We start from the raw sequence: 72,089 nt of genomic DNA, 5'->3' as shown, positions 1-72,089 counted from the left end.
GTGATGGGTTTTAGTCATAAGACATCCCATGTGCTCATACAAACCCTAATGCTTGGATCTAGGTTTCTCTATTGTACATGCTTTGAATCCAAGACTATAAACCCTAATTCTAGCATATGGAAATCGACATTAACATATAATTAGGTTTAAGAACATACCTTGATTGTTATATAGCAATAACAATCACAACTCCACCTTGGATTGACTTTGGAATGCTTAGAGTCACAAGTGTCACTCCTCTAATGGTTCACAAACACCATAAGCAAATGGAGAAGGTATAAAGAGAGAGGTGAGAGGTTAGAATTCGTATCTAGGACCTCTTGGGAAGGGATTTACGAATTCATGACCCTAGGGGTGTTTATATAGGTGTAGAGATAGGGTTTCAGTCATTATCCTTATCTAGTTGATTATCCATTAAGCAACCAATAAGATAATCCTTGAATCCTTATCATACTTGAATTCTAAGGCTTTCTAACCTTTAATTCGTCCACCATATAAATAAGATAATCCTTACCTTATTTTGTAACTATCACATAATTACAAATCATCCCTTCTAGTTTAATTAATTACATTTGATCACAAAACTAATTCTTAATTAATTATTGACCAATATTAATTAAACAAATATGATTTCTCCTTTAATATATTAGTCTTATAACATATTAATAAATCATATTATCCTCTCTCTCTCTTTATTCATTTCTCCAATCAAGTTGCTTTGGTGAAGGCAACCCAAAAGGACCATGCACCATCGGGTCAAGTACATACCAAAATAGTTATGGACTTAGACACTAATCCAACAGTCTCCCACTTGGATAAGTCTAACAACTATTCTACGTATGACTTCAGATCCTGATCTGCAATCGTAGCTTTCCAAAGCCGCTGTCAACTCTAATCATATCAGATACGCGTGTCCTTAGATAAGGGATCATATATTCCTCCATTCTAGATATCGTATGAGATATGATTTCAAATCATTCTCTTTGTACTATATCTCGATTTCTGATTTATGACGACAGACTAATTGAACAAATCAAGTTAGCCCTAGCCCGGCCGAGCATTTACGTATGTCATCACTAAACCATCGAGGGGCCCAAAGATATCGCTTCTATCCTACCTTGGATAAAAGGAACGGATAAACTTTGATACAATGCTTGCTTGCACTCACTAACCAAATCGCACACAACAATATGTTTTATAACACCAAGTTACTAGTGCGTTTACATATTATCAATGTGTAAGCGATTAGCAAGATACAACTCACACATCTCGGTTTCAAGAATATAAGATGTTATCGTCTCACTAATCACTCGAGATAGTGATCCAAGTGAGCGTGGGTTTAATCCAATGCTCAAATCATATTCATAAGCACTCATGAACGTTGCAGCAAACATTTGCTTATGTCTAATACTTTTCTAGACAATCCACACACCAATTCATGACAGTCTTCATTCATATCTACTTCCCACATATGAACGACTGTGGCCCGTTCGAATAATTCAATTATTCTTAATAAACTCAATTATTCTGGAAGTCAAAACATGCAAGGTGAAAACAAGAATAATACTAATCCCATATGGCCTCAAACCTTTGAGTATAAACAAAACACGTTTTATTTATCACCATATCGATTACTCATTATTTGTCGTTTCGGGTAATCAACTTCTTACTTGAATTCCAACACTTGTCCCATGCTCCTAGCATGCACACAATGTTTACCTATGGTTCTTACTTTTGTGAAATAGACAAATTGAACACGTTTCCAATCCTTCTCATTTTACAACTCCAAATCCATTTTCTTAAGTGTAAGAATATCAAATTCTTGTTACTTATAGAATATACTAGATTCTAACACTTTATGCAACGATCCTTTTTTTAATGTCACTGCACCAAAGTCTCAAAGACTATTACCAATGATATTACAAAGTCCTCTAACGTAGATTGTTACATGACAATTCCTTAGATATGATGTCTCTCACTCAAAGTACATTCCTTTGAACATCCTTTTGCATAAAAGTTTCTAATCTAGACATAGATTTTCAATATTCAATTCCCAATATAGATACATTTCCATATTTTCCATATGACAACTTATTTTTAATAGAATCTTATCTATTCCTAATAATGTCGATATGGTCCATCCAATATGGAAACATTTCCATAATTTCCAATACTATACTTCCAACTACTCACAAGCGACCAATCCTCGTCGAACTTTGGATTGTCCTTTGATAGTTGTTTAATTATTTTAGTCAAAACCGATTCTAGTCCCTTTTCCCTCTCAATGCGCTAGACATTTGGAAAATTTTAGAATGGTCAAACATTAAAGCATTTGCAATCGATCCTATACCCGAAGCGTATGGGACACGACGCATAATGTTTTATTTGCTATCGAAATTTTAAGAACACACTATGTACCCTTGACTAAGTTTATTAACATTCCTCAACCTAATCCTTTAGATTTGAAATGAAGCATAATATTCTCTCCCTTAATTATAGCAAAACAACCTTTCAACTCTTACAACTTTGCAAAGTATGACTCTTGTTTTCTATAATTAATATTGCCAACTATGCAATACGTGCCTTAATAATCATACAATCATAACATTTATGCTCCCACTATCATGATGATTATTATAAAACATAACACTTATGCTCCCACTAGCTTCGACATGTATTCATAAACATCTTAACTTTCAGAAAAACAATACTAATTAAATTTCTTAAGTTCATGTTTCTAATACTTAGTGCTTTGATAATCTTTTATCAAGGCTTCTTGAACTTATACACTTTTGCCTTAGATAGTTCATATGTGTGTCTTAACAATTAAGACTAATTGCCAAACCTCACAATTCAAATTATGGAAAGGGATGCCGTAACCATGATCGAATTCGAGAATGCAATTTTACGATCACTATCTTTTAAAATCTTTCTTAGTGAAAGCATTTTCTCACAATCATTTTCATGAAGGAGGAAATCTTATGACACTTAGATTTAAACAGTGTATGTGTTCCTATCCATGTGAATTTGTTAAAAACCAAAGTTTACAACAAATTCAAACTTATATGGATCGAACTTTATTAATCTTGATTTCTTGACTTATGGTAGCACAGCTGCCCACCACGTTTTCCAAGTAGTTAAGCATCTCACCTTTTTCCTATCAATGTACCTTTCATTGATCAAGGTGCCTTGCGTTTTATGCGTTCAAAATGAGAACTCATAGGACTCACATGCATAATTAACTCGATTGGATTGGCACATAAACAAGATAACGTCAACACGATAGGTTGTAAACCTCAACTCGTGTGCTAGTGATGATTGATAAGGTTTATTTGATTTGTTCTTGAAACTTTTCCAGACCAATAAGACTCCCACTGACTCCTTGACATATAATATTCTTTTGTCAATAAACATTTCTTGACAAATATTCAAGAGTTAGTGTAGTTTTTATCAAAACACTTCATAAATTGGTCTTAGTTGGTCTTTGTCTTATTCAAGACATCACAACTTTCCACAATTGATGAATGTTATAAACCTTCTTAATACTATTCACTCAATGTCACAATCTAGACTTTAAGACTTGTTTTGGAACGAAGTATGATTGTCTTCTTGATTTGACCATTTCATCAATCTTTGATTCCTCTTCTTGGACATACAATTGTACCAAGACTCACTTAGAGGATCAATTGAGATATGGTTCTTAATCATTAAGACCTATCATAAAGCATAAAAGCTACTCTCCTTTCTTCTTAGAATGGAGAAACTCTTATCTTTTTGCCTACTTGATTCTTCTTATTCGTTTTGCTATTGATTTAAACATTTTCAATCAATTCAGAATTACACTTAATCTTGTAAGTATAATCATATTTACTAAACCTTTAGTAAATCATGACGAATATCTTTGTTACTCTTATGGTGAACTCGATCAACACACAACTTTGTGTACTCGATCTCCTAGTCCTTCACTTGACACTTTGTCAATGAATTAGTCTAATTTCCAAATATGAAATTTCTCAGTCATCATGCAACCAAGTTGCGTGATTCCAAGTTTCTGTCCAATTGAAACTTGGGCGATGAGAAACTCTCCCTATTTGGTAAATTCTTGACATTTCCATAAATAACATAACTAAGAATCACATCCATTCGTTGTAGAAATATTCAAACATCAATTTTCATAACGATTTCATTGCAAGGAAATAAACAAATAAATAAGTCAAACAAAAAATTTATTTTATTTATTAAAAGCAGCGGAAAAACATTTGTCCTTACAATGCAAAATCTAATGAAAACTATGTAAAAGAAAATTTTTTAACAAATCTATCATAACTATCTAAGCTCAAAATCCAATCTTCAAGTCCATGAGATCGAGATCCATCTCTTGTGATTAGATTCATCTTGCTCTCTTATCAAGCTTCCTTTCTTTTCACCGATCCTTCAAAACATTCAAATGCAATCTTATCACATCATGTATTAAGAATCAATGAATAGGAACTTAACGTAGTTAGATAGTGGATTTTACCTGAAGTGTAGTCATACTTTTGACTCTCCCATCTCTTAGATCTCTTAGGTAAATAGGGCAACTTCGTCTCCAATGCCCCTTCTTTTGGCAATAAAAGCAAATTGACTTTTTTGGAACAACACATGGAACTACTTCAGACATCGCCTTTCTCTTATGATCAAACTTTTTGATCATTACATGTCTTTCATTGCCATTGTCTATATCCATAGAGGTCTTGAAGGCAGATTCACCAATCAACTTTGCTTTTCTATTGCGCCAAATCATTGCTGATTTAGTAGCAATAAGCATATAGGTGAGATCAATAAGGGTCACGTCGTGGTTCATCATATAGTACTCTCTTACGAACTCACTATATGAGTTGGGAAGTGACTGACGAACCCAATCAACAGCCATTTCCTCACAGACAATGGATCCCAACATTCTTAACCTATCAATGTGTGACTTCATCCCTAGGACGTGTGCACACACGGACTTTCCCTTTTCACGTTTACTTTCCAAAAGGGCTTGAGTGATATCGAACCTTTCAATTTTACAATCTTGTGGGTTAGGGAGAATAATTGGAAGAGGAGGAGGAAGTGAAGCATGATTTCTTGTTCCTCGATCGAATCATGGAATATCATCTTCATGTGGAATGCTCGTTCCACGGGATTTGAGAAGACCATAGTTGTCGAACTTTGACATCGGGAGAAAAACGAATTCAAGTTAGTTGATTGATTGATTCCTTGGTAAATCACCCAAATGAAATTCCAAGGCTAGGACCCAACACAATATCCTACAACTCGGGAGAGGGATGCCGTAACCCAAATTGCAGAACATTTGAAGGTAAGTGAATGACGATTCACTAATTTCCACCATGAAAAACGAAAAAAAATTAAGTTTTAAATCTATGAAAACTCCTAGATCCTTTGAGATTCATTGAACATTTCAATGGCATGTTTAAATCTCGATATGCCCCTCTTGTTTGTGACTGGGATGCCGAGGATCACAAAGCGGGTGTGAATAACCATGCAAACTACATGGTGCCCTCACATGTTACAATCACCTATTCGATGTGCCGGTAAACCACACACGCTCCACCGAACTATGACAAACATTGAGTCACCCTTTGCTACCTTTGCTTAGAACCATTTAGTGTGCCGGTAAACCACACACGCTCCACTAACATCTTCGCAAGGGCACAAAGTGTAATTTTATGGAATTGCATTAATTCACTTTTTCCTAAGTAACTAAGATTGGGAATTTGAAAAACATTTAGTTACTTTGTATTTCATTATACTTATAATGGAAGGTTTCGTCCTATCCTACCCGTTCGGCTAACGACCCTCCACTAGTCAAGAGTGAGGTGGGTAAGAGTGGATACCCATTCAATCGCCATTTTATAGGCAATTTCCTTAAACACCCCTTATAGACCAGCTTCGTGAATGAGGCCTACTTACGGTAAGACTGACTTTTACTAATACATATATATAATGTTAGACTTTTAATGTTATATATAGTATAGGGTGTATTTTATACTTTTAAAATACTATATGGTTAACTTTAACAATTACACTTTTAACTCAATTAAAAAGGTTAACCTAAACTTTTATGGATTTATTAAACCTCTTTTAATTATACTCCTTAATTAATTAATAAAACCATAAGGGTGTGATTTGAACTTTTCAAAACATTACTAGAGTTTTAGAATTTAACATTTCTAATTAAACCTTTTAATCAACTTTTAAATTCCAAAACTTGAGGGCAAGTTTTGAAACCTTTTTCAAAACATTAGGGTTTTAACTATTTAAATTTCAAAACTCCAAAACTTTTGGGTTCAAATTTAAACTATAAAACCTAAAGAGGAAAATATGAAACTTTTCATAACAACAAGGATCAAATAACAAATAATCTAAACTAACATTTAGTTACATAATTATCCATATTTGATTTGTTTAATGATTTCTTGCAAAACAATTTATCAATTTACTCAAAATAATTAATCAATTATCTTATAAGGAAACAATTATCTTGTTAATTGATAATTATCTTTAATTAGATCAAGAATATAGTCATATATATCATAAAATTGGATTTATATTGATCTAACATGATAAGGTAACTATCCAAATGCAAAAACAGCAGGAAATCCCGAGATAAGCATTATCTGACGCTCGAACTCGCCGAGTACCACACTGTACTCGCCGAGTTGAGGTCTACTCGCCGAGTACACTGTGGTACTCGCCGAGTTCCTCAGCCATAAAGCCCAAAAAATGATTTTCCAGTTATACAATGCATCAATACAATTGAAACCAACCTGGCTCTGATACCACTGATGGGTTTTGGTCATAAGACATCCTATGTGCTCATACAAACCCTAATGCTTGGATCTAGGTTTCTCTATTGTACATGCTTTGAATCCAAGACTATAAACCCTAATTCTAGCATATGGAAATCGACATTAACATATAATTAGGTTTAAGAACATACCTTGATTGTTATATAGCACTAACAATCACAACTCCACCTTGGATTGACTTTGGAATGCTTAGAGTCACAAGTGTCACTCCTCTAATGGTTCACAAACACCATAAGCAAATGGAGAAGGTATAAAGAGAGAGGTAAGAGGTTAGAATTCGTATCTAGGACCTCTTGGGAAGGTATTTACGAATTCATGACCCTAGGGGTGTTTATATAGGTGTAGAGATAGGGTTTCAGTCATTATCCTTATCTAGTTGATTATCCATTAAGCAACCAATAAGATAATCCTTGAATCCTTATCATACTCGAATTCTAAGGGTTTCCAACCTTTAATTCGTCCACCATATAAATAAGATAATCCTTACCTAATTTTGTAACTATCACATAATTACAAATCAGCCCCTCTAGTTTAATTAATTACATTTGATCACAAAACTAATTCTTAATTAATCATTGACCAATATTAATTAAACAAATATGATTTCTCCTTTAATATATTATTCTTATAACATATTAATAAATCATATTATCCTCTCTCTCTTTATTCATTTCTCCAATCAAGTTGCTTTGGTGAAGGCAACCTAAAAAGACCATGCACCATCGGGTCAAGTACATACCAAAATAGTTATGGACTTAGACACTAATCCAACAAAAGGTACTCTCCCTTCTTCTTAGAATGGAGAACCTTTTATCTTTCTGCCTACTTGATTCTTCTTATTCGTTTTACTATTGATTTAAACCTTTTTAATCAATTCCGAATTACACTTAATCTTATAAGTATAATCATATTTACTAAACCTTTAGTAAATCATGACGAATATATTTGTTACTCTTATGGTGAACTTGATCAACACACAACTTTGTGTGCTCGATCTCCTAGTCCTTCACTTGACACTTTGTCAATGAATTAGTCTAATTTCCAAATAATTTCTCATTCATCATGCAACCAAGTTGCGTGATTCCAAATTTCTATCCAATTGAAATTTGGCCGATGAGAAACTCTCCCTATTTGGTAAATTCTCGACATTTCCATAAATAAGAATCATATCCATTCGTTGTAGAAATATGCAAACATTAATTTTCATAACGATTTCATTGCAAAGGAATAAACAAATAAATAAATAAGTCAAACGAAAATTTATTTTATTTATAAAAGCAGCTGAAAACATTTGTCCTTACAATGCAAAATCCATTGAAAACTATGTATTTAAAAAAAAAATTCTAACAACTTTATCATAACTATCTAAGCTCAAAATCTAATCTTCAAGTCCATGCGATCAAGATCCATTTCTTGTAATTAGATTCATTTTGCTCTTTCACCAAGCTTCCTTTCTTTTCACCGATCCTGAAAAACATTCAAATGCAATCTTATCACATCATGTATTAAGAATCACTGAATAGGAACTTAACGGAGTTAGATAGTGGATTTTACTTGAAGCACAGCCATACTCTTTGACTCTCCCATCTTCTACAATCTTCAAGCTCTTAGGGAAGACTTGTATCCAATGCCCTTTCTTTTGGCAGCAAATGCAGGTCGGTTCTCCTAGAACGTCCTCGGAAGTATGGTTGGTTGACTTTCCCAACAAATACGCTACATTGCTTCGCCAAATCATTTCTGATTCAGCACCAATGAGCATGTAAGTTAGGTCAATGAGGTTGTCGTCATGATCCATCATATAATACTTTCTTTTGAACTCATTATATCATTCAGGAAGTGACTGCAAAACCCAATTCACAGCCAACTCATCCGGGAATGACACACCCAACATTATCAACCTATCAATGTGTGATTTCATTCCTAGAACGTGGGCACACACGGGTTTACCATCTTCATGTTTCATTTCCAATAGGGCTTTAGTGATATTGAACATTTCAATTCTTCGATCTTGTTGGTTAGGGAGAATAATTGGAGGAGGTGGATGAAGTGAAGCATGATTTCTTGTTCCTCGATCGAATCGTGGACTACCATCTTCATGTGGAATGCTTGTTCCACGGGATTTGGGAAGACCATAGTTGTCGAACTTTGACATCTACAAAACGGGAGAAAAAGAATTCAAGTTAGTTGATTGATTAAGTCCTTAGTAAATCACCCAAATTAGATACTAAGGCTAGGACCCAACACAATATGCTACAACCTAGAAAAGGGATGCCGTAATCTAGTTGCAGAATATTTGAAGCTAAGTGAATGACGATTCACTAATTTCCAACATGACAAACGAAAAAGAAATTTAAGTTTTAAATCTATGAAAACTCCTAGATCCTTTGAGATTCATTGAACATTTCAATGGCATGTTTAAATCTCGATATGCCCCTCTTGTTTGTGACTGGGATGCCGACGATCACAAAGCGGGTGTGAATAACCATGCAAACTTACATGGTGCCCTCACATGTTACAGTCACCTATTCGATGTGCCGGTAAAACACACACGCTCCACCGAACTATGACAAACATTGAGTCACCCTTTGCTACCTTTGCTTAGAACCATTTAGTGTGCCGGTAAACCACACACGCTCCACTAACGTCTTCGCAAGGGCACAAAGTGTAATTTCATGGAATTGCATCAATTCACTTTGCCTAAGTAACTAAGATTGGGAATTTGAAAAACATTTAGTTACTTTTATATTTCATTATACTTACAATGGAAGGTTTCGTCCTATCCTACCCGTTCGACTAACGACCCTCCACTAGTCAAGAGTGTGGTGGGTAAGAGTGGATACCCATTCAATCACCATTTTATAGGCAATTTCCTTAAACACCCCTTATAGACCAGCTTCGTGAATGAGGCCTACTAACGGTAAGACTGACTTTTAGTCATACACATATATAATGTTAGACATTTAATGTTATATATAGTATAGGTTGTATTTTACACTTTGGAAATACTAGGTGGTCTAATTTAACAATTATACTTTTAATTCAATTAAATTGTAAACCAAAACTATTATGGATTTATTAAATCTCTTTTAATTATACTCCTTAATTAATTAATAAAACCATAAGGGTGTGATTTGAACTTTTCAAAACAATACTAGGGTTTTAGAATTTAACATTCCTAATTACACTTTTAATCAACTTTTAAATTCCAAAACTTGAGGGCAAGTTTTGAAACATTTCAAAACATTAGTGTTAGAATTTAAATATACATCAAAATTAAACTTTTAATCAAAATTTAAATTCCAAAACTTGAGGGCAAGTTTTGAAACCTTTTCAAAACATTAGGGTTTCAACTATTTAAATTTCAAAACAACAAAGTTTTTTAGTTCAAATTTAAACTATAAAACCTAAAGGGGAAAATATGAAACTTTTCATAACAACAAGGATTAAATAACAAATAATCTAAATTATCATTTAATCACATAATTATCCATATTTGATTTATTTAATGATTTCTTGCAAAACAATTTACCAATGTAATCAAAATAATTAATCAATTATCACATAAGGAAACAAATATTTTATTAATTGATAAATATCTTCAATTAGATCAAGAATATACTCATATATATCATAAAATCGGATTTATTTATATCTAATATGATAAAGGCAAGTATCTCAAAGATAAACAACAAGAAATCCCGAAAATAGCTCCATCTGACGCTCGAACTCGCCGAGTACCCCCATGGACTTGCCGAGTAGGGGGCAACTCGTCGATTCCACAGTGGGACTCGCCGAGTCCATCATGCAGAACCACAAAAATCGAATTTTTTCAACATACAAGGCATCAATACAATAGAAACCAATCTAGGCTCTGATACCACTGATGGGTTTTGGTCATAAGAACATCCTATGTGCTCATACAAACCCTAATGCTTGGATCTAGGTTTCTCTATTGTACATGCAAGTTATCCAAGACTATAAACCCTAATTCTAGCATACAAGTAATCATATTAACATAAGAATGGGTTTAAGACATACCTTGATTGTTATGTAGCAATAACAATCTCAATTCCTCCTTGTATTGACTTTAGAAAGCTTAGAGTCACAAATGTCACTCCTCTAATGGTTCACAAACACCAAAAGCAAGAGGATGAAGAGGAGAGAGGATGGAGGCTTCCCTAAAATGTGTGAAACCCTAGAAGGATGCTTAGCCACGTTTTTAGGTCATAAGGGATGTATATATAGTTAGGCTATTAGGGTTATCTAACAAGGAAATTCTAAATTGGATGCTTAAGCCCTAAGCAACCCATAGATTCCTTTCCTTAAGGCCTTGGACGATTTCCTCACGGGCTTTCCTATAGAATTCGTCCACTCCTTAATATAAGGCAATCCATAGCCCAAATTACAATTATCTTATAATTACAATTCCAGTCCCTTTAATTTAATTAATCTCTTTTAGTCACAAAACTAATTACCAATTAATTATTAACTAATATTAATTAAACAATATGATTTCTCCTTTAATATATTATGCTCATAATATATTAATAAATCATATTCAATCCTTTCTCTCCATAATTCATCCTATAAAGTTGCTTTGGTGGAGGCAACCCAAAAGGTCCATGCACCATCGGGTCAAGTACATACCAAAATAGTTATGGAATTAGATACTAATCCAACAGTCTCCCAGTTGGATAAGTCTAGTAACTACAAATGTAAGTACACCTCGATTTGCAATCGTAGCTCTCAAAGACGCTGTCAAACTCTGATCTTATCAGTAACCCGTCCTTCAGATAAGGGATCGTATATTCCTCCATTCTAGATATCGTATAGACATGAGGCATGGATTGAAATTATTCTCTCAGTCTATATGTTGTTTCTCGATTTCCGATTTACGACGACTGACTAATTGAACAAATCAAATTAGCCCTAGCCCGGCCGAGCATTTACGTTTGACATCACTAAATCATCTAGGGGCCCAAAGATATCGCTTTTATCCTACTTGGGATAAAAGGAACGGATAAACTTTGATTCAATGCTCGCTTGCACTTACTCACCAAATCACACACAACAATATGTTTTATGACACCAAGTTACTAGTGCGTTTACATATTATCAACGTGCAACCGATTTGCAAGATACAACTCACACATCTCGGTTTCAAGAATATAAGATGTTATCGTCTCACCAATCACTCGTGATACAATCCATGGAGTGATCCAAGTGAGTGTGGGTTTGATCCAATGCTCAAATTCATATTCATAAGCACTCATGAACGTTGCAGCAAACATTTGCTTATGTCTAATACTCTTTTAGACAATCCACACACCAATTCACGACAGTCTTCATTCATACCTACTTCCAACATATGAACGACTGTGGCCCGTTCGAATAACTTGACTGTTCTTAATCAATTAAGTTATTCAGGAAGTCAAAACATGCAAAGTGAAACACAAGAATAATACTAATCCCATATGGCCTCAAACCTTTGAGCATAAATAAAAACACCTTTTATTTATCACCATATCGATTACTCATTATTTGTCGTTTCGAATAATCAACTTCTTACTTGAATTATTACACTTGTCCCATGTTCTTAGTATGCACACAATGTTTACCTATGGTTCTTACTTTGTGAAATAGATCAAATTGAACACATTTCCAATCATTCTCATTTCACAACTCCTAATCCATTTTATAAATGTAAGAATATCAACTCTTGCCACTTATAGAATATGCTAGATTCTAACATTTTATGCAACGATCCATTTGTAATATTACTGCACCAAAGTCACAAAGACTATTGCCAATGAAATTACAAAGTCCTATATCGGAGATTGTTACAAGACAATTCCATAGATGTGATGTCTCTCACTCAAAGTACATTCCTTTGAACATCCTTTTGCATAAAAAAAGTTTCTAATCTACACATAGATTTTCAATATTCAATTCCCAATATGGACACGTTTCCATATTTTTCATATGACAACTCATTCTTAATAGAATATTTTTCTATTTATAATAATGTCGATATGGTCCATCTAATATGGAAACATTTCCATATTTTCCAATACTATACTTCCAACTACTCACAAGCAATCAATCCTCGGCGAACTTTGGATTGTCCTTTGATAGTTGTTTAATTATTTTGGTCAAAAACCGATTGTAGTCCTTTTTCCCTCTAAATGCGCTAAACATTTGGAAAATTTTAGAATGGTCAAATATTATAGCATTTGCAATCGATCCTGTACCCGAAGCGTATGGGACACGATGCAAAATGTCTTACTTAAAGATTTGATACTTTATCAATCTTTTGCTATAATGTTTTATTTGCTATGCTCTCAAAATGCGAATTGTGAAGAGGAATGTCGTAATCATAATCGAAATTTTAAGAACACACTATATACTTTTGACTAAATTTATTAATATTCCACAACCTAAGCCTTTAGATTTAAAATGAAACATAGTATTCTCTCCCTTAATTATAGCAAAACAACTATTCCATCCTTACAACTTTGCAAAGAATGACTCTTGTTTTCTATAATTAATATTGCCAACTTGCAATACTTTCCTTAATAATCATACAATCATAACATTTATGCTCCCACTATCATGATGATTATTATAAAACATAACACTTATGCTCCCACTAGCTTCGACATGTATTCATAAACATCTTAACTTTCAGAAAAACAATACCTATTGAATTTCTTAAGTCCATGTTTCTAATACTTAGTACTTTGATAATCTTTTATCAAAGCTTCTTGAACTTATACACCTTTGCCTTAGATAGTTCATATGTGTGTCTAAACAATTAAGACTAATTGCCAAACCTCACAACTCAAATCATGGAAAGGGATACCGTAACCATAATCGAATTTGAGAATGAAATTTTACAATCACTATCTTTTTAAAATATTTCTTAGTGAAAGCATTTCCTCACAATCATTTTCATGAGGAAGGAAATCTTATGACACTTAGATTTAAACAGTGTATGTGTTCCTATCCATGTGAATTTGTTAAAACCAAAGTTTACGACAAATTCAAACTCATATGGACCGAACTTTCTGTTGGATTGATGTCTAAGTCCATAACTATATTTGGTATGTACTTGACCCGACCCGGCATGGTCCATTTGGGTTGCACTTCACCGACATAATTTATATGGATAATCTTTTGAGAATAGTATGTTTATAATTAATATTAATATATTATAAGTTCTAATATATTACTATGGAATCATATTATTTAATTAGTATTGATCAAGAATTAATTTATAATTAATTAAGTGATCAAAAGGAACTAATTAAATATGGACTCTTATATATATGGAATGGGCCAAGTTCATTTAGGTTGGGCTAAGCTTTCATGGATAGTCCATGGAGTGTTTAACCCATGGATCCTAGGAAATGAAAGGTCATGGGTATTAGGGTTTAACCCTAATCCTCCACACTATATAAAGATGTCCTTGGTTGGTGAAATTGGCACTAGTGTGGGTACACTATGAAGGGCTAGCCAATTTCACTAGAGAGAACCAAGTATCCATATTCTCTAAAGTCTTCCAAGGTGTTTTGGTGATTTGTGATTCCACTTGAGGCTTCCACACTATTGGGGCTAAGCTCTTAAAGATTGAAGACATTCTACATCAAAGAGGTATGTATTCTATCTTGTTATATTGATAGTTTTGTATGCTAGATTAGGATAATACCTTGGATGTTCATATTTGCATGTATAATAGAGAAAACATAGATCCAATGTATTTAGGGTTGCATGTACACTTAGGAGTGTTAGAATGCTCATAACCCAACAGTGGTATGAGAGCCATAGGTTGTTTTCTATTATATTTGACGCAAATGTATTTTTTTTTTCAAGTTGAAGGAAAAAAAAAGAAAAAAAAAACATGAAGTTTGTCAAATTTTAAGATAATTTCTTGTTTTTGTGAAAAACTAATTATTTGTAAAATTTGAATCATTTGCTATATGAGCTGAATTTGGTCAAATTTAGTAAAAGTTAAAACGATATGATTATTTTATTAGTTTTAAAAGGTTGATCTAAAGAGTTTTTTGAAGCCTCCATAAGTTATGGATATGAAAAGGTTTTAAAAAATTGATTCAAAGTTTTTTATGGAGTTACAAAACTTGGTCTTAATGTTTTAAAGAATTCCATAACTTGTTCTTAAGTTATGGAACATGATTTTTTTTTTCTGTGTTAACTTGTTTTATGAGTTAATTTAGATTGATGAAAAATATTATTTGTTAGTTGGATTTAATCCAAATGAATCTAAAAGAAGTTCATAAAATGTGTTTATGTAACTTAAAAGTCACATTTATGAATCTTAAAACTCATAAACTTGGCAATGGTTACAAAAAATGAAGAGTCTTGTCCTTAAGTTATGGAGGTTCAAGAGTCACTTCATTAAGTAAAAAATATGTAACCTTAATTAATTCCATAAGTTACAAAATAAAGAAAAAGTTACATTCTTTAAACAATTTAAAGTCTTCCATAACTTGTCCTCAAGTTATGGAACTTGAAGACTTTTTTAATTAAAACTACTTTAAACACATAAGTTATGGAATTAATTAGTTTTGAATAGTTTCAAAACTTGCCCTCAAGTTTTGGAATTTGAAAAGTTTTCTCTTATGAATACTTTAATTCCAAGTTAGCCCTTAGAATTTTAAAAGTTAAAATTCAACCCTTATACTTTATAATATTATAAGTTAATAATATATATATGTATAAGAGTAAAGTCAGTCTTACCGCAAGTACGCCTCATTCACGAAGCCGGTCTATAAGGTGGGTATAAGGTTGTTGCCTATAAAATGGCAACTTAATGGGTGTCCACTCTCACCCACCGCTTGCTTGACTGGTGGAGGATCGTTAGCCGAACGGGTTTGACAAGACTATAATTCTCCCTTCATTAAAAGTATTAATGATAAATACTAAGTAACTAAACTCTTAATAATACCCAATCTTAGTTACTTAGGAAAATGTGAATAAGGTGCTAATCCATGAAATTACACTTTGCACTTTGTTTAAGTCGGTTAGTGGAGCGTGTGTGGTTAACCGACACACTAACTCGTATTTAACAAGGTAGGCAAAGGGTAACTTAATATTTATCATAGTATCGATGGAGCGTGTGTGGTTAACCGGGACATCGATTGAGGGGTAAACACTTAAGGGTACCAAGTAATTTGCATGGTTACTTCACACCTTGTTTTGTGATCCTCAGCATCCCAGTCACAAAACCTGAAGGGCAAACTCGAGATTGAAACATGCCATTGAACAGTTCAATGAATCTCAAAAGATCTAGGAGTTTCAAAAACAATTAAAACCTAATAATACATTTCGTTTATCTTGGTGGAAATTGGTGAATCGTCATTCACCTACCTTCAAATTGTTTTATAGCTTGGATTACGGCATACCTCTTCTAAGTTATAAAATAGTTTGTTGGGTCCTAGCCTTAATACTTCATATTGGGTGTCATATTAAGGACTTTAAGATCAACTATCTTGAATATCTCCCAAAACATGTCTGGTTTAGACATTTATGATCTTCCCAAATCTCTTGAAACAAGCTTTCCTAAATGAAGATGATGTTCCATGTAAATCATACTTCTTTCACCTCCTCCAATTATTCTCCCTACCCCACAAGTTCTTAAAAAGTTTAATGTCACTCGAACCCAATTGGCAAGTGAAGGTCTAGGTGTGGTCACATATTGGAGATGTAGTCACATATTGACAAGCCGGGAGAGTTGGGTGTCAAAGTCTTGAGAAAGTTGGTGGTTCAATCACTTTCTAAGTCACATAGTGAGTTCTTTTGGAACACCTATGAAACAGACTATGACAAGACCCTTAATGATCTTATCTATTTGTTAAGATCAACTTCCTCAAAACTTGATGGACATTGACAATAGTGACACAGGAAATCCAGAAAAGCATTCTCTTCCCAATGGAAAGGGATCGGCCATAGTCAACTCGGTTGAACAAATGGTAAAGAGAAAAGCTAAGTTTGTGATAGTCCCGTGTACCATTATCAAAGGGTTCATATGTTTATATTGCCAAAGAAAGGGTCATTAGTTGTGAAGCTGCCAAATTTACCTAAGGATGTTAAAGTTAATAAGTTTGACTCTACTTCAGGTAAAGTCCACTAGCTAACTCTGCTAGATTCTATCGCGTAGTTTGAAGATCAGATTCTTGAGCTACTTCTTAGGAGTTATGATATATTGCTTAGGAATAGATAACAACAAGTATTCATATGGATTGTAAGGATAAGTTTTCCGCATAGTTTTAAAATAAAAGAAAATTTTTTGATTTTAGTTATTTTAAAATATCCTTACAATGGCATTTGAGGAAAAATTGTTGCTTATATGATTCCATTAATAGCAAGAGTGGAAATATGAAATTGTGTCACACCCCCAAACCAAGGATGGCGGAAACGTCCGGGGGTGGAGGACTTCATGTATAGTATCACAACCACAATTTCAATAGTAATTTAAGCAAACACAACCAACATATATATAATTGAAAAAGTTACATCGCTTTTATGAATTTCATGTTTCAAAATCAATTACAATATGTTGACAAAATACCAAAAGTTTGACGCCTTAACGTCCCATCCTCAAAAGCACTTGTTTACCTGTTTAGTGTTATCCTGAGAATACAAGTTGTTTGGAAAGTGTCAACACAAAGGTTGGTGAGTTCATAAGCTTTTATTAATAAACTTAGTAGAAGTCTTTCACATGTAAATGTCGCGTTTGTTTCAGAAAAATCCGATATTTTCCTTGAAATCCGAAAAAAATGTAGCCTTATAACCAAAGACTAATATGTATAAGAAATCATCATTTCTTAGCAGAAATGTCGTGAGTTTAAAATGATATGGAAAGTAAATTTCTTTATCAACCTAAAACCTACTTAGGTTTTATGAAACCCCGTAAACTTTATGAATTGTCATCTCCCTAGGTGAGTCGCTATAATCATACTATGACTATGTGAACCTGCCACAACGTTTCTCAGGCGTCGCGAAAATGAAATGACATTTGTCACCCGTAGACCTGCAGGTCCCACTGTAGCTAGCAGCAAGGTGTGGGGTGTCAAACCCAATATAGAATCTATATACAAGTATCACGTTCTCCCTCAAGGAGATTCTGATTACAACTACCAGGAATTATATCCCGCACTCGGACGTACGGGGAGAGAGAGAGAGTCTCACAACATAGGTTAACAAGTTTACGTGAAATGTGTGTGGATATAAATCTTTCTTGTATGAATGTACCCTTTTTGTACGAGTGTGTTGAGTGATGTATCATAAACTATACCTATTATAGTTTATCTAAAATGTATATAATATGTATGAATTCTTTTATGGAAATGTATTAGTGTTGTGAATTTATCCAACTATACTTTTTATAGTTACATAATACGTGTTATAAATGAATGAATAATATTTAATATGAATGACTTAGTTTCAGTTCATAATGATAAACTAACAAGGAAACACATTCAGATATTAGAACTTATGATTATACACTTTGCTCAACATATTACAAAGTGTTATGATATTTACATGCTGTTGGCTAACTTTAGCAATTCTGCCCTGTTTTGGAAAAATTATAGAAAAATCATACGAAGTCGAAAACTAGATCCGTAAATTCTGAGAGTTCACAAAATGTGTCTAGTTTACTCATAATTTTTATCACGATTTTTAATGACCTCCAACTTGGGTGAAAATGTCCATAATCACAGACTGGTCCGGATTGTTGTTTGAAATGATAGGCAGTTTTGTAAAAATCACCATAAATTGTAGAAAAATCGTATGGAGATGTGCAAGTAGTCATTTTAAAGCTACAAACTTGAAATATTTGCACCTTGTACAGTTTTGAAAACAAAAATGTTTAAGATGCCCAAAACAGTCCGTGAATGGAGTTGAACTTTTCTGATGAAGGCTGTTAGAAAATTTTAATTATGTTCTTAGTGTTTTAACTTGTATTCCCCCCCCCCCCCCCTGAAAACTTGAGAAAACATGAAAATGTAGGGGTATGAACTCAACTTAAGTGATTTCAGTAGGTAAGTGTTGATGAAGAGAAGTGTTCAACCCAAGAACACTTGAAGAATCACTTGAAGATTCGAAGATCTAACACAATTATGAGAGAGTTTGTTTAAGATATCCATGATTCGAGTGGAAATAATTGAGATAATCATAAAGAGAATGGATCATTCTTACCAAATGTGGAGGAAAATCCAAAGATCAGCCCTCAAATCTCGAGTTCTAGAGAGGGAAGTTTAGAGAGAAAAGAGTTTGCTCTTTTTGGTGAAAAGAGAGGAAATGAGAGAAATGAGGAGAGAGGGTGAATATTCAGCTCTCCAAAAACGTGGGGAGGAGTGATGATTGAGTGGAAAGGACATTGATGTGACCTAGGTAAGGTGGGAGGTGTGGCTGGTCATAGAGTGGGTGTGGGAGTGGTTGCTTGTGTCATAAAGTAAAGCAAAGTCAACACTCCACCTCTTTGTACTTTACCCACTTGCTCTTATTATTTAAATAAGGATTTTTATGAAAATATGATTAAATTGAGAATATTTAGGGTTTATTATGTTAAAATATGATTTTGGGTGAAAATCCCGCGTTAAAATAATTAAAAACGGGCCTTAAATGCAAAACTATGCGAAAACCGGGAAGAAAATGAGTTCCCAGCGAGACCTCTCGGTCCTAGGCCGAGGTTTGGTCCCTAGGCCGAGGCTCGGTCCACGCTGAGGTTGGAGTCGGAAGCGAAAGGCGCGAGTCAGACGCGAGAAGTGAAGGGCGAGGGTCCGGTCCGAAGGGTCAGTAGCGAGGGTGGGGTTCGGTTCGGGAATAAGAGGCGAGAATGTCAGAACCGAACGGACTGTAGTGAACAGTACCTTCGGTTCGGTTAGTGAATAGTACCTTCGGTTCGGTTCCTCTTGAGCAGGGTTCGGTTTCGGTTAGTGGTGAACAGTACCTTCGGGTTCGGTTCGGCTCAGGAGGGTTCGGTTCGGCTCAGGAGGGTTCGGTTCGGCTCAGGAGGGTTCGGTTCCTCCTTGCTCTCAGTCCCTAAGAGGACCTTCGGGTCCTAAGAAGCTTCTCTCTTCTCGAGAGGTTTCGGTTCATAATGTCTATTTTTCTCGTTTTTACCCCGTTTTAAGCTGTTTTTGATACGGTTAAGCGTCGGAATGACCCGAATGATTCTAAAAAGTTACGGGAACTATTTGAGAGAGATTCGGGAGAGATTTCTCACACTTGGAGAGATTTGGGAGAGATTTCTCATACAAAGAGATATTTGCGAGAGTTTTCACATACTTAGAGGGATTTGGGAGAGATTTGACATTCTTGGAGAGATTTCTAATACAGAGAGATATTTGAGAGAGATTTCGCATACTTGGAGAGATTTGGGAGAGATTTGACTTTCTTGGAGAGATTTCTCATACAAAGAGATATTTGCGAGAGTTTTCACATACTTAGAGGGATTTGGGAGAGATTTGACATAGAGAGAGATAGTGTGGAAACGATTGAGAGAGGTTCCATGTGGGATAGTTGTGAGTGTCCGGCATCGAAATGCATGGTTCGTGAACCCTGTTAAGCCTTGTTTAAGGATCTTACACACTCCCGATGAGTATGCAACATTGTTTTATCGGTCTAGTTCATTGATTAGAACTAGGGTTTAGGAAATTTTTAACACAAGACTTTTCTCAAGTGATGTTTTCCCATTAATATAGCAAGTTATACAGTATGAACATAACACAAACCCTAATACACAAGGTTTAATCGAGTTGACCGGTCTTGACTTGATGACTTGACTTGACTCAAGATTGACGATTGTCACATCATCCCCCCGTTAGAGGGAATTTCGTCCCGAAATTTAAATTCGGCTGGGAACTTCAAGGGTTTGGGAAAAGATGTGGATACTTTTGCTTCATTTGATCTTCACGTTCCCAGGTAAACTCAGGCCCTCGTTTCGCGTTCCATCGAACCTTCACTATGGGAATGCGACTTTGTTTTGTTCTCTTGATCTCTCGATCCATGATCTCGACGGGTTCCTCCACAAAGTGGAGATTTTCATTAACTTCGATTTCTTCGAGTGGTATTACGAGTGTCTCGTCAGACAGACACTTCTTTAAGTTGGATACGTGGAAGGTAGGGTGTACATTACTAAGTTCTTGTGGTAGTCGGAGTTTGTACGCCACAGGACCAATCCTAGCAAGGATTTCGAACGGGCCGATGTACCTTGGGTTTAGTTTCCCTCGTTTACCGAAACGTATCATCCCCTTCCAGGGGGAAACTTTAAGTAGTACCCGGTCTCCGACCTGGAATTCTAAAGGTTTGCGTCGCTTATCCACGTAACTCTTTTGTCGATCACGAGATGCTTTTAGTCTTTCCCGAATTTGAATGATCTTTTCTGTGGTTTCCCTTATGATTTCAGGCCCAGTAAGGGTGCTATCAGGGACTTGCCCTCTGGCTAGCTGAGTATCTCCAACTTCGGCCCAACACAGTGGTGATCTACACTTGCGACCGTAGAGAGCTTCGAATGGAGCGACTCCAATGCTAGTGTGATAACTGTTATTATAAGAGAATTCGATAAGAGGTAGATGGGTATCCCATGCCTTACAAAAATCTATCACACAGGCTCTCAGCATGTCTTCCAACGTCTGGATGGTTCTCTCGCTTTGTCCGTCAGTTTGTGGATGGTAGGCCGTACTCATGTCTAGCCTGGTTCCCAGAGACTTCTGTAGGGACTGCCAGAAACGCGAGGTGAATCTACTATCTCGATCAGAGATAATGGATGTTGGTACACCATGTAGTCGCATGATCTCTTTAATGTACGTCCTGGTTAACTTTTCCATCTTGTCTGTTTCCTTTATTGGCAGGAAGTGCACGGACTTGGTCAATCTGTCCACAACCACCCATAAGCTCAAAATCCAATCTTCAAGTCCATGAGATCGAGATCCATCTCTTGTATTAGATTCATCTTGCTCTCTTATCAAGCTTCCTTTTTTTTCACCGATCCTTCAAAACATTCAAATGCAATCTTATCACATCATGTATTAAGAATCAATGAATAGGAACTTAATGGAGTTAGATAGTGGATTCTTACCTAAAGCGTAGTCATACTTTTGACTCTCCCATCTCTTAGATCTCTTAGGTAAATAGGGCAACTTCGTCTCCGATGCCCCTTCTCTTGGCAAATTGACTCTTTTGGAACAACACATGGAACTACTTCAGACATCGCCTTTCTCTTATGATCAAACTTTTCGATCATTGCATGTCTTTCATTGCCATTATCTATATCCATAGAGGTCTTGAATGCAGATTCACCAATCAACTTTGCTTTTCTATTGCGCCAAACCATTGCTGATTCAGCAGCAATAAGCATATAGGTGAGATCTATAAGGGTCACGTCGCGGTTCATCATATAGTACTCTCTTACGAACTCACTATATGAGTTAGGAAGTGACTGAAGAACCCAATCAACAGCCATCACTTCACCGACAACGGATCCCATCATTCTTAATCTATCAATGTGTGACTTCATCCCTAAGACGTGTGCACACACCGACTTGCCCTCTTTATGTTTACTTGCCAAAAGGGCTTGAGTGATATTGAACCTTTCAATTTTACAATCTTGTAGGTTAGGGAGAATAATTAGAGGAGGAGGAGGAAGTGAAGCATGATTTCTTGTTCCTCGATCGAATCGTGGAATATCATCTTCATGTGGAATGCTTGTTCCACGGGATTTGAGAAGACCATAGTTGTCGAACTTTGACATCGGGAGAAAATCGAATTCAAGTTAGTTGATTGATTGAGTCCTTGGTAAATCACCCAAATGAAATTCCAAGGCTAGGACCCAACACAATATCCTACAACTCGGGAGAGGGATGCCGTAACCCAAATTGCAGAACATTTGAAGGTAAGTGAATGACGATTCACTAGTTTCCACCATGAAAAACGAAAAAGAAATTTAAGTTTTAAATCTATGAAAACTCCTATATCCTTTGAGATTCATTGAACATTTCAATGGCATGTTTAAATCTCGATATGCCCCTCTTGTTTGTGACTGGGATGCCGAGGATCACAAAGCGGGTGTGAATAACCATGCAAACTACATGGTGCCCTCACATGTTACAATCACCTATTCGATGTGCTGGTAAACCACACACGCTCCACCGAACTATGACAAACATTGAGTCACCCTTTGCTACCTTTACTTAGAACCATTTAGTGTGCCGGTAAACCACACACGCTCCACTAACGTCTTCACAAGGGCACAAAGTGTAATTTCATGGAATTTCATCAATTCACTTTTGCCTAAGTAACTAAGATTGGGAATTTGAAAAACATTTAGTTACTTTGTATTTCATTATACTTATAATGGAAGGTTTCGTCCTATCCTACCCGTTCGGCTAACGACCCTCCACTAGTCAAGAGTGCGGTGGGTAAGAGTGGATACCTATTCAATCGCCATTTTATAGGCAATTTCCTTAAACACCCCTTATAGACCAGCTTCGTGAATGAGGCCTACTAACGGTAAGACTGACTTTTACTCATACATATATATAATGTTAGACTTTTAATGTTATATATAGTATAGGGTGTATTTTATACTTTTAAAATACTATATGGTTAACTTTAACAATTACACTTTTAACTCAATTAAAAGGTTAACCTAAACTTTTATAGATTTATTAAACCTCTTTTAATTATACTCCTTAATTAATTAATAAAACCATAAGGGTGTGATTTGAACTTTTTCAAAACATTACTAGGGTTTTAGAATTTAACATTTCTAATTAAACTTTTAATCAACTTTTAAATTCCAAAACTTGAGGGCAAGTTTTGAAACCTTTTTCAAAACATTAGGGTTTTAACTATTTAAATTTTAAAACTCCAAAACTTTTAGGTTCAAATTTAAACTATAAAACCTAAAGGGGAAAATATGAAACCTTTCATAACAACAAGGATCAAATAACAAATAATTTTAAATTAACATTTAATCACATAATTATCCATATTTGATTTATTTAATGATTTCTTGCAAAACAATTTATCAATTTACTCAAAATAATTAATCAATTATCTTATAAGGAAACAATTATCTTGTTAATTGATAATTATCTTTAATTAGATCAAGAATATAGTCATATATATATCATAAAATAGGATTTATATTGATCTAACATGATAAGGTAACTATCCAAATGCAAAAACAGCAAGAAATCCCGAGATAAGCATTATCTGACGCTCGAACTCGCCGAGTACCACACTGTACTCGCCGAGTACACTGTGGTACTCGCCGAGTTCCTCAGCCATAAAGCCCAAAAAACGATTTTCCAGTTATACAATGCATCAATACAATTGAAACCAAGCTAGTCTCTGATACCACTGATGGGTTTTGGTCATAAGACATCCTATGTGCTCATACAAACCCTAATGCTTGGATCTAGGTTTCTCTATTGTACATGCTTTGAATCCAAGACTATAAACCCTAATTCTAACATACAAGTAATCATATTAATATGTAATTAGGTTTAAGATCATACCTTGATTGTTATGTAGCAATAACAATCCCAATTCCTCCTTGTATTGACTTTGGAATGCTTAGAGTCACAAGTGTCACTCCTCTAATGGTTCACAAACACCATAAGCAAGAGGATGAAGAGGAGAGAGGTTGGAGGCTGCCAAAAACGTGTGTAAACCCTTACATGAAGCTTAGCCACGTTTTTGAGCCTTAAGGGGTCTTTATATAGTTGGGCTATTAGGGTTATCTAACAAGGAAACCCTAATTTGGATGCTTAAGCCCTAAGCAACCCATAGACTCCTTTAATTAAGCCCATGGACGATTTCCTTATGGGTTTCCCATTAGAATTCGTCCATCCCTTAATACAAGGCAATCCATGGCCCAAATTGCAATTATCCTATAATTACAATTCCAGTCCCTTAAGTTTAATTAATCTCTTTTAGTCACAAAACTAATTACCAATTAATTATTGACTAATATTAATTAAACAATATGATTTCTCCTTTAATATATTATTCCCATAATATATTAATAAATCATATTTAATCCTTACTCTCCATAATTCATCCTATCAAGTTGCTTTGGTGAAGGCAACCTAAAAGGACCATGCACCATCGGGTCAAGTACATACCAAAATAGTTATGGACTTAGACACTAATCCAACATCAACAAGTAGTAGAACAAGCCATATGAGTCGAAGTTTATCCATTCCTTTTATCTTCGGGATAAAAGCGATATCTGTGGGCCCCTCGATGATTTGATCATGACAAATGGAAGCGCTCGGCCGGGCCAGGACTAATTTGATTTGTTCAATTAGTCAGTCATCATAAATCGGAAATCGGGAAACAACAAATGGACAGAGAGAATGATTATAATCCATGTCTCAGTCCATATGATATCTAGAATGGAGGAATATATGATCCCTTATCTAATGGACAAGTTCGTTGACAAGATCAGAGTTCGACAGCGGCTTTAAGAGTTACAATTGCCAGTTAGGTTTGAAGTCATACACAATAATAGTTTTAGACTTATCCAAGTGGGAGACTGTTGGATTGATGTATAAGTCCATAACTATATTTGGTATGTACTTGACCTGACCCGGCATGGTCCATTTGGGTTGCACTTCACCGACACAATTTATATGGATAATCTTTTGAGAATAGTATGTTTATGATTAATATTAATATATTATAAGTTCTAATATATTACTATGGAATCATATTATTTAATTAGTATTGATCAAGAATTAATTTATAATTAATTAAGTGATCAAAAGAAACTAATTAAATATGGACTCTTATATATATGGAATGGGCCAAGTTCATTTAGGTTGGGCTAAGCTTTCATGGATAGTCCATGGAGTGTTTAACCCATGGATCCTAGGAAATGAAAGGTCATGGGTATTAGGGTTTAACCCTAATCCTCCACACTATATAAAGATGTCCTTGGTAGGGATGGCAAAAAAACCCGAACCCGACGGGGAAACCCGAAACCCGATCATTTCGGGTCGGGTAACGGGTCGTTATCGGGTTTTTTATCGGGTTCGGGGCAGGGAGTGGGTTATCCTCGCCCCGACCCGCCCCGCCCCGATTATATATATATATATATATATATATATATATATATATATATATATATATATATATATATATATATATAATATGTTCAAAAAAATTTGCTGTTAATTGTACACGTTCAAATATAAAATACTTATCGTGGACAATTTTTTTAGTTATTAACAATCTGGTGTTAATGATCATTTTTATGTGTTTTGACGTATTAAACAAAACTTAAAGATTTCGTTATCAGTTGGTCCGTTATTTAAAAGAATTGCTAGAACATGTATATTTTATAAGACATTGGGGTACCCTAAAAGAGAATAAAGATTACGTTATCAGTTGTTGTAAACCCGATAAGATACTCGAAACCCGACAGGGAAACCCAAAACCCAATGGGGCGCCCCGATAAGATACCCGAAAGTTATCGGGGCGGGTTTGGGAATCCATGCCCCGCCCCGAACCCGCCCCATTGCCATTCCTAGTCCTTGGTTGGTGAAATTGGCACTAGTGTGGGTACACTATGAAGGGCTAGCCAATTTCACTAGAGAGAACCAAGTATCCATATTCTCTAAAGTCTTCCAAGGTGTTTTGGTGATTTGTGATTCCACTTGAGGCTTCCACTCTATTGGGGCTAAGCTCTTAAAGATTGAAGACATTCTACATCAAAGAGGTATGTATTCTATCTTGTTATATTGATAGTTTTGTATGCTAGATTAGGATAATACCTTGGATGTTCATATTTGCATGTATAATAGAGAAAACATAGATCCAAGGTATTTAGGGTTGCATGTACACTTAGGAGTGTTAGAATGCTCATAACCCAACACTTTCTTAATCTTGATTTCTTGCCTTATGGTAGCACAGCTGCCCACCATGTCTTCCAAGTAGTTAAGCAGTTCACCTTTGCCTATAAAAATACTTTCCATTGATCAAGGTCCTTGCCTTTTATGCATTCAAACGAGAACTCATAGGACTCATATGCACAATTAACTCAACTGGAATGGCATAGAAAACAAAATAGTGCCAACACGATAGGTTGTAAACCTCAACTCGTGTGCTAGTGATGATCGATAAGGTTTATTTGATTTGTTCTTGAAACCTTTCAAGACCATTAAGACTCCCACTGACTCCTTGACATATAAGATTCTCTTATCAATAGACATTTCTTGACAACCAAATATTCAAGAGTTAGTGTAGTTTTTATCAAAACATAACACTTCATAAAATGGTCCTAGTTGGTCTTTGTCTTATCCAAGACATCACAACTTTCCACATTTGATGAATGTTAAAAACCTTCTTAATACTTGTCATTTATTGCCACAATCTTAACTTTAAGACTTGTTATTGGAACGAAGTATGATTGACTTTTTGATTTAACCATTTCTTTAATTTTTTTATTCCTCTTCTCAGACATACAATTGTACTAAGACTCACTTAGAGGATCAATTGAGATATGATTCTTAATCATTAAGACCTATCATAAAGCATAAAAGGTACTCTCCTTTCTTCTTAGAATGGAGAAACTTTTATCTTTCTGCCTACTTGATTCTTCTTATTCGTTCTGCTATTGTTTTAAACCTTTTTCAATCAATCTAGAATTACACTTAATCTTGTAAGTATAATCACATTTACTAAACCTTTAGTAAATTATGACGAATATCTTTGTTACTTTTATGGTGGACTTTATCAAACACACAACTTTGTGTACTCGATCTCCTAGTCCTTCACTTGACACTTTGTCAATGAATTAATCTAATTTCCAAATATGAAATTTTTCATTCTTCGTTCAACCAAGTTGCATGATTCCAAATTTCTGTCCAGTTGAAACTTGGGCGATGAGAAACTCTCCCTATTTGATAAATTCTTGACTTTTCCATAAACACCATAAATAAGAATCATATCCATTTGTTGCAGAAATATGCAAACACCAATTTTCATAACGATTTCATTGCAAGGAAATAAACAAATAAATAAATAAGTCAAACGAAAATTTATTTTATTTATAAAAGCAGTGGAAAACATTTGTCCTTACAATGCAAAATCCATTGAAAACTATGTATTTCAAAAGAAAATTTTCTAACTCTATCATAACTATCTAAGCTTAAAATCTAATCTTCAAATTCATGCGATCGAGATCCATTTCTTCGTGATTAGACTCATCTTTCTCTATTTCATCAAGCTTCCTCTCCTTTCATCGATCCTACAAAACATTCAAATGCAATCTTATCACATTATGTACCATGAATCAACGAATAGGAACTTAATCGAGTTAGATAGTGGATTTTGCCCGAAGCGCAGCCATACACTTTGACTCTCCCATCTTCTGGACTCTTCAGGCTCTTTGGGCAGACTTGTATCCAACGCCCTTTCTTTTGGCAGCAAATGCAGGTCGGTTCTCCTAGAACGTCCTCGGAAGCATGGTCGGTTGACTTTCCCAACAAATACGCTCCATTGCTTCGCCAAATCATTTCTGATTCAGCAGCAATGAGCATGTAAGTTAGGTCAATGAGGCTTTCGTCATGATCCATCATATAATACTTTCTTTTGAACTCATTATATGATTCGGGAAGTGACTGAAGAACCCAATTCACAGCCTACTTATCCGGGTATGACACACCCAACATCCTCAACCTATCAATGTGTGATTTCATTCCTAGAACGTGGGCACACACGGGTTTACCATCTTCATGTTTCATTTCCAATATGGATTTAGTGACATTGAACCTTTCAATTCTTCGATCTTGTGGGTTAGGGAGAACAATGGAAGGAGGAGGAGGAGGAAGTGAAGCATGATTTCTTGTTCCTCGATCGAATCGTGGAATACCATCTTCATGTGGAATGCTTGCTCCACGGGATTTGGGAAGACAATAGTTGTCGAACTTAGACATCTACAAACCGGGAGAAAACGAATTCAAGTTAGTTGATTGATTGAGTCCTTAGTAAATCACCCAAATGAGATACTAAGGCTAGGACCCAACACGATATTCTACAACTCGGGAGAGGGATGCTGTAACCCAAATTGCAAAACATTTGAAGGTAAGTGAATGACGATTCACTAATTTCCACCATGAAAAAAACGAAAAAGAAATTTAAGTTTTAAATCTATGAAAACTCCTAGATCCTTTGAGATTCATTGAACATTTCAATGGCATGTTTAAATCTCGATATGCCCCTCTTGTTTGTGACTGGGATGTCGAGGATCACAAAGCGGGTGTGAATAACCATGCAAATTTACATGGTTCCCTCACATATTACAGTCACCTATTCAATGTGTCGGTAAACCACACACGCTCCACCGAACTATGACAAACATTGAGTCACCCTTTGCTACCTTTGCTTAGAACCATTTAGTGTGCCGGTAAACCACACACGCTCCACTAACGTCTTCGCAAGGGCACAAAGTGTAATTTCATGGAATTGCATCAATTCACTTTGCCTAAGTAACTAAGATTGGGAATTTGAAAAACATTTAGTTACTTTTGTACTTCATCATACTTATAATGGAAGGTTTCGTCATATCCTACCCGTTCGGCTAACGACCCTCCACTAGTCAAGAGTGCGGTGGGTAAGAGTGGATACCCATTCAATCGCCATATTATAGGCAATTTTCTTAAACACCCCTTATAGTCCAGCTTCGTGAATGAGGCCTACTAACGGTAAGACTGACTTTTTACTCATACATATATATATATATATATATATATATATATATATATATATATATATAATGTTAGACTTTTAATGTTATATATAGTATAGGGTGTATTTTACACATTTAAAATACTAGGTGGTCAAATTTAACAATTATACTTTTAATTCAATTAAATTGTAAACCTAAACTTTTATGGATTTATCAAACCTCTTTTAATTATACACCTTAATTAATTAATAAAACCACAAGGGTGTGATTTGAACCTTTCAAAACATTAGTAGGGTTTTAGAATTTAACATTCCTAATTAAACCTTTTAATCAACTTTTAAATTCCAAAACTTAAGGGCAAGTTTTGAAACATTTCAAAACATTAGGGTTAGAATTTAAATATACATCAAAATTAAACTTTTAATCAAAATTTAAATTCCAAAACTTGAGGGCAAGTTTTGAAACCTTTTTTCAAAACATGAGGGTTTTAACTATTTAAATTTCAAAACAACAAAACTTTTGAGTTCAAATTTAAACTATAAAACCTAAAGGGGAAAATATGAAACTTTTCATAACACAAGGATCAAATAACAAATAATCGAAATTAACATTTAATTGCATAATTATCCATATTTGATTTATTTAATGATTTCTTGCAAAAGAATTTACCAATTTAATCAAAATAATTAATCAATTATCACATAAGGAAACAAATATTTTATTAATTGATAAATATCTTCAATTAGATCAAGAATATACTCATATATATAAAAAAACGGATTTATATTGATCTAACATGATAAGGCAAGTATTCTCAAGCAAAAACAGCAAGAAATCTCGTTTTTCCCTCTTTCTGACCGACTGACTCGTCGAGTCAGGCATGGACTCGTCGAGTCAGCATGGAATCGGCGAGTTCATCTATAGACTCGGCAAGTTCAGCCCCCAGAATCCCAAAATTTCGATTTTTAAGCTTGAACAAACAAACAAAGCATCAATACAATAGAAACCAATCATGACTCTGGTACCACTGATGGCTTTTGGTCATAAGAACATCCTATGTGCTCATACAAACCCTAATGCTTGGATCTAGGTTTCTCTATTGTACATGCAAGTTATCCAAGACTATAAACCCTAATTCTAGCATACAAGTAATCATATTAACATAAGAATGGGTTTAAGACATACTTTGATTGTTATGTAGCAATAACAATCTCAATTCCTCCTTGTATTGACTTTAGAAAGCTTAGAGTCACAAATGTCACTCCTCTAATGGTTCACAAACACCAAAAGCAAGAGGATGGAGAGGAGAGAGGATGGAGGCTGCCCTAAAACGTGTGAAACCCTAGAAGGATGCTTAGCCACGTTTTTAGGTTATAAGGGATGTATATATAGTTAGGCTATTAGGGTTATCTAACAAGGAAACCCTAAATTGGATGCTTAAGCCCTAAGCAACCCATAGATTCCTTTCCTTAAGGCCTTGGACGATTTCCTCATGGGCTTTCCCATAGAATTCGTCTACTCCTTAATATAAGGCAATCCATAGACCAAATTACAATTATCTTATAATTACAATTCCAGTCCCTTTAATTTAATTAATCTCTTTTAGTCACAAAACTAATTACCAGTTAATTATTGACTAATATTAATTAAACAATATGATTTCTCCTTTAATATATTATTCTCATAATATATTAATAAATCATATTCAATCCTTTCTCTCCATAATTCATCCTATCAAGTTGCTTTGGTGAAGGCAACCCAAAAGGACCATGCACCATCGGGTCAAGTACATACCAAAATAGTTATGGATTTAGACACTAATCCAAAAAAAACATCATCCATGAGAAGACTCGTCGAGTCGGTCACTTATTCCATAACCCGGATCCTGCTCTGACTCGTCGAGTTCACTTATGGACTCGACGAGTTGACCCCTTTGACTTAGGGTTTTCCTTTCCTTTCTTGGTCTTTCTGATTCTGGGTGTTACAATGGGCGAATCTCTATGTAATTATACTTGTAACCTCTGGTTGAGAGCTCTGAAATAAAATAATACTCCCCTCCTTCCCATGGACATATGTCACCTTAACCGAACCACGTAAATAATGTTTCTTGTGTGCTAATAGTTTTTTTATTTATCCGCTTTACTTCCTAAAAAGTGGTATCAGAGTTGTAGTTTGTATTCCTGTGATTGAAGATGGCATCTCACAAGTTTGATTCGGAGAAATTCAATGGTTTAAATGACTTCACATTGTGAAAGGTGAAGATGAAGGCTCTTTTGGTTCAACAAGGATGTGCAACGGCAATGGAGAGAGAATCGAAACCGCCAAAGGACAAGGCAACTGAAAGGAAGGTGAATATTCTGGTAAGAGCGCATAATGCAATTCTTTTGAGTTTGATAGATAAAGTGCTTAGAGGGTTCGTGGATCAAACGAGTGCACTTGGGCTTTGGAGAAGTTGTCTCTATGAAATGTCTATATGACACGAAAAAAAAATCGATTTTGTTTAATACTATTGTGCTTGTAAACCTACCAATGTTTTAAAAACCGGTTGGACCGGGAACCGGTGGAGAGCACGGTTCAACTATCACCAGTTTTACATTGATTTATGAACCAAATTGAACCGGCCAGTTTTTTGAAAAAACCGGTTGAACCGGTCAAAATAAACCGGTTAAATCAAATAAAAACACATGAAAAAAAACAATTTACATAATAAACTTTGGTGATTTTTTTTCATATCTATTTAGTTTTCTCTAAATAAAAACATATGATAAATGTTATAAAGTTTTTTTGATGTGTTTGTATTTATTTAAAACTATATTTCATTACGGTATTATACTTTATTTTCTTTTTCACATATATGGACTGGTGAAAAATACTAAAACTTATGGTTACATGTTTTTTTAATGTATTTAGATTTATCTACAACTTATTTTTATGTGTATTTTTTATGTTCGAATTTGTGAACATCAAATTCATATTTTATATATGTATGTATGTGTAGGAAAAATAGAAAAAAACATTACAACTACAGAACCCGATTAACTTGATGGTCGAATCGATTGAACAGAAAACCGATCATGATACCATACCGGTTCAATTAAAAAACACATTTTTAAAACATTGATCCCTACTATAAAATTCCGCTTGCACCCTCGTCATGATTATTACGACATACCCAATTTTTTTGAGTTCCATACCCGGAAAATAAAATATATTATTGTCAAGAGGGCTACCAACCCCAAGGAAGACCCGACAAGAAAAATGAAGCCTTCTTCCGCATTAAAACCAGTTGCACTCCTCGCATTCACTTTCTCCATCACCATTTTCACAATACTCCTCTCTTCTCCTTCTCAAGCAACCATCGATTCGAAATCAATGGCGTCTCGAAGCTTCATCTTATGGCTGCACGGTCTAGGTGACTCCGGTCCAGCCAATGAACCCATCAAAGCACTCTTCACCTCGCCTCAGTTCGCCAACACTCGTTGGTCTTTCCCTTCTGCTCCATCTCAACCTGTTACCTGTAACTGTAAGTCCCCGTTACTAATAACTAACTCATTCCGAATTTTAACTATGATTTGTTGATTCTCGGTTATGGATCACATGCGAGATTAACGCATATTTGTAGAATTTAGGGTTTCAATTTTTGTTTCCCTGATGAAAAAGTTCCGATTGTTGATGTTCATGTGACATATTAGTAAAATACTAACTTACCAACTTCATCTGTTACCTGTAAATTGTAATTGTTAAAAACACACGCACATACACTCAAATTTAGCTGTAATTACTATTCCTGATGGTGCCTAATGAGCTTCCGATGACTCCATTGAGGATACTCTAACAGTAACAAAAGCTTTGCTTGTAGAATCGGAATATCGAAGTGAAGAAGATACAAAAAAGAATATACAATACCATTCTAATAGAGGTATAATGAGCTATAGATCATCATAGTATGATCAATAGATTATCTCATATATCCAAGATGACTGTAACATTTTATCGGGTTTCATAGTTATTGATATATTTTTCTTGGGGATTCTTCTAGTTCTATTCTTAGCCCCCAAAGAGTTATAGATGTCTAGTTTTTTAGGATTCAAAATTGAAAATTGTTTATTGGGACTTTGATGTAAAACAGTTGTAATAGATTTAGACATAGGTTCTGTTTTTTATTATCTTATGGACTTAGCTATAAGTGAGTGTTTCTCTGACTTAATGCAGAAAGAATGATTTAATAAAGACAGTGGAGGAAACGAGGCTTTTCCCAGTAAATTAATTGTTATCATTTCTTTTTCTTTCTGTTTCACCACAAATGCTGTCATTCTGTTATATATCTTAAATATCATTTACATTTATAGAGCACATCATATACTATAGACATAACTTTTTATACTAATATGATGATATCTTAACTCTAAACTTTTCAGATGGTTCAGTGATGCCTTCATGGTTTGACATTCACGAGATACCTATAACATCTGTAAGTTAACTTTAAGCTGTTTCTAGATAACTAATGTTGATATTCTATAATACTTTATATTATAAATCTGCATATGATGGAATATGGTTAGTTACATTACATTATTAAAAATTGGATGTATATATATATATATATATATATATATATATATATATATATATATATATATATATATATATATATATATATATGTATATGGTAAACTTTAAACAAAAGAAGTAGAATTAAGGGTAAATTACACGAATGATCCCTATGGTTTAGGGTAACTTGCGCGTTTGGTCCCTAACTTATTTTTCTAACTCGGAAGGTTCCTACTGTTTGTTTTTGTTACACGCTTGGTCCCTGTCTTACATAAAAAATCTATTTTTCCCTTGATTTTTTAATTTATTTAAATAAACACACCCTCAATCTCATCCTCTCTCCTTACCTTACCTACTATATCATTTTTCTCTATTTAAATAATTGTCTTTTTACGTAAGATAGGGACCAAACGCGTAACTAAAACAAACAATAGGGACCAAATGTGTAGCAATAACAAACAGTAGGGACCTTCCGAGTTAAAAAAATAAGTTAGGGACCAAACGTGTAAATTACCCCAAACCATAGGGACCATTCGTGTAATTTACTCTAGAATTAAAAACACCTATTGGGCTTCTTTTCATAAGCAGGGAGTCGATATTAAATTTGCATGTAGTTGAAGGCAATTGTGATTATTTTTGTCAAATATCTAAATCACCCTTCAATAACGTGGACCAAAGCGATACCATTAAGATTCATATGCAGAAGGATGAAGATGGGCAAATAAGTCATTTTAACATATGAAATGTACAGAGTTCCCCTACGGATGAAAGTTCATTGCTTAAAGCAGTTCGGAATGTGCATACGGTGATTGACAAGGAGATAGCTACTGGAGTTGACCCTAAGAATGTGTTCATCTGTGGATTCAGTCAAGGAGGTCTCTCTCTCTCTCTCTCTCTCTCTCTCTCTCTCTCTCTTAAAAAAAAAAAAAAAAAAAAAAAAAAAAGTGGGGAATAATACAAAGATGGTTATAAAATGTTGCAGGGGCGTTGACCTTGGCTAGTGTTCTGTTATATCCAAAAACTCTTGGAGGGGGTGCGGTTTTTAGCGGATGGGTTCCTTTTAATTCAACTACTTTAATTGAACAGATCACACCAGAGGCCAAAAGGGTATTATTATATTATATATATATATATATATATATATATATATATATATATATATATATATTTTTAAAAAATCAAAAAACAAACTGGTGATGTAATATTGCATTTATGAGTTAGTTATACACAAACATAAGCAGGACAAAACAGTTTGTACTGTGTTTGACATGAACTGTAAATATTTGTCCCGCCCAAAAAAATGGGACAGGGACTTATGCCAATGGAACAAAAAACAACACCTAATTGGTGTGAATGGGACAAAAGTTCACCTAAAAAGATGTTTTTGGTGGGACCTTGGGACTGAGACAGAGACTGGTATCAATGAGACAAAAGTTGCAATTTTTTAATATCAACCAAAAAAAGGTGGGACATGTTTTCTCAGCTATGGAAGGAAAAGACATGAATGCCCTTTTGATTATTGGTAGGAGGAAAATTTTACTTAGTTTGTGGTTATAAGTTATAATGAGGGATTTGATTTGGTTTAATGTGTAGACACCAATATTGTGGTCGCATGGTATAGCTGATGGAACAGTGTTGTTTGAAGCTGGACAAGCGGGCCCACCATTCCTTCAACGGGTTGGCATAAATTGTGAATTTAAGGTACTATGCTTAATAAAAATTAACTTGAAAAAATTACCAGATTAATTAAAATTATTAAATGGCTTAATGAGAAAAAAGTTGAATTTACACAAGTAGCTCATAGTTGTTATAACGAAATGAAACGACAGGCGTATCCGGGTCTTGCCCATTCAATAAACAATCAGGAGCTCCAATACCTGGAATCGTGGATCAAATCTCGTTTACAAACAACTTCCTCCTCCAACTAGAAAACAAACAAACAAACAAACTAAGCTTAAGATTTGTTATATTTCTCTACATGGAAGACTGCTTCTTCTGAATGGTGATGTGGGTTCTTCTTCAAATATTATTTGGAAGTCCAATATGTTTTCATCTTTGAATTAATACATTCTCTATGAATATGTTATGTGATTGATTGAAAATGTGTTCTTTAATCATCTTCAAATATTATCAGTGTTTCTTTTACTTACTACCACAAAAAGAAGAATGACCTAACCTAACACAACTTTACTTTAATGTGCTATCGTTATTTCATATATACTTATAAAACTCATGTATTCATACCATATTATTATTACCAACATCATCGCTTTTGGCACTATCGTTATTCATAGCGGCCTTTGTTTTATACCAGGATACTTTTTCTTTCACTTTCACACGAATGGGGAATTAAGTGTTAGATTCTTTGATGTAGTTGAATAAAATCATATGTAGAAGTTTTATATGTAATCGTGAGAATAAACATGCTTAAGATGCCATATACGGTTATACATCTTTATCCTTCTCTTATTGTATAAATGGCAACCACATGAAGTCGACAAGACAACATATGTTTGTACGAGTACGAGTGGCGAATCTATGATTTAATTTGTAAAATGAGTGTCTAACTTAACTGAAATTACAAAATAAACTCGAAAAAGTTTGGTTAAAATTTTACCATCTGTGTCAAGTTATAATACCAAATATCAAACATCATTCAATAAATATTAATCAATGCCTCACAATCGTTCACTAGTTTTTATATTTTTGAAAACCATTTACTAGTGTAGTATATCTTTCTCAATATATAAAACAGTACAGTTTTTCAAATGTTCATCACTCCTATTATTGTGCAAATTGCTCTTTACCATCTTCATTGTTTGCACGCTCCATTGTAGACATTGATATGTGTAAAATCAATACAAATTATATTGATTTCAGTAGCATATATACCATTGGATATATAACATGTTTGCTTGTTTCGAGTCTTTTAATCATTATTTCGATCGATATGTATCATAGCCTAAAATGGTGTGTTTAACCAAACATTATCATATAACATCTAAATTTATGTCCATGGAGACACGTTCTTGTCAAGTAGATTGTGCATTTGCTGATTTTTGGTATGCTCTTTAAGTAATCAAGAGATAAATTTTAGTGTTTCGAATTTCTCGAGTTACCTTCAAGATTTACAATTAAAACATTCTTCAAGCTACATAAATTCTTGAAACTGATTTTGGCATTCTAATACTTATTGTGATATCATCATATTTGACTGAAAATTTAATGTTGCATGTATACTCTAAAATGCTTGACACTTGTAGGTTCGTATATACCTACACCAATGGGAGAATGACTTAGGAGGGTAATAACGTTTTCTGTTTGTCCATTTTAGGTCCCTAACGTATTTTTTGTGCGTATTACACTATTAAGGTTATTATAACCGTTTACAAATAGTCCTTTTAGCAGGAAGAAACCGGGAAAAGAGATTATTTCTAAACGGTTATAACAACCTTAGTGGTTGTAACAGCCCGAAATTTCAGGTATTTCTTTAAATTATTTTTGGGGCACATTTAGGAGGGGACTCGGCGAGTTGGTGCATGACTCGTCGAGTAGGGCCATGGTCTTGGTCGCAGATACACGACTGGACTCGACGAGTCCAATAGGGACTCGGCGAGTCGACGCTGTTCAGCTGAACCCTAGCCGTTTCGATTCTGAATCGTATATAATGATCTTATGGCCGTCATGTCGCGTCTTTTGGCCGATTGAAGATACCTTGGGAGTTTGTGGGCATCTGGAGCAAGAGTGAGGGCTAGAGGAAGCTTGAAGAGATTTTTAGACAAAGAGAGGCAAGGTGGTGATCAAAGGAAGTCCAAGGAGTCGAGTACTGGAGGTTGGGGACACAGGGAACACGTTTCCAGGTAATCTTCGGATCATAATCTATAGTTTTTACGTTGTATGCGAATTTAGGGTTTAGGAAACCCATTTAAGGAATTGTTAGATTATAGTGTTGTTACAAGTGTTTAAAAACCCCTGTAATAGTATATGTGAAAGTCCAGGAAGCCCCACATCTATATACTTCGAAATCATGCGAAATACAGGAGGCAGCGGGTTGACTGCATGGCTAGGACTCGCCGAGTTGTTCTTCAGACTCGGCGAGTAGCTTGAAGATTCACTAGGACTCGCCGAGTTGCTCTTCAGACTCGGCGAGTAGCTTGAAGATCTACTAGAACTCGTCGAGTCGTTCTTTAGACTCGGCGAGTGGAGTCGGGGTGTCTATACTCGCCGAGTTGCCCTTTGCACTCGACGAGTCCGGTCAAGATTGACCGTTGACCTGTATGTAACTTAGTAGGGTCAGTTGTCTTGTTTGAAAAGATCATTAATAAAGGTATGTGGTATTATAGGGAACCTGCGGATTAGCGGATCGAGTGCGAGTAGCTCGAAGGGTTTATAGCTTGCATACTACGAGGTGAGTCTTCTCACTATACTTCACCCGGAAGGGTTTGACTGTGAGACCGGAAGGTCGTATGTGTTATATTTATGCTATGTCTAGAGAGGTAGATGCTTTATGTGTGATGTATGCTTATATGTGATGTATGCTTATACGGGCCGGAAGGCGAGACTTTATGTGATAGAAAGAACGGTATGATGTATGACTTATGTGTTATGTGCGTTATGTTACATGTGTTATGTTTTATTCTATTATGGGCCGGAAGGCAAAATACTATGGGCCGGAAGGCAATTTAATACGGGCCGGAAGGCGATATGTTATGGGCCGGAAGGCGATTATGTTACGGGCCGGAAGGCAATGTTATGTGGACCGAAAGGTCCGGGCCGGAAGGCGTGTGTGGGTAAGTCGTATACTGGGGAACTCACTAAGCATTTATGCTTACTAGTTGTTTTTATGTTTTTCAGGTACTAGTGATGACCGTGGGAAGGCGCCGGCGTGACACGTACACACTGCCATTGTTGAGGATCTTGGAGATTTATTATTTATACTTTTGCAATAAACTTGGAATAAACTCTTTTGTCGAATAATGATGTTTTGTTTTAAATGAAAATTTTATTTGAAAATTTGAGCTGTTTCAGTGGTGTAATACACACAAAAAATACGTTAGAGACCTAATATAGACAAACGGGAAACGTTATTACCTTCCTAAGTCATTATCCCCGTATGAAACTATAAACCTTTATAGTAAATTTTTACTTTTTAAATAAGAAACTTGTATGTCTTAGGGTTGGTAGTTTGAATGTTTTTAACCTTGGCCTTCTTTATAAATAGAAGTGGCAGTTTCTTAATGACAAGGGAGCTCTTTGGGTTTAAATTGTCAAATTTTGTCATGGGGAAGGTGGTGGTTTTCGGACGATTCGAGAATAGGGGGGGGGGGGTGGCAAAAGATTGTAAGATCCATTAATCACCTCCATGAGAATGGTTGTATTCCTTCTAATTTCATGTATAGAGTGGTGGGGGATGGAACTCAAACGAGGTTCTAGAAGGATGTTTGGTGCTTGGATATTCGTCTTAGGGAGCGGTTCGGGAGGCTCTTTGCTTTGACCTTTAATCAAGATGCTCGAGTAAGTGAATAATGGGATTCAGGGGGATGTAATTTTCTTTGTCGTCGGGGGATTAGAGGAGGGACTGAAGAAAGTGTGAAGCATTTGTTGCTGTAGTTTTCGGTTGCTGATCAGGTATGGAGTCGTGTTGGACATTGGCTTCATTTGGACCTTCCTGTGTTTTCATCTATCCGTGATGTGGTGGATTGAGTGGATTCTAGACCGACGGTTCATATGGAACGCCCAATTGTTGAGTCAGTGTTCATGGTGGTCATATGAGTGCTTTGGACGTTTCGTAATTCTTTACTTTTTAGTAACAATAAACCTTGAAAATATAGGCTCTTTGATTTTGTTGTGAATCTTTCTTTTTGTTGGTTTTCCTTTCAGAATTCTAAGGCTCGGGTTAACTAGATGACATGGTTACAAAATCCAATCCGGCCTTAATTTGTTCTTCTCTCTAGCTTCTTGCTAGAGGTTTTGTTTTGCTAAAGGTTAAATGGATGATGTGGTTATAAAATCCAATCCAATCCAAACCTTTCTACTTTTTATTCTTTTTAATTTCAACAACTTTATATGAAATACACATATACAAATAAATACTAAAAATCTGAAAAATATATATTCAAAATAATAAATACTAAAAATCTTAGGAGGGTAATAACGTTTCCTGTTTGTCCATTTTAAGTCCCTATGTATTTTTTGTGCGTATTACACTATTAAGGTTATTCTAACCTTTTACAAATAGTCATTTTAACAAGAACAAACCGGTAAAAATGATTATTTCTAAACGGTTATACCAACTTTAAGGGCGCGTTTGGTATAGAGAAATGAAGTTGCTACAGAGAATGAAAATGCAGAGAAAGATAATTAAGTCAGAGAAAGAGAATTGACTCATTTGTTTGGTAGATCTGAGAATCCACTAGAGAAATGTTTTTGAGAATCATTTCTCTTGTTTGGTTGTATTAATCAATGAAATATAAATGAATTTTTTTACCTTGTTTATTCATTTTGAAACAACATTTTTTATAAAAATGCATTATGATGTATATCTTAATTAATCAAAATATGCATCTTTTATGTTTTTAATTTTTTTTATTATAATATTAATTGTTACTAAATAATTTATTTTCTAATCAATTAATATTATTTTTTATACATATTCTGTTAGAAAACATATTTCTAATATAAAAGAATAACTTACAAATAGATTTTTTAAAAAAATATGCAAATCATACTATTCAAAAACTATGTCCATTGTAAGATATATGCAAAAACTATAATTCAATATTCCTAACAACTAAAATACATAACTATGTCTAATACAGAATGTGCAAATAGTCGACTTCAATATTCGTAAAAACTAGAAAAAAAACATTAATTAAAATAACATAATCATGATATTGAGTCATCCCCAATCATTTCCATGTAACAAATCTTTTCTTTTTCTGTTATCTTAAAAAATACCCGAGCACGAAATTGATCTTTGCTAAACATGTCAATCGCCTTAATTCGCTGTTTGTCATTGATATTTGGCATGTGTTGTATATCTTCGATAACTTTATCTATCATATCACATGCTTCCTTATTTTCTTGCCTTCCAATATTAAATATTGTTTGATTAAGTTTTTCACCAACCTCCTTGCAAGTCTCTTTCATTTCTTTTGCTGCTTCCTTATAAGAGCTTTCCGTGTCATCCGTTGGAGGTCTTTTGTGTTTACTATTGACACGAGCAATTTGTTGCGTCTCTTCAACAATCTCTTTCAACCCTTCCACATCAACAGGTGAGTTTATTTGTGTCTCTTCAGTCACATCTTCACCAAGATCATTCGCTCTATGACCAATAGCTCTATCCTTCCCAAATAGTAGCTCTATCCTTCCCAAATATTTTACATAAGTTATCAAATTGAGGAAATGGTTTATCGCGAAAACATGCAGCACCTTTATGACTCTACAGGAATGGTACAAAATTATTTGGTTACTATTCATTCACAATATATTTTAATGGTGCTAAAAATACTACAAACATCATCATTGTAGTACCTTTATGTATTCATCCCAAACTTCAGCATCGACAGTAACACAACATTTATCCGTATCCCAGCCGAATCCACTCATGTTTGTTCCATATACCATGTCGTGCACAATGTTGAAATGGTTTTTCCATGTCTTCATCCTCGATTTAATATGAGGCTCTACATTCAAACCCAAGTTAGGAAGACTTACATCTAGTAATTGTTGCACTACCTTCAAATACTCGGGTTTGAATCTATTGTCGGCACCATCATACTTTCCGGATACATGTAACTCCAACAATGCCTCAATTAACTTTGCATCCTCTTCAGTAGTCCATGTGTGCTTGTTTTTCCCTGCCATTTCTACAAAAAAATTTACATAATAGATGCTTGAAATATCATACAAGAATCATAACAACTCCTGTTTGTGGCTGTATAACTCAACCAAAACTTAACCAATTAAGTCGTTTTTCGATTCTAAAACATAGACAAGATAGAGAAGTACATTTTGAAAAAGAATTGCATCATTCCGAGCTTTTATAAAGCTTTTATGATGGTTCAAAGTTGGACAAAATATTTATGAAAAGTCATGAAATATTATGCAGTAATCATAACAGCTCCTGTTGATGGCTATATAACTCAACCAAAAATTAACCAATTAAGCAATTTTTCAATTCTAAAACATAGACAAGACAGATAAATATAGTTTAAAATATTGCATCATTCCGAGCTTTTATAAAGCTTTTAGATGGTTCAAAGTTGGACAAAATATATAAGAAGTGCTGGAATATTATGCAACAATCATAATAGCTCCTGTTTTTAGTTGTATAACTCAACCAAAACTTAACCAATTAAGTCATTTTTCGATTCTAAAACATAGACAAGATAGAGAAGTACAGTTTGAAAAAAAAATCGCATCATTCTGAGCTTTTATAAAGCTTTTATGATGGTTCAAAGTTGGAAAATTTTGATAAGTGCTGAAATATTATGCAACAATCATAACAACTCCTGTTTGTGGTTGTATAACTCAACAAAAACTTAACCAATTAAGTCGTTTTTCGATTCTAAAACATAGACAAGACAGAGAAGTACAGTTTGAAAAAAAATCGCATCATTCCGAGCTTTTATAAAGCTTTTATGATTGTTCAAATTGAAGAAAAAAACCTGAAATTAAAAAAAAATGTTTTTGTTCTTTCAACTCAAGCATAAACAATGAACAAATAGCAATTGATCATCATTGAACTCTTATCTACATGATTCAACCACCAAGATAGATTTCAACATAGGAAGATTCAAACATGCAAAAATAAGCAATTCATAGCAAGATTAACATATTCTTGAATTGAAAATCAAAAACAAAATTCATAGCAAATTAGCACATAATCGACCAACAAAGAGGATTAGAAAGAAACATGAAGTCATACCTTCAACTGGAAGATGATCGATGATGCCAAAATCAACCAATGTTGCTACAAAGAAAACTGAAGTCGTGAATTCCAAGTTTCGAACAACACAGAGGAGTAAGGCATATGTAGGGCAAACGATAATTTCTTGTGATCGTGGGCCGATTCCATGATATCCGGTACCGATTGTTTGAAAAAATTCGCAAATTGAATGTGACTTGGATCGAATGGGGGGGGGGGGGGGACTATGAATTCTCCGCTTTTTTTTCTTTGACATTCTCGACCCACGTCTAACTTCTTTTTCTCCCTTTTTCTCTTTTAAAAATAAAGAATTATTTTGATGGAAAATGAATTGGTTTATTTCTCAATTCCTTGTTTTTTTTAATAACCAAACAAGGGAAAAGTAATTAATTCATTTTCTCTGCTTTTATTTCCCTGTACCAAACACCCCTAATGGTGTAATACATACAAAAAATATGTTAGGAACCTAATATGGACAAATGAGAAACGTTATTACCCTCATAAATTATTATCCCCTACACCAACCCACCTCAAAGCTCACGTGAGATGTCAATTATAGAATAATAGGAATATTAAGAATTGAAACCTTGAAACTATTGTGTAGAATTTGGCACCTCAAAAGTGTTTGGGAGTGCTTTTTAATCTTAAAAGTAGAAAATTACAAATATATCCTATTAACTACCCTAATAATGATCCTTTTTGGTTATTTTGCCCCTAAGTCAAACATTTTTTAAAATCAAACTTATTGACATTTTCGTTTTTTCCACTATAAAAACTAATCCAAATAATTTTTAAAAACTTATTTTCCAAAAAGTTATAAGTCAATAAAGATTTTTCCCTAAAACAATTTTGAGATTAAAAAACACTCCGAACCAAGTCCTTTGTGGTTTTTTTGAAACTCTCATGTTTTGCCTATAAAAAAACCGTTTGAAAAGTCATTTCAAACAACCAAAACATTTTTAGACTAACATTCTCAAACACTTACTAAAGAGTACGTATTAAAATTAAAATATAATGCTAATGCCAATAATGCTAGTCCATTTATTTATTTATTTTTATTTTTTTAACAAAAAACGAAAATTTTAAACAAACCTCGTTGATCATTTTTGCAATTTTGTAGGAGCATTATGTTATTGAATTATGCTATTGAAGAAGTCGGTATCAAGAATCAAAGGCGTTAGTTTGGAGGGTCGAAAACTGATCGAAGAAAACTGCAAAAGTCCATATTTTTATAGTCAAGTCAACTCCCATTATAAGTTAAAACCAGTTGTCCATCATCGTTTGCACAATTAATAGTCTTGTTTAATATTTCTCCTTCTCAATCAATCAATGGCGTCTCGAAGTTTCATCTTATGGCTACATGGTCTAGGTGACTCTGGTCCAGCCAATGAACCCATCATCAAGACCTTCTTCACTTCGCCTCACTTCGCTAACACTCGTTGGTCTTTCCCTTCTGCTCCACCTCAACCTGTTACCTGTAACCGTATGTCCCAATGAACCCATCATCCTTTGATTTGTTGCTTTTCGTTTATTGATCATATGTGCATCTTATCCATATTTGTCTGATTTAGGCTTTCGATCGTTTTTCTTGCTCTCATTGTAAATCCCAAATTATAATTTCTTGTTTCTGATAGTTCCTGATCATATTATCTGTTTATCATCTTTCAATTTGGTAGTGATTTCTTATGAGAGGTAGAATTTGTGTTTAAAAAAGTGGATAAGCCAATTAGCTAAATCATAGGCATGAACGTGTGAAGTTGTATCAAAATGATTTATTAAATTATTTTTATACTAAATTGCTAATATGTATTTGTCATGTGATATCTTACATCCAATCTTTGCAGGTGGTTTTGTGATGCCTTCATGGTTTGACATTCAGGAGATGCCAATAACAGCTGTAAGTTAATTTCGTTATAATCTAGGGAAAGCTGTTTTTTAGGTAACTAATGTTGATACTTATATTTTATAGTTGGATATGATGATGATAATTAAAATATATAAGCGAAATTTTTGTATATAAGTGTAAACAAAATAAATGGAAATGAAAATTGATTTTGGGCTGGCTTCTTTTCATAAGGAAATTAACTATGAAATGTTTGACCAAATCGTTAGCATCGGTTTATTAATTTGCTGAAATGCTATGATGATGGACAAATAGGTAATTTTAGCCTATGAAATGTACAGAATTCCCTTAGGGATGAAAGTTCCTTGCTTAAAGCAGTTCAAAATGTGCATTCAGTGATTGACAAGGAGATAGCTACTGGAGTTGACCCTAAGAATGTGTTTATTTGCGGATTGAGTCAAGGAGGTCTCTTTCTCTCTCTCTCTCTCTCTCTCTCTCTCTCTCTCTCACACACACACACACACACACATGCACATAAAAGTGTGTGGTTTCTGTGTGTGTAAATCCTTATAAATAAAATGATACAAACATGTTAATTACGAACGTTGCAGGTGCGTTGACCTTGGGTAGTGTTGTTTTATATCCAAAAACTCTTGGTGGGGGTGTAGTCTTGAGCGGATGGGTTCCTTTCAGTTCAAATACTTGTTTAATACAACAGATCACACCGGAGGCAAAAAGGGTATGCATATAATAATATATGTTTGATATTTTTTCATTAATATGAGTTAACACACATACGTAAAAGAATGCATCTTCGCTTCAGCTTAGGACAAATTAAAGAAACTGTGACTTGCTTCTTAGATTTCCATATAATAACTAATTAGTAACAAACTTAGTTATTAGTTCTTTGGTTTTATGTGTAGACTCCGATATTGTGGTCTCATGGTATGGCTGACATGACAGTGTTGTTTGAAGCTGGACAAGCGGGCCCACCATTCCTTCAACGAGCTGGCATAAACTGTGAGTTTAAGGTACTATATATATATATATATATATATATATATATATATATATATATATATATATATATATATATATATATATATATATATATATATATATATATATATATATATATATATATGCTCACTCTGAGAATAACAATAATAATAATAATAACAATAATGATCATAATAATAATAATAATATAATGTGCATCTGAAAATTGCACTACTTCCTTTTTGGGAAGTCGATCATGAGGATGACAAGATTTCCCTTTTTGGAACATACACAGTTAAAAGTTAAAACATCTATTTGCTCATGATGAGGGTGTAGATGTTCTTGATTTTGTTTCTGCAAGATTCTTTTTCTTGATAATATTGTTGAAGGGCATTTTATAGGTATTATATAAATAGTCTTAAATTTTTATGCATAACCATTAAACAACAGGTATATCCTGATCTTGGCCATTCAATAAGTGATGAGGAGCTTCAACACATGGAGTCATGGATCATATCCCGTCTACAAAGTGAAAGTTCTGCCTGAAGATTTGACTATCATTGACTTTTCACTTGTATACATCCCTATATAGATGCTTAAAATTATATAACCACATTATATTTGTAATTTTTTTTTTAAAAAAACTTAACAATATGTATACGTATAAGTTTAGGTTGCATCATGTATGCTTGTTGATAAATGTTATACCTTTTACAAAAAAGGGATACATTATTGTTTTTGCATATTAAAATTTGATGTATACATCATACTCAATCGTTGTATTAATTAAAAGCATCTTCATTGAAGTTTTTCATTACTTGTTACTATTTCATAACCACTCAATACCAGCTTGATAACATTTCCGTTTACTCCCCATTACTTATATTATATATTTAATCTTTATGATGTTTTACTGATTAATCAAATATAGTAAATATACAAAATAATATTTTTATAGAAAAATATATTTAGAAAGTATTTTTTTTAAGTCATCAAAACGACAAACATGTCATATACTTATTAAACACAATGATGAATGTATTATTGCTTTTGTTTTTTATTTTTATAACTATATATTTGAGAAAAATAGCAGAAATATTAAATAATTTATATTTAAAATATTTAAATATAAGTAGTTTAAATATCAATTTTTAAAATTATTTAAATATAAATAATTTAAAAATGATTCAAATGATGTTTTGTTAAAAATGATTTATATATAAATAATTTAAATGTCGTTTTTTTATTTTTATAATGACAGGTACATCCTAATTTTTTTCAAACATAAATAACTTAAATATTTTTTCAATAAAACCTTGAAAATCTTTCTTTATAACTTAAGTCAAATGTCAATGTTGAATAAATCTTTTGAATAATCATAATATCAATAATTTCAAAACATCATTCAAATATGAAAACAGAAGTCTTATAGTCATAAGAGTTATAGAAAATCTTATAGTCATAAGAGTTATAGAAAATCTTGTTAAGTGTGATACAGTTAAGTCTTATAGTTATAAGAGTTATAGAAAATCTTATAGTCATAAGAGTTATAGAAAATCTTGTTAAATGTGATACAGTTAAGCTGGTTTTTTTAATTTCTGAGAAATATTAATAAACATGGAAGTGAAAACACTTAGTAAGCACACATTAACTACACAATCTACTACATGTAACGAGACACATCATACATACTTATAAAGCTAGCATTTTTTCTTGAATCTCACGCATTTGAAACACTCTTTTTTAATTTCCTTTCACCACATTCATTTGAAACTCTCATGACTTTTCAATTTTTTACAATAATATTATAAATAAGTTAAATAATGTTCTATAAACAAGAAAAAGTGTTTTATTACAATGTTTTCATCCCACATCGATGGTACGAGTAAACAAGAGAATGTTTCCTCTTCTATAAATAGGAAATGTTGTGAAATGTTTCAAAGGGACCAAACTATGAGAACTTCCTCATGCCTACCTTTGTAGGATTTTAAAGGTATTATTTGGTGAGATTGTCTATACTCGCAAGTGTCCAGTTAACTTTTAGAATTCCAAAAATGGTTTTGAACCGTATTTTTTCAGGTTTAAACCGTGTTGCAATTAGAAAAAGAATTATGTAGTTGGGTATATTGAGTTGAACCGGATTTGGATCAATTTGTACCGATAAATGAATCATTTTCCTTTCACAACAAATATTTGAAACTCTCATGATTTTTCAAATTATTTCTAAAAATATTATAAATAAGTTACATAATTTTATATAAATATAAAAAAGCATTTACCTAAACCTAAAATTATAACTGTTTGAAAAATCACTTTGATTTAAAAGCACGAAATATATACAAACCGGGTTTAACTAGAAAAAAAATGTAGTTTGGTATATTTAGTTGAATCAGTCCGAGTTTGATCTATTTGGACTATAAAAGAAGCATTTTCCTTTCACTACATACATTTGAAACTCCCATGATTTTTCAAATTATTGCCAATAATATTTTAAAAAAGTTACATAATGTTATATAAATATTAAAAAAAAAAACATCTACCTAAACATAAAATTATAATTGTTTGAAAATTCGATTTGATCAAAAGCATGAAATATATACGCAAATTATATTTTATAAATGAATTCTTTTTATAATGAACATTTGAATCTTGAAAATACGTATAAACAAACTTTTTATATTAAATACCTAACTGAATTTATGATTTTAGAATTAAACAAAAAGTTATTCAATTAAAACTTACTTTTTTGGATAGCAACTTACGAGATTACAGAAAAATTGAACTATTGAACATAAAGAAAGGGTAAACAAGAGAAATGGTGTTTTACTAAATAAGTTGAAAAATGTTTTATAAACAAGAAAGTGTGTTTTATTACAATGTCTTCATCCCACATCGATGGTGCTATTAAACAAGAGAGCGTTTCCTCTTCTATAAATAGGAAAGATTGTGAAATGTTTCAAAGAGACCAAACCATGAGAACTTCCTTATGCCTACCTTTTTAGGGTGTTGAGGGTATTCTTTGGTGAGATTGTCTTTATTGACAATTGTCCATTTAAGTTTTAGAATCCCGAAAATGGTTTTGAAGAAGATTTTTTTTAGGTTCAAACAGAGTTTCGGTTGAAAAATCGTTATGTAGTTTGGTATATTGAGTTGAATTGGTCTGAGTTTGATCAATTTGGACCAATAAAGGAAGCATTTTCCTTTCAGCACATACATTTGAAACTCATATGATTTTACAAATTGTTTCTAATAATATTATAAATATATTACCTAAACATAAAATTATAATCGTTTGAAAAATAAATTTGATTCAAAAACAAAAAATATATACAAACCGGGTTTATTAGAAAAAACGTTTTGTAATTTAGTATATTAAGCTGAATCGGTCCGAATTTGATTAATTTGGACCGATAAATGAAACATTTTCCTTTCATCACATACATTTGAAACTCTCATGATTATTCAAATTGTTTATAATAATATTATAAGTTACATGATGTTATATAAATATAAAAAAATCTACCTAAATAAATTATAATTATTTGAAAAATCACTTTGATTCAAAACCACGAAATATATACTCGATTATATTTTATAAATGAATTCATTTTATAATGACATTTTGAATCATGAAAATACATATAAACAAACTTTCTATATTAAGTACCTAACTGAATTTATGATTTTAGGATTTAACAAAAAGTTATTCAATAAAAACTTAATTTTTTATAGCAACTTACGAGATAATTGAAAATTAGAACTATTGAACAATAAATTTTCTGGATAAAGTTTTATTTTTATTATTTAATATTTTATTTAACAAAATGAAACTATTACCAAATAAAGAAATGAGTTTAATTAAAATATCTTCATCCCACATTGATCGTGAGAGTAAACAAGAGAATGTATTCTCCTCTATAAATAAGAAAGGTTGGGAAATATTTGAAAAGGACTAAGCCATGAGATCTTCCTTGCATCTAACTTTGTAGGATGTTGAATGTATTCTTTGGTGAGATTGTCTTTGTCAACAAGTAACCAATTAAATTTCCGAAATTCGAAAATGATTTTGGACCGTATTTTTTAAATTTGGATCGAGTTTAATAAGGATCCGAGTGTCTTCTGGTTGAGTTAGGAAAACTCACTTCCATTGAAGGCCGAGTTTAAGTAACATGCTGAGTATTTGGTTGTGTTAGCCAAGTTTTACAACTCTGTATGTAATACAATTTAAAGTTTAAACCTTATAAAAGACGTCATGTTCCATATAATTATGGTAATATTTATAATACAAAACATTTTTTTTACTATTTAAGATAAAAAGTTTTCTCTATTATCATATGTTGTACAGAATGATAAAATTTAAGATACATAAAAAGATGTCTCTATTATCGTATTTTCTACATCATTATAATATTTAATATAAACGTATTAATTTAATATGAAATTATTATTTAATAGATAGCAATAACGATTTATTTATTTTTAAAAATTAATTTTTTCTATTTTAATCATATAACTTTGTATATGTAAAACTACTTCAAGTTTCAACCTTATCTCTTATAATATAGTTCAACATAATAACAATGCAAAAATTCATTTTTTATATTTTTTATGAAATTATTATTTAACTGTTAATAACAATGATTTAGTTATTTTTAATATAAAATATTTTTTTATATCCCATGCAACGCGCGGACATTCACCTAGTAATTTTATATACATGTGAATGCTATAGCCACAAGTATAGTCTTACATCAAACTAGAAATACTATAGATTAATCATGTATAGTCTTGCTAGGAATGTTATAGATCCAAATATAGTCTTACATAAAAGTGTTATAGGCCCAACTATAATCTTTTATGGAAATTATATGGACCAACCATTGTCTTACATCTAACATACTAAGCATACACATAATTACATACAAATGAAAGCACATGAAATCATGTATAGAAAGTGAAACTTACTTGATCCGAAGAGAAACTGAAATCTCTACTGGAATGTTGACTATGAAGTAGCAACGCTCTCTACACATAGTTCTAATAATCACTACTGGTTTCACATAAACCTTACTTAATAATACTTATAGAGTATTTATTTTAGTTCTTTACCGATACAATAGTCTGTTCATGAATTGATTTACCCCTTTTATTCCCATTCTTTTAGTAAGATTTTTAGATATTATTATAATATACTCTTACATTTTTCATGGATATAAAGTATACACTCTAATGATGGGGTTGACTAAAAAGACACCCTATTATAGACACCCTATTTGATTTTTAAGATTGTTTTATTGGTTGAATTTGCATTGTTTTTCGGAAAAGTAATTATAAACAATTTATTATAGGTTGAGTTTTCATAAAAGTGTTAATAGGGTGTTTAATTTGTAACCCACAAGTGGTTTTCCTTGACAACTCATCATGCTTTTAAGTGAGAGATTTACCCATTAGGTTATGAATGTATTAATATCTAGAAAGATTCCCTAATCATAGGTTTGACCGCACGAAATTATGTGTACAAGGTACCTACCTTTGCACATTTACATACATATGTGATTACATGGGTTTTGATAGCTATATGCGACGATCTTTCATAAAGACATTTATTAATTATTAAGGCATTAAACAGGTTCAAAAGACCTCCTAAGACTCAAATGCATTCATGGCATAATCCAAAAGAAAAAAAGGGACAACTCCAATTCTGATGCTCATCCCTATGGTCGACTATGGGGTTAAACTCATAGTTTACATCTTTGATCCCTTATATTATCCATAATGACATCATTGGTCTCTCAAATAAGATTATTTACATTTAATGTTTCCAAATCTCTTTTTTAGTCCCTCCAAGACTATTTTGATTTTTTAATGTAATGTCATTATTTTTTTATTATTATAATTATTATTACTCTATTAAATCTTTTGTAATTAATTAAATATAAACAAAACGTTACATAGCTATTTTGATTTTTAGTCCCTTCATGATGAACGCTGCAACAGGTAAAATCAATGTAAATTTCAATAGAAGATATACCATTGGATATTTGTTTCGACCACTATTCTCGCCAATATGTGTCCTAAACCATAAAAAATGTGTGTCCATCTAGATGTTATCATATACTATCTAAATTTATTTTCATGGTCAATGGTTCTTGTCAAATAGACTCTCTCATCGTACACTTGCTCGTTATAGGTATGATCTTTATGTAAATGAGAGATGCATTTTGGCTTTTTGAATTTCTCAAGTAGTATCTTCAAGACTTACAATTACAACGTTATATATTGTTGAAACTGACTTTGTGATTCTTATAATTATTGTGAAAGCATCAATGTTGAATGAACATTTAGTGTCGTATTTGTATCCTAAAATGCTCGATACTTGTAGTCAGATTCGTATATGCCAGTATTTACGATTTACAAGCTCGCAAAGCAGACAAATATGTATTTCTTTTTATCCATAGTAGCATCATGTTTACCTTTTTTTTACTAATAATAGCAATTTACTTTAGTTTTATCTAGAATAACAACATACCTATATTATTTATATTCCTTACTAACAGTAGCAATACACTTACATTTTGCCACCGCCACTCGAAGAGTGTGCTCTATTTTTTATTTATTTTTTTACATATTTTTCTTCTCAGTAACAAAATATATACAGGTAAGGAACTATAAGTATTTTGTCAACATGTTTAAAGGAAAATATAAGTAGAGTGCAGCTACATATTTTGGTACTATTAGTAAAACAATATAAGCACGTTGCTATAGATGATCAAAATGCAAGTTCCCTTTTTTATTACATGTTAAAAAATAAAATCCATTGTAAAATATGTTTACTATTTCTTGTAAACAAATGTGTCCATTAATTTTAAAAAAAAAATATTTGTGTGTTTTTTTAAACTAACTCACAAACCTCTTAACCTACACATTTGTCCCAAGACACGACTTAAACCCTCAATGTACGTATTTGTTGATAGACACGTTTCTAATAACTCCTGATACATACAAGCTAGACCACAAACCCTTTAGTGTTTATTATGAGGATTTTAGGTTTTGAATCGAAACAAATTATAAAAACATGGATTTGTCAAACTTGTTGCATCGTTTCAAAGAAAATCTAAGGATAGAAGTTAGTATAAGAAACTCATAGCAACACAAATCCAATATCTTAACATCAACTTGGCTACACAAAAAAAACCTTTATTATTATTATCATTATTATCCAAACTTTTATAACCTGGAAGGCATTCCTCCAACAACCACAATGGTCTCACCGGTAATATACGAAGCATCATCAGACGCCAAGAAAGCGGTGGCTGCCACCATGTCTTCCGTCGTCCCCAACCTCTTCAGCAATGTCTATTCTTCTAAGCTCTTTCTCTGTCATCAACAACATGAAATTCATGCCATCAACAACTAGCCTACACAATGAATGTTCTTTTCCTTTTTCCTTTTTCAGTTTAGGACTTTATGTTTACGAAGAAAGCCTCTTTTCTCTAACTTTCTCTATTAAGTCAAAAAGAAACATTACTCTTTCAAAAGGGTTACAAAGTTTGAGTGACTTTATGTTTATAGTCATAACAGTCATATAAAATCTTGTCGAGCGTGATACAGTCAAGCTGGTTTTTTTAATTTCTGAAAAATATTAATAAACAACAGGTAAGCGAAAACGCTTAGTAAACACACATTAACTACACAATCTACTACATGTAATGAGACACATAATTTTATATACATGTGAATGCTATAGCCACACGTATAGTCTTACATCAAACTAGAAATACTATAGATTAATCATGTATAGTCTTGCTAGGAATGTTATAGACCCAAATATAGTCTTACATCAAGTGGAAGTGTTATAGGCCCAACTATAATCTTTTATGGAAATTATATGGACCAACCATTATCTTACATCTAACATACTAAGCATACACATAATCACATAATACTGATATAACTGAAAGCACATGACATCATGTATAGAAAGTGAAACTCACTTGATCTGAAGAGAAACTGAAATCTCTACTGGAATGTTGACTATGAAGTAGCAACGCTCTCTACACATAGTTATAATAATCATTACTGGTTTCACATAAACCTTACTTAATAATACTTATAGAGTATTTATTTTAGTTCTTTACCGATACAATAGTATGTTCATGAACTGATTTACCTCTTTTATTCCCATTCTTTTAGTAAGATTTTTAGATATTATTATAATATACTCTTACATTTTTTCAACGATATAAAGTATACACTCTAATGATGAGGTTGGCTAAAAAGACACCTAATTTTTCCATATAAATACCCTATTTGATTTTTAAGATTGTTTTATTGGTTGAATTTGCATTATTTTTCGGAAAAGTAAATTATAAACAATTTATTATATGTTGACTTTTAATAAAAGTGTTCATATGGTGTCTAAGTTGTAACCTTCACCCACAAGTGGTTTTCCTTGAAAACTCATCATGCTTTTAAGTGAGAGATTTACCCATTAGGTTATGAATGTATTAATCTCTAAAAGGATTCCCTAATCATAGGTTCGACCGCAAGAAATTATGTGTCCAAGGTACCTACCTTTGCACATTTACATACATGTGTGATTACATGGATTTTGATAGCTATATGTGTATTAAGACATTTATTAATTATTAAGGCATTACGAGGATGATTTCGACAACGTTTTCGGTAGCCTATAGTGTTGATTAAACAAGTTCAAAAGACCTCCTAAGACTCAAATGCATTCATGGCATAATCCAAAAGAAAAACGTGACAACTCCTGTTTCAACCATTGTTTAATGTTCAAGCCATAAATCCTGAACCATATAACTTTGATTGAGTTGATTGCAGTGGCCCTACAAAGTAGACCAGATTTCCTATGGATCTTATCTCTTGTGATTTTCTCTAATCCAGTCTCTATTTTCCCATATTCGGTCTGTTAGTTCGAGACATATTGTTATCCAAACTTTGTGTGCATCTAAGTACATAAAATCAAAATTGATACGATTTTTGCTTTGGGTTCATCAGATCTGGATACAATTTTTGTTTTGGGTGTTCATCAGATCTGGATATGATATTTGGTGAGAGGGGAAGAAGATGAATAATAGAAATCGATGATGGTGTTTGGTGGTAGCTTCACTGAAAGGTGTGGCTGGTAATATATATATATATATATATATATATATATATATATATATATATATATATATATATATATATATATATATATATATATATATATAAAGAGAGAGAGGCCCAAATTAATTAATTACTTTCTTTTTTATTTAAATTAAATAGAAAAAATAAAAAAAAAATCCTAAGGGTATTACAGTCATTTCATTTTACCAAGAGACCAAATCCGCAACAAAACTAGTTCAAAAGGACCACTAATCCAAAAAAGTTGCGGTTTGGACTAAAACCCCAAAAAAATGCATAGCACAGGAACCATTTTTGCAATTTTGTCTTTAATGTATTGTCATTATTTTTATATTATTATTATAATTATAATTATTCTATTAAATCTTTTGTAATTAAATAAATATAAACAAAACGTTACATAGCTATTTTTTATTTTTAGTCTCTTCATGATAAATGTTGCAACCGGTAAAATCAATGTAAATTTCAATACAAGATATATTTGTTTCCACCACTCTTCTCGCCAATATGTGTCCTAAACCATAAAAAATGTGTGCCCATCTAGATGTTATCATATACCATCTAAATTTATGTTCATGGACAATGATTCTTGTCAAATAGACTCTCTCATCGTACACTTTCTCTTTCTAGGTATGATCTTTATGTAAATGAGAGATGCATTTTGGCTTTTTGAATTTCTCAAGTAGTATTTTCAAGATTTACAATTACGAACATTATATATTGTTGAAACTGGCTTTGTGATTCTAATAATTATTGTGAAAGCATCAATGTTGAATCAACATTTAGTGTCGTATCTGTATCCTAAAATGCTAACACTTGTAGTTAAATTCGTATATGCCAGTATTTACGATTTATAAGCTCGCAAAGCAGACAAATATCTATTTCTTTTTATCCATAGTAGCATCATGTTTACCTTTCTTTACTAATAATAGCAATTTACTTTAGTTTTATCTAGAATAGCAACATACCTATATTATTTATATTCCTTACTAACAGTAGCAATACACTTGCATTTTGTCACCGACACGAATATATATATATATATATATATATATATATATATATATATATATATATATATATATATATATAAGGAACTATAAGAATTTTGTCAAAATGTTTAAAAGAAAATATAAGTACAGCGCAGCTACATATTTTGGTACTATTAGTAAAACAATATAAGCACGTTGCTATAGATGATCAAAATGCAAGTTCCTTTTTTTACCACATGTGAAAAAATAAAATAGATTGTAAAGTATGTTTACTATTTTTTGTAAACAAATGTGTCCATTAATTTAAATCAAAATTAACTCACAAACCCTTAATCTACACATTTGTCCCAAGACAAGACTTGAACCCTTAAAGTCCACAAACCCTTTAGTGTTTATTATGAGGATTTTAGGTTTTGAGTTGAAACAAATTATAAAAACATGGATTTGTCAAACTTGTTGCATCGTTTCAAAGAAAATGTAAGGATAGAAGTTAGTATAAGAAACTAATAGCAACACAAATCCAATATCTTAACATCAACTTGGCTACACAAAACAAAACCTTTTATTATTATTATTATTATCCAAACTTTTATAACCTGGAAGGCATTCCTCCAGCAACCACAATGGTCTCACCGGTAATATACGAAGCATCATCTGACGCCAAGAAAGCGGTGGCTGCCGCCATGTCTTCCGTCGTCCCCAGCCTCTTCAGCAATGTCTGTTCTTCCAAGCTCTTTCTCTGTCATTAACAACATGAAATCACTCAAAATATATTCCATATCATGTCATGTCATGTCATCAGAATTCTCTTTTCCTTTTTCCTTTTTCAGTTTAGGACTTTATGAAAAAAAAACCTCTTTTTTCTGACTTTCTCTATTAAGTCGTTCTTTTTGCATTAGGTCAAAAAGAAACACTCATCTATATATATGACTTTTTGTCATATCCCCAATAAAGCCCATTTAGTCAAAAAGAAACATTAATCTTTCAAAAGGGTTACAAAGTTTGAGTGACTTACCATGGCTTCATTGCTGGTAATATATTCAGCAAAGTGTGTGGGAACAAATCCCGGAGCTACACAGTTCACACGAGTATGTGGGGCCATCTCATTTGCAAGAGCCTAAAAAAAAAAAAAACAATAATTATAGTGAGAAAGAAACATTTGATGTATGTATGTATGTATGTATGTTGATACCTTGGTAAGGCCAAGAAGAGCTGTCTTGGTGACACCATACATAGCCAAGCCAGCTGGAGGTTGGAAAGCACTGATTGAGGAAATGAAAACAATCGAAGAACCTTCTCTCAAGTGAGGGGATGCATCCTGTTCAAAAATATATATATATATATATATATATATATATATATATATATATATATATATATATATATATATATATATATATATTTCTCAATTTGATGATACTGAGGGCATTCATGTCTTTTACACAAAGAAAGATCGAGAGCAAAGTCTTTGTCCCATTGACATCAGACTCTGAGTCCCACTCAAATGCAGTACAACGTGTTTTGTTATACTGTTATGTAATGCGTGAGAAATGGGTCATAAAAAGACAAAGATACCCTTTTTGGCCCTAGTTCCTAGAAAAATATTTTTGATATGAAGATTTATACCTTAAGAAGTAATATAGATGTTTTAACATTGATTTCCCAAAGTTTGTCAAGGGCTGCTTCTTGAGTTTTGAGAATGGTATCAATTGAGGGATTAGCTGCTGCATTCGACACTACCACATCTATCTTACCATATTTCTGCAAAACCATTAGTATGATTACTCATTACATAAACCTAAATAATCAACTTGAAAAGGGAAACTAAACACACACACACACACAAAAATATAAGAATAAAGGTCAAAGATGATCCTTACCTGAACAGTCTGGTCAATGAGATTCTTTCTCTGCTGTGCATTAGAAACATGGCAAACCAATCCAAGCACTTCAATTCCTTGTGCCTTGAGCTTTTTCACTGCCTCATCAACGTTTCTCTAAAAAAAATGATTTCATCTTTAAACTCAATTTGAATCTTTATAAAAATTAAGATAAGCAAGTACACGAAATGGATTATGTCCAATTCACACTAAGAAACAGAAATCTTAATAGGACATGGAACCTTAAAGTTGCATTTTCTAAGGAGAAACAAGAACTATTATAAACATGGACATTTCAAGAGATGACTAAATCAAGTAAATCACTATTTGAATATTTTTGTATATAAAATCACTTTCAAAAGTCAAACCAATCATTTTATACCTAAATCAAAGTAATAGAGCATAATTTAAAGTGATACCTAAATCAAAGTAATAGAGAATAATTTAAAGTGATACTGATACCCAAATCAATAAGCTATAAGAAGTGCAAACATGGTAATCAATACGATACTCTAGTCTATGATGAGCAATCCCTAATCTGAGGTGATGAATCATAATTCATGTGATATCAGGGGATGTTTGGATGTGGATTTTGATACGTAAATAATTAGAATCGTAATCAGAAAATCAAATGGTTCAAGTGAAGGATAGTTAGCATGGCTAATCCGTAAAGGTAATACTTTCTTTTAGCAAATTCATGTAGTACATAAGAGACAATCATCAAAATCCTTGAAAAAGTATCAGAAATATAAAAGTTAAGCTTTTTATCCCAATTCACAGTAATATAATAGAAATTCTAAGTCAAACCGCACTCAAGTCTCAACTGAAGTAAAAACAAAAACAATCCTGTCGAGATAATTTCAAGTACAACAGGTGCGATTTCTCTGATAGAACCCCAAAATTAAGGAGGTAAAATATCAAAACAACTAGATAACTGAAATCGAGGAGGAGGAAGAAGAATAAGAAGAACCTGTCTGCGAGAGGAGATGACGACAGATCCGCCTTCTAAGCCGATCCGTTGAGCAATAGCGAAACCTATGCCTTGAGTTGAAGCTGTAACAATCGCAACTTTCCCTTCAAATCTTCTTCCGATCTTGGATTTCTCCATTGTTGTTGATCAATTGCTTGTTTGTTTTCTCGTGAATTTATAGCTCGCAATACAACTCCTCCAGAGAAAGCCATTGGGAACACCGATTATTGATGTGATAGATGGGACCCACTTCGTATGTCTCTACTTGGCTGTTGTTTAAGAGTCTCGTTCTATACTTCTAGAGTTCTAGTCTTCTATATCCATTTCAGGGAAGGCTATTTATTCTCTTCAAATCTTAAATTGTTTTTTTTTTTTTTTTTTTTTTTTTTTTCAAAATAACTAATTTATTATTTTTTTAAAAATTAATTTATTGATTTTTTTCAAAAATTAATAAGTTAAAAAAATGTTGGGTAACTGTAACGTCCCAAAAATACGAGCCAAAAATTTCATTTTTAAAACACATACTTAGCAAAACATTAGAAATAAAACATCCACCGATCATATCATTTCATAAAAGATGTGCGTATCTAGAAACCAGTTTATAAAAACATAACAATATCAGAGTACAAATCCCCAGGAAGATCTCGTAGTGCGGAATACAAAGCGTGTGTGTGATGTGCCGCTACCGCGCCAGCTCCTTCCCCTTCGAAGAAGAGGTACCTGAAACCAAAATTGAAAACTGTAAGCACGAAGCTTAGTGGGTTCCCCCATCATACCACATACCATACAATCACAAATCATACATACTGTCAGGCAATTCTGGGGTGCCCGACTTACCTGGTACGGCCATTTTGGGGTGCCGACCTACCCATGTCAAGTCGTTCTGGGGTGCTGACTACCCATGTCAAGCCATTCTGGGGTGCTGACTACCCATCGGCCCTAACAACCGATCCTCGGGGACTATTTCACCCCTACTGCTACTATCACATATATCATAACATAACATATTATCAGACATATCTGGGGTGTTTGAACTACCATTCGATCCTATCAACCGAACTCGGGGACTGGTCCCCTCTTACTGCCTCTATCGCATATAACATAACAAGCCAGCATGTAAACATATCATCACATACTGTCAGACGTATTTAGGGTGTCTGACTACCCTTCGGGTCTAACAACCGAACTCTACTACTATCACATACAACATATCATGCTAGCATAAAACATATCAGGTAGTAGCAAACCTAGATAATATCACAAATACAATCATCTATCATACGTCTCCTACTGGTGGGCCGACATTGTGGCCTTAGACCCACCGCTATTGGAAGGTAACTTATCTCGTAGTAGCTGCTGATCTGCGTGGGAACGGTCTGTCTGCTGCTGCTACTCCGGAAATCCTCTGACTGCAATTCCCACCAAACACTCAGTCAAATACTGCTAACCAACCTCAGGGTAAAATGACCATTTACCCCTATCCAAACCAAGAGTCAAAGTCAAAGTCAACTTCCAGTTGACCCGACTCGCCGAGTTGGGTCGCCAACTCGTCGAGTCCCTATCCATTCGATTGACCATAACCCCGTCTCTACTCGTCGAGTTAGGCATTGACTCGACGAGTTTTCCTTCTAAATCGATGTCCAATAGTCCTTCATCCTACTCGCCGAGTTGTATGATCAACTCGTCGAGTTCATCTTAATCCGAAGAACATTCTATGTTGAGACTCGTCGAGTTGTATGAACAACTCGCCGAGTATGTTCTTGAGGTAAGAAGATTGCCTTGAACTCGCCGAGTCAGGGCATTGACTCGCCAAGTTCCTTCATCAGTGAGTCTGGCTTCCGACCCACTGAGTCACATCCCATGACTCACTACTCCACCCAGCAAACACGAAAAGGGGGAAAACTCGGGGACTCACGACTCGACTAGCCGAGTCCGATAAACGACTCGCCGAGTCTTTCTCATGCAAATACTACATATTCGATTTTGCTTGAAACCAGCTCATGCCATACAAAGATCTGGGTTCTTAGGGCCTGATTAACACGTAAAGTTTCCAACTTTACGTGTAAATAAACACCAATGAAGGTTTTAGGACTCAAAATGCACTAAAAGAGTAGATCTAGAGCTTTCATGCAATATAGCTCCATAAAGGCAGTAAATTTGAGCTCCTGTAGCTCAATCATGGCTAGATCTAAGGGTTAATCAACTTATTACAAATCCTAACTCGAAAACAAGCTTGGAAATGGCTCAAGAAGCACTTTAATGGAGCTACAAAGGAATATAAGCATGAAAACAGAGGGAAATTGAGTTATACCTCAAGGAAACCTCCGCCTCAGAATCTTGAATGCTGCCTGCTGCTCGGGCCCCCATCGAAAGACCATGGCTTTCCTAGTCAACCGTGTCAGGGGTACGGCTATCTTGGAGAAATCCTGAATGAATCTCCGATAGTAGCCTGCTAATCCTAGGAAACTCCGAATCTCGGATGGAGACTTCGGAACCTCCCATCTCATCACGGCCTCCACCTTGGTCGAGTCTACTGAAATCTCTTTTAGGTTGACGAGGTGCCCAAGAAACTGCACCTCGCGCAACCAAACTCACATTTGGAGAACTTGGCGTACAAGCTCTCTCTCCTCAAGGTCTCCAAAACCTCTCTCAGATGCTCCTCGTGCTCCTCCTGTGTCTTGGAATAAACCAAGATGTCATTAATGATGTAACTGTTGGATAAGGTGTCTAAGTCCATAACTTATTTGGTATATACTTGACCCGACCGGCATGGTCCATTTGGGTTGCATCTCATCCAAACTATTATGGATAATTTTATGAGAGTTATACACATATGTTTATTAATATATTATGAGTTATAATATATTAATATGAAGTTACGTTATTTTATTAGTTTTAGTCTTAAATTAATTATGAATTAATTTAGAGGTTAAAAGGAATACTAATTAAATTATGGGCTATTTGTTTTATATAGTGTGGGCTAATACTCATTTGTTAATGGGCTAGGCTTATGTGGAAGTCCATGGATGATCCATGGAGCTTTTAACCCATGGATCCTTGGAAAAGGAAAAGACATGGGTTATTAGGGTTTCACCCTAACCATGCACACTATATAAGCATGCTTATGGAGCATGAAATGGAGCCTAAGAGAAAACTAGTGAACTAGTGTGTGTGTGCATGTGTGTGGCCGATTTTATACAAGGTGTATACTCTCTCAAAGTTTTCCAAGAGTTTGTGGTGTTTGTGATTCCATTTGAGGCATTCACACTATTGGTGCTTGGCCCTCAAACTCCTTAGAACCAAACTCACCAAAAGGTATGTAATCTCTTCTAACTCTTTTATGTTGAAATGTTCCCCATGCCATGTTAGATAGGTTATAAACCTTGGAAAATTATTATTTTGCATGTATTTAGACAAACATAGATCCAAGGTTTATTAGGGTTGCATGCACACTTAGGAAGTGTTAGATTGCTCAAAACCCAACAGTGGTATCAGAGCCTAGGCTTGCTTGTTTGATACTTGATGCAAAATAGTGAAAAAAGTCGAAATCGTTGCTGTCAGCATGGTGGACTCGCCGAGTCCATTGGGGGGACTCGACGAGTCCAAGGCAAACTTCAACCTACTCGGCGAGTAAGTTCATGCACTCGGCGAGTAGGATCGAAAGAGTGCAGATTCTCGACTTTTGCTGCTGGAAATGGACTAGAAACATTACCCTAAACTGTTTTGGTGTTATAAAACTTATTTTAGTTGGTGTAATGGTTGTTCTAATCCATTTGCAATAGCATATATCAAAATTCCATGATTTTATGTGTTCATATAATTCTTGAATTTTTGATGATCATGTTCATGTTCTTATGAATTTAGAAAATGATAGGAATTATTTGCTGAATTGTTTAGGATTAATTCTTTATCATTTATGTGTTTTAATGGAGTCCATAATTTGTCCTCAAGTTATGGATTACCAAAGGTCACTTTCATTTAACACACACTTAAAACACATAAGTTACATGAAAATGAAGAGTCTTCATTTTTATGAACCTTTAATTCATAAGTTATGAAATGAAGAGTTTTGCAAAGTTACAAAACTTGCCCTCAAGTTTTGGAATTTGTAAAGTTTCACACACTTTAATAAACTTTAATTCCAAACCTTGGAGTTTTAATAGTTAAAATTCAACCCTTATACTATTTATAACATTAATGGTTAATTATTATATATATGTATAAGAATAAGTCGTTTTACCGTTAGTAGGCCTCATTCACGAAGCCGGTCTATAAGGTGGGTATAAGGTTGTTGCCTATAAAATGGCGACTTAATGGGTGTATACTCTCACCCACCGCTTGCTTGATCGGTGGAGGGTCGTTAGCCGAATGGGTAGAGCAATGACTTTAAATCCTCATTAAAAGTATAATGAATATTATAAAATAACTAAACTCTTTTAATTCCCAATCTTAGTTATTTTAGGAAAAATGTGAACATGGTGCTAGTCCATGGAATTCACACTTTGTACCTTACCAAGTCGTTGGTGGAGTGTGTGTGGTTAACCGGCACACTAACTAGGACTAGTAAGGATCACGAAGGGTGACTTAATGTTTGTCATAGATCAATGGAGCGTGTGTGGTTAACCGGCACATTGATTAGGTGATAATATTAAGAGTACCAAGTGAATTAGCATGGTTATTCACACCTTGTTTTGTGATCCTCGGCATCCCAGTCACAAAACTTGAAGGGCACAATCGAGATTGAAACATGCCATTGAAAAGTTCAATGAATCTCAAAAGAATCTAGGAATTTCAAATCCAATTAAACCTAATAAATCATTTCGTTTTCATGGTGGAAATTGGTGAATCGTCATTCACCTACCTTTCAAATATATTATTACTTAGATTACGGCATCCCTCTTCTAAGTGTAATATATTGTGATTGGATCCTAGCCTTAATATTACATTTGGGTGTCTTATTAAGGATCCTAAATATCTAATCTAAACTTACTTTCTTCTTTCATATGTCTTCCAACACTAATGCTTCAGGCTCTAACCCAACTGGTTCTTTCTCTCTCATGAATCTTTGTGGGGGGGTCATCTTTGATGGTTCCAACTTCATGGATTGGATTAGGAACATCAGGATGGTTACTCGTTACGAGGACAAGGAATATGTCCTCGATAAGGAGTTAAAAGAACTTGATGAGTCTACTGCTACTCCTGAGGAGATCGCTAAATTCAGGACTCATGAGAGAGATGCTACTAAGGTGGCATGTATCATGATGGCCACGATGACAGCCGAGCTCCAAAAGTCGTATGAAGATTTCTACCCTTTTGAGATGCACCAAGACCTGATGGAAAGGTACCATCAGAGTGCTCGTCAGGAGCGGTATGAAATAATCTCCTCCATAATAACTACCCGCATGAAGGATGGTGAATCCGTCACGGGCCACATGCAAAAGATGCAAAGGTATGTGGACCGTTTGCTGAAGCTGAATGTTAACATCCCCGAGGAGTTGGCAATTGACATCATTTTGCACTCCTTGCCTTCTTGTTATGATCATTTTCGAATGACATATCATATGAACAAGGAGGAAGTTACCCTCAGCAAGCTTCAAGGACTCTTGAAGACCGCTGAAACCGGTCTTAAGGGTAAAGCGGTTGTTACCTCTACTATTCCTACTCCAACTTCTACCCCTGTTTTAGCTATTGGGCAAGGCAAAGGGAAAAAGAGGAAGCACCCTTCGAAGGGTACCAAGGGAAAGTCTCTTGAAGGCTCCTCATCAAAGACTAAGAACGGTTCTGTCACTCCTTCTGCCATTCCCAAGGATGCTGAATGCTTTTATTGCCATGAAAAGGCACACTGGAAGCGAAACTGCCCTAAGTACTTGCAGGATCTAAAGGATGGGAAAGTGAAACCCACCTATGCAGGTATTTACACTATATTGTCTAATTACTCAACATATTCTAACTCTTAGGTGCTTGATACAGGATGTGGTATTCACATATGTTCTGATTTGCAGGGCCTAAGAAGAAGTGAGGATGTGGAGCACGGGAAGATAAACTTAATCATGGGGAATAGGAAGGCTTCACCTGTTTCCAAGATTGGAGTTTATACTTTGTTGCTTAATAATGGGTTAAAATTAGATTTGAATAAATGTGTGTACTCGTCTGAAATGGCGAGGAATATTATTTCTTTTCATGCTTTGTACAAACAAGGTTTTACCTTTTCGTTTGATAATGAATGTGGTGGTATTAATGCTTTCTTTAATAATGTGTTTTATTTTAAAGCATTACCTTGTGATGGTGTGTATGAAACTGTGTCGATTGTGGACAACTTAGGAAATAATGTGTTGTATATTGATTCTTCTACTAGCCTAGATAAAGCATCATTGTGGCATTGTCGTCTTGGACATGTAAACAAGAAATGCATAGGCCAACTCCAAAAGAGTGGAGTCTTGGAATCATTTGACCTCAAATCAGATGATAGTTGTGAATCTTGTCTACTTGGAAAAATGACAAAATCACCCTTCACTGGAATTTGTGAGAGGGGTGAAGGTTTGTTGGACCTAATACATACTGATGTATGTGGGCCATTCAAAACCGCCACAAGGGATGCTAATCGGTATTATGTGACTTTTATTGATGATTTTAGTAGATATGGGTATGTCTACTTAATCAAAAATAAGTCTGAAACCTTTGAAAGGTTTAAGGAATTCAAGCAGGAAGTAGAAAATCAATTGGGCAGGAACATTAAGATGCTTCGATCCGATCGAGGTGGTGAGTATCTTAGTACCGAGTTCCTTGACTACCTTAAGGAGTGTGGGATTGTCTCACAATTGACTCCTCCCAGGACACCACAACTGAATGGTGTAGCTAAGAGGCGTAATCGAACTTTGTTGGACATGGTTCGCTCTATGATGAGTCGAGTTTCGTTACCAATCTCTTTTTGGGGGTATGCCTTAGAGACTGCCGCCCATATCCTTAATCTAGTCCCTACAAAGAAGGTTACCAAAACACCTCATGAGATGTGGACTGGGAAGGTTCCCAATTTGGACCACATCAAAATTTGGGGTTGCGAAGTCTTCGTGAGGCGCGAAACTCATGATAAGCTTGAACCCCGAAGTGAAAGGTGTATTTTCATCGGCTACCCACAGAAATCCTTCGGTTACCTCTTCTACAGACCCAGTGAGAATGTGGTCTTTGTAGCACGAAGAGGGATCTTTCGCGAGAAAGAATTTATAAGCCAAGGAGACAGTGGGAGGCAGATTGATCTTGAAGAAATTCAAGAATCAATTGGTGAAGGAACCTCAGACACTAGCAATCAACCCGAGGAGGAAACTCCTGTTGATCCAGCTGACGAGTCTGTACCTCCGAGGCGTTCCACACGGGTTAGGAACACACCTTCGTTTTATTATGGTTTTCATATTACTACGGAAGGTGATACGTTTATTAGTGATAGTACACTAGTAAATTTGGATGAACCTAGCAGTGTTAAGGAAGCCATGGCAGGCCCGGAGTCTGCTAAATGGAAGGAGGCTATGGACAGCGAGATACAGTCCATGTATGACAATCAAGTTTGGAATTTGGTTGACAATGTACCAGGCCGTAAAACAGTCGGGTGCAAATGGATCTTCAAGAAGAAGACGGACATGGAAGGAAAAGTGCATACTTATAAGGCTCGACTGGTTGCGAAGGGTTTTACTCAAACTCAAGGTGTTGATTATGATGAAACCTTTTCGCCGGTAGCAAAGATTAAGTCTATTAGGGTTATGTTAGCCATTGCAGCATTTCATGATTATGAAATATGGCAAATGGATGTCAAAACCGCTTTCCTTAATGGAAAGTTGGCTGAGGATGTGTACATGAATCAGCCAGAGGGTTTTGTCAATGCAGAGTACCCTAATAGAGTATGCAAGCTTGAGAAATCCATTTATGGATTAAAACAAGCATCTCGTAGCTGGAATCTTTGTTTTGATGAGAAGGTAAAAGAGTTTGGCTTCTTGAGAAGCGAAGATGAGTCTTGCGTGTATGTCAGAGCTAGTGGGAGTATAGTTAGCTTCTTGGTACTGTATGTGGATGACATACTACTCATAGGAAATGACATCCCAACCTTGCAGGAGGTTAAGTCCTGGCTTGGGAAGTGCTTTGCTATGAAGGACCTAGGGGAGGCTACATATATCCTAGGGATAAGGATATTAAGAGAAAGGAGTAGAAGACTAATTGGACTTAGTCAGAGTATCTACTTGGATAAGGTGTTGAAAAGGTTCAACATGGAGAATTCCAAGAAAGGAGATTTACCGATCCAAAGCAATACCAAACTGAGTAAGACTCAGAGTCCGAGTACAGAGGCAGAGATAGTTGAGATGAGCCAATTACCATATGCTTCCGCAGTTGGCTCGATCATGTATGCTATGACTTGTACCCGTCCTGATGTGGCATTTGCTTTGAGCATGGTCAGCAGGTATCAGGGGAACCCTGGCAAGGCTCATTGGACCGCGGTAAAGAACATTCTCAAGTACCTGCGGAGGACTAAGGATTGGATCCTTACCCTTGGTGGCAGTGATGACTTGAGAATATTAGGGTATAGTGAAGCTGGTTTTCAGACTGATAGGGATAATTTCCGCTCTCAGTCGGGCTGGATCTTTACCTTAAATGGAGGGGCAATTTCTTGGAAGAGTTCCAAGCAGGTGACGGTGGCTGATTCGACTTGTAAATCAGAGTATATAGCAGCGAGTGAAGCAGCGAAGGAGGCGATATGGCTAAAGAACTTCATCAGAGACCTTGGAGTTGTACCAGCTATTAAGGAACCTATAGAGATTTTCTGTGACAACAATAGTGCGGTTACCTTAGCCAAGGAACCAAGAGATCATGGCAGATCCCGGCACATTGACAGAAAATATCACTTCATAAGACACAAGATTGAAGAAGGACTCCTTGTGACAAGGAGGATATTGTCGGATGAGAATCCTGTAGATCCCCTTACGAAGGGACTGACGAGGGTTAAGCATTTTCAGCATGCGAGACGCATCGGGCTGAGGGACGATATTAGTTTTACAGATTAGATAGTTTTCCTGAAACTTGTAAAATGTAATCGACGTTTGATGATGAATAAAATTTGTGATTTATTTATGAGTAAAGTGTTACTATCATTGTCAATTATTTACTATTGTTTCAGTTTTGCATGTTTTGACTTCCAGAATAATTAATTTATTCAAACCTCCACAATCGATCATACGTCGGAAGTAGGTATGAGTACTCATAAGTTATGAGTATTGGTATAAACCCACGCTCACTTGTATCACTTCATGGAATTTATCTCGAGTGATCGTGAGACGATAACATCTTATAAATCTTTAAACCTAGAGATATGAGTTGTTACCTATGAGTTGGTTGTGCATTGATTGCACGTAAACGCATCAGTAACTTGATGTTATAAAACGTGCCTTTGTGTACAATTCAATAAGTAGTAGAACAAGCATATCAGTCGAAGTTTATCTGTTCCTTCCAGAAATAGAAGCGATATCTGGGCCCCTCGATGATTTTGTGTTGACCCATGTACCAGGCCTGGTCAGAACTAAACCGATGTGTTCAGTGAAGTTCTTCATCAAACAAATCGGAAAATCGAGAAACAACTGCTAGACAATAAGCAAGACATAGTTCCATGTGTTTGTCCGGCTGATATCATGAGAACAGAGGATTATGTGATCACTTATCTAAAATGGCGCTTCATAGTTCGACAGAGTCTTCATTGTTCGAGGGATTTTTCGAGAGCTACGATTGTTGGTTGGTTCCTGAAGTTATAGGCAAATATAGTTATTAGACTTATCCAAGTGGGAGTCTGTTGGATAAGGTGTCTAAGTCCATAACTTATTTGGTATATACTTGACCCGACCGGCATGGTCCATTTGGGTTGCATCTCATCCAAACTATTATGGATAATTTTATGAGAGTTATACACATATGTTTATTAATATATTATGAGTTATAATATATTAATATGAAGTTACGTTATTTAATTAGTTTTAGTCTTAAATTAATTATGAATTAATTTAGAGATTAAAAGGAATACTAATTAAATTATGGGCTATTTGTTTTATATAGTGTGGGCTAATACTCATTTGTTAATGGGCTAGGCTTATGTGGAAGTCCATGGATGATCCATGGAGCTTTTAACCCATGGATCCTTGGAAAAGGAAAAGACATGGGTTATTAGGGTTTCACCCTAACCATGCACACTATATAAGCATGCTTATGGAGCATGAAATGGAGCCTAAGAGAAAACTAGTGAACTAGTGTGTGTGTGCATGTGTGTGGCCGATTTTATACAAGGTGTATACTCTCTCAAAGTTTTCCAAGAGTTTGTGGTGTTTGTGATTCCATTTGAGGCATTCACACTATTGGTGCTTGGCCCTCAAACTCCTTAGAACCAAACTCACCAAAAGGTATGTAATCTCTTCTAACTCTTTTATGTTGAAATGTTCCCCATGCCATGTTAGATAGGTTATAAACCTTGGAAAATTATTATTTTGCATGTATTTAGACAAACATAGATCCAAGGTTTATTAGGGTTGCATGCACACTTAGGAAGTGTTAGATTGCTCAAAACCCAACAGTAACAGCCCGGAATTTCCAGGTATTTATTATTGGGTTATTTTTTTTGGAAATTGTGAGTGGACTCGGCGAGTTGGAGCCCAAACTCGTCGAGTAGGATCGCGGAATTGGGTGTCCGGACTCGGCGAGTCCACGCTGTGTGGTGAAACCCTAATTTCCGGGGTTTGAGACCTATTTAAAGGGCCTTATGGCCGTCATTTGTGCTCACCAACCCTTAGAGAGAAACCCTTGAGTGCTTGAACGTTTTGAGAGAGAAAGGAAGCATTTCTTGACCTTGTGTGTGTTATTTAGCAAAGAAGGAGGAGGTTCTAGACAAGAGGAAGCAAAGGAGGTTGCTATACTGTGGATTTGAAGCTTAGATCATCGATCTAGAGGTATGATTTCGGCTCATCTTCTGTTTTGTGAAGTATAATGGGATTTAGGGTTTTTATGGACATTATTGGGTTGATTTGATGCCAAATAGTTCCCTTCTTGTGTTGAGGCTCTGGATCTGGATCCATAGAGGTCCACAGAGCCTCACTCATCAAGCTTTATGTATAGCAATGGAGTTTATGACCTTGAGTTGTAGTATTTGAGACAACATCATCATATATGGTCATATAGATATTGTATGTGCATCAAGATAGTGACTTTACGTGCTAAATAAGCTTGGAAGGACTGGATTTATGGGTTAATGGACTGGATCTGACCTTATGAGCAAGTTTGAGTCATTGCATGGCACGGACTCGCCGAGTCCGAAGAACAGACTCGGCGAGTAGTATGAACATTGCCCTGGCCACACAGCGAGTGGTCTTGCCGAGTTGGGGAGGGTTGACTCAGTGAGTCAGGGGGAGTCAGAGTGGACAGGTGGACGGAATCAAGCTGGACTCGCCGAGTTGTTCTTAAGACTCGGCGAGTTGAGTCGTGGTGGCCCCACAACTTATGCCAGGTGGAACTCATCGAGTTAGGAGAATACACGACGTGTGAAGGGAGGATTCTAGGGAAATCAGTGTATACGCTCAGACTCGCCGAGTCGCTATAGTGCACTCGCCGAATCCGGTCAAAGTTGAACGTTGACCGTTGACCAGCATTGACCTAAGTTGACTTGTTAAAGGGTAGTCAACCTTAGTTGGGAAAGTGTTAATTAGAGATGTATTGTTCTATAGGAGGACTATAGCTCGGGAGATCTAGCACTAGTGATTTCAGGATTTACGAATTTCCGAGACACGCGAGGTGAGTCTTCTCACTATACTTTACCTTGAGTAGGTAACCAGAGTTATGTGATAGAGTATTTGTATGCTATGTATGTTATGTGTTGTACTACATTATTTCTATGTGATTTATGCTGTGCATGTTTACAGAGTTAGAACCTGAGGGTTCACAGAGTTTGGGTGCACGGACCCACAAAGTTATAGTCTCGAGTGGCTAATATGTGTTATATGTGGTATTTTGGGGAACTCACTAAGCTTTGTGCTTACAGGGTTTGATCTTATTTGTTTCAGGTACTAGTGATGATCGCGGGAAGGCGCCGGCTTGATCAGTACACACGCATGGGAGTTATGATTTGATATCTTGGGATTTTGTATTCACTTGAATTGGATAATTAAATGTGGTTGTTTTCTGAATATTAAATGAATTATGTTTTATAAAAATTTGAAAAAATTTGTTTTGAAATTTACGGTGTTACAAATTGGTATCAAAGCCTTGGTTTGAGGGATTCGGGTACACCTTCGGGAGTATTTGAACTCAAACTGAGGATTTGGAAAAATATTTTCAAAATAGAATTAAACTTTTCTAAGAGTAAAAGATTTTTAGAGAAATTCAAAGAAGAAACGTGTGTACGATCAGTCAGCGCCCGAACGGTGATTTCCCAAAATACCCTTATATTATATGTTTATGGAATTGATATGATGTATTCTCTTGCTAGAGTAGGCTAGGTATTCTTATTATGACTAGAGTGCCCTGATTTTTGATGCCTTAGCCTAGGGAGATGTGAGCTGCTATGAGATGCTTAAGAGCGAATAAGTAGCAGCGAGGAGCTTATGAGAGATCTGTTAGAGAGTGATAGAGTACTTGGAATTTAGGATCCGAAGAGGAGGATTTAGGGTGTGTACTGAGACGGTGTGGACAGTAGTATTGGGCCCGTACTACAGAAAGCACTGGGGCGGTGCACGGTCCAAGTAAGAATCTTCAGAATACCAAGGATCAAGGAGGGATGGGTTGTCGAGTGTGAGTATGCTCGAGCGGATTCTAATTTATCGTATGTTGTATTTCAGAGGTTGATCATGGTGAGGACACGTCATATGCAGGAGGGTGTCGGGGCTAGTGATGAGGAGATCCGATAGATCATTCATGAAGAGGTGGCTGCGGTCATCAGGGCAGAGATACCAGAGATGTTTGGGTCTATTAAGACCGCGCTGATTGAGACCTTCGATGAGCGTTATGTCGCTCTTTCTGAGGCTGCGGTTACGGCGGCCACTGCAGCTGTTGCTGCTGTTAGGCCGCAGGGTGGTGACGTGTTGCTGTTCCGGGAGTTCAGCAACACGAAACCACCGGAGTTTGATGGGACCCAGGACCCGGTGGCGGCTATGAGATGGATTTCTGACATAGAGGGGTGTTTCTT

The 72,089-nt window shown here is 34.6% G+C and overlaps 3 protein-coding genes across 4 annotated transcripts; 2 read left to right on the top strand and 1 right to left on the bottom strand.

The window, feature by feature from the left end:
• The first annotated feature begins 32,781 nt into the window (after positions 1-32,781).
• LOC145046965 (putative carboxylesterase SOBER1-like) lies at positions 32,782-36,273 on the top strand. The gene is made up of 6 exons (XM_078995223.1): positions 32,782-33,100; positions 33,996-34,048; positions 34,880-35,003; positions 35,111-35,235; positions 35,722-35,829; positions 35,958-36,273. Exons 1-6 carry the CDS (start codon positions 32,836-32,838, stop codon positions 36,054-36,056), a joined length of 774 nt encoding a protein of 257 aa, XP_078851349.1. The 5' UTR covers positions 32,782-32,835; the 3' UTR covers positions 36,057-36,273.
• Positions 36,274-44,261: 7,988 nt separating this feature from the next.
• LOC145046972 (putative carboxylesterase SOBER1-like) lies at positions 44,262-46,581 on the top strand. 2 transcript variants are annotated; one of them, XM_078995234.1, is made up of 6 exons: positions 44,262-44,540; positions 44,902-44,954; positions 45,242-45,365; positions 45,512-45,639; positions 45,824-45,920; positions 46,350-46,581. In XM_078995234.1, the coding sequence occupies exons 1-6, from the start codon at positions 44,387-44,389 to the stop codon at positions 46,358-46,360; spliced, it is 567 nt and encodes a 188-aa protein (XP_078851360.1). In that variant the 5' UTR covers positions 44,262-44,386; the 3' UTR covers positions 46,361-46,581. The 2 variants fall into 2 exon arrangements, with proteins under 2 accessions (XP_078851360.1, XP_078851356.1); XM_078995230.1 differs by having other exon boundaries at positions 45,824-45,931.
• A 9,906-nt stretch (positions 46,582-56,487) lies between these two features.
• On the bottom strand, positions 56,488-59,116 carry LOC145046956 (tropinone reductase-like 3). The gene is made up of 6 exons (XM_078995216.1): positions 58,895-59,116; positions 57,925-58,041; positions 57,671-57,805; positions 57,237-57,362; positions 57,060-57,161; positions 56,488-56,783 (listed from the first exon to the last, which is right to left on the bottom strand). The coding sequence occupies exons 1-6, from the start codon at positions 59,030-59,032 to the stop codon at positions 56,634-56,636; spliced, it is 768 nt and encodes a 255-aa protein (XP_078851342.1). The 5' UTR covers positions 59,033-59,116; the 3' UTR covers positions 56,488-56,633.
• Positions 59,117-72,089: the final 12,973 nt, after the last annotated feature.

This window comes from Lactuca saligna, chromosome 1 (assembly GCF_052625555.1).
Source record: "Lactuca saligna cultivar CGN05327 chromosome 1, ASM5262555v1, whole genome shotgun sequence".
Lineage (NCBI taxonomy): Eukaryota > Viridiplantae > Streptophyta > Magnoliopsida > Asterales > Asteraceae > Lactuca > Lactuca saligna.
The sequence above is the reverse complement of the archived record's forward strand: the minus strand, read 5'-3'. Positions and strand labels throughout refer to the sequence as shown.

What these genes read in the sequence shown, in the direction of transcription:
- LOC145046956 (XM_078995216.1), bottom strand. Translation starts at nt 59,032, where the DNA reads ATGGAGAAATCCAAGATCGGAAGAAGATTTGAAGGGAAAGTTGCGATT. An exon ending in TCATCTCCTCTCGCAGACAG is followed by an intron (nt 58,042 to 58,894) that starts GTTCTTCTTATT and finishes CATTTTTTTTAG; the next exon opens with AGAAACGTTGATGAGGCAGT. An exon ending in TCATTGACCAGACTGTTCAG is followed by an intron (nt 57,806 to 57,924) that starts GTAAGGATCATC and finishes ATGGTTTTGCAG; the next exon opens with AAATATGGTAAGATAGATGT.
- LOC145046965 (XM_078995223.1), top strand. Translation starts at nt 32,836, where the DNA reads ATGAAGCCTTCTTCCGCATTAAAACCAGTTGCACTCCTCGCATTCACT. An exon ending in TCACACCAGAGGCCAAAAGG is followed by an intron (nt 35,236 to 35,721) that starts GTATTATTATAT and finishes TTTAATGTGTAG; the next exon opens with ACACCAATATTGTGGTCGCA. An exon ending in GCATAAATTGTGAATTTAAG is followed by an intron (nt 35,830 to 35,957) that starts GTACTATGCTTA and finishes ATGAAACGACAG; the next exon opens with GCGTATCCGGGTCTTGCCCA.
- LOC145046972 (XM_078995230.1), top strand. Translation starts at nt 44,387, where the DNA reads ATGGCGTCTCGAAGTTTCATCTTATGGCTACATGGTCTAGGTGACTCT. An exon ending in AGGAGATGCCAATAACAGCT is followed by an intron (nt 44,955 to 45,241) that starts GTAAGTTAATTT and finishes TGAAATGTACAG; the next exon opens with AATTCCCTTAGGGATGAAAG. An exon ending in TTGCGGATTGAGTCAAGGAG is followed by an intron (nt 45,366 to 45,511) that starts GTCTCTTTCTCT and finishes CGAACGTTGCAG; the next exon opens with GTGCGTTGACCTTGGGTAGT.